The sequence below is a fragment of the Mustela erminea genome, chromosome 5, assembly GCF_009829155.1.
Source record: "Mustela erminea isolate mMusErm1 chromosome 5, mMusErm1.Pri, whole genome shotgun sequence".
NCBI lineage: Eukaryota > Metazoa > Chordata > Mammalia > Carnivora > Mustelidae > Mustela > Mustela erminea.
In genome coordinates this window covers 121,135,399-121,207,487 of record NC_045618.1, presented here as the reverse complement: position 1 = coordinate 121,207,487, position 72,089 = coordinate 121,135,399, and the positions used below count along the sequence as shown (strand labels likewise).

General features: G+C 38.1%; 1 long non-coding RNA gene across 2 annotated transcripts; it reads right to left on the bottom strand.

Annotated features, from left to right (window-relative positions):
- Positions 1–43,753: 43,753 nt before the first annotated feature.
- On the bottom strand, positions 43,754–64,650 carry LOC116590028. Of its 2 annotated transcripts, none has more exons than XR_004285496.1 (4): positions 64,498–64,650; positions 63,587–63,662; positions 55,287–55,357; positions 43,754–43,773 (listed from the first exon to the last, which is right to left on the bottom strand). It is a non-coding gene; the product is annotated as an uncharacterized LOC116590028 (long non-coding RNA). The 2 variants fall into 2 exon arrangements; XR_004285495.1 differs by lacking the exon at positions 43,754–43,773 and adding an exon at positions 49,347–49,442.
- Between the last annotated feature and the right edge of the window lie 7,439 nt (positions 64,651–72,089).

The window sequence follows — 72,089 nt, the reverse complement described above, 5'->3', positions numbered from 1 at the left end:
TTTTTTTTTTTAAAGATTTTATTTATTTATTTGACAGAGACAGAGATTGCAGGTAGGCAGAGAGGCAGGCAGAGAGAGAGGGGGAAGCAGGCTCCCTGCTGAGCAGAGAGCCCGATGTGGGTCACAATCCCGGGACCCTGAGATCATGACCTGAGCCGAAGGCAGAGGCTTTAACCCACAGAGCCACCCAGGCGCCCCACAATTTTAATATTGATGTTCTTCAGATTTTTTTCTTTAGAGTAACCAAAAAGATAATTTTTATCCTTTTTTGTGCTCTTCTTTTCAACATTTTAGTGCTGGCAATCTGTTCTTCAGCGGCTGGCTAGATGTTACACAGAGTGGCAATTGGAAGGCATTGTTAAAACAGAAAGAAAACATAAGGATCACACCACTAGGTGCTGAATTCCAGTATTCCACTGGATCATGATAGTAGTTTTAAGGGTTTCAGAATGACACCTTGAGAAACTGGATGTGAAGCTTTGTGTGTATGTGTCTTTGCCTTTTTCCATTCAATGTAACCACATAAGCTTGCATTATCTCTCACTCAGACAACATTTTCTAGGGGAAGTTCATAATCTGTCTTCAGCTATGATGTCTTCCATAGCTCGCAATTCCTTACCCCCAGCTGTCAGGGCCATCTGCACTCACTGTCTTCCCAAGAAAGGGTCTTTTGTGCCAAGTCTTTCTCCCCCACTTCCACGCCTTACTCCGTGGAAAGAACACACAGATATAACTCTGAATTGGCAGCCAACTTTAAAACACTAGAGTTTATAATAACTCTAGATAATATGTTCCAAATCTGGTTTATTTCAAATCATATAGAGCCAGAAGAACTACTGATGAGTCATATAACACAGAACCATACATTTCACCAGGTCGAATCTCCTGCAGACCCAACATTACAGAGACAAACTTTATAAATAATAAATGACGTGATCACCTCAAGGACTATTACTGAATTCTTCCCATGAAGTTCAAGTAAACCCATCCTTTTCCAAAGGGCTCTGCTTACTAACTTTAAGAATTTTACACTCATATAGAATATATCCTTTTGCCACTGAAAAGATACTTGTAGTTCAGAATTGTCATAGCCTCTCCTCTTCACCTCAAATCCATCCCACTCCTGAGTGTTTTTAATATTTGCTTTATCACACATACAGTGTGTATGTGTGTGAGTAACTGTGCATAACACATTAAGGTTATTGACTTTATTTAGAAGTTGAATATCTCACCTAGAAATTGTATTCTTCTCAATGACCACCCAGAGTACGAAGGAAAGGGAACAATTTCCAAGTCAGGAATCTCATTCAGAGATTCCAAAGTTTGACTGCACACTGGAATCATCTGAGAAACTTTATTTTCTTTTAAAAATATTATGTGTTTATTTGACAGAGAGAGTGAGAGAACACAAGTCAGGGGAGCAGGAGAGGGAGGGGGAGAAGCAGGCTCCCCGCTAAGTGGGGAACTTGGCCCAATGTGGAGCTCGATCTCATGACCTTGAGATTATGCCCTGGGCCAAAGGCAGCCTCTTAACTAACTGAGACACACAGGAGGCCCATCTGAGAAGCTTTAAAAAGTACAAATTCTCAGGTCCCTCCCTGAGAGTTAATGGATAGGGGTGTGGTCTGAGCATATAGACTTTCACAAGCTCCTTGGTGATTCTAATTGTGGCCAAGGTCGAGAGGCACTACTTCAAAGGGAAGGACCTCCACTATATGCTTCACTCCCGATGGTGGACACTAACAAATCAGGCCACCATTGGCATATTGCATAGGCTAACAATGTATGAGTACTGAAGTTGTGACCTACTACGGGCCAGCAACGGTGCTAAATATGTTGCATTGCCTCATTCCATTCTCAAGATAATCATATAAAGATAACATTAAACTGCTATTTTTCAGACAGTGAAACTAGTATGTTCCTGTCAAGATGACGAACTAGCAAGAACTGTTGGTTGCCTCTCCTCAAAATAAACCCTGGAGAAACCACTGAAGTAAGAAGGGAGCATGGATCTAAAGAGCAAACAATGAAACTGTCAGGAGCTCTTGGAGAATCTGAAGGTTCTTGTGAGCTGGAGGATGTCTACAGAAGACCAAACAGGAGGGGCTGTGCTATGGTCTGGAGCAAAGGGTGGACAGAGTGGGCAGAGGGAGGAGAGTTTGGAACATGTTCAGTTCTGCTCTTCCTCTTCACCAAATGTTCACCCACACATTCAGGAGAGATAATCATGGGTTATACCTTCCATTCAGGGACTGACTGCCACCAGTTTCCATAGAACAACAGCAGAGCAGGACAAAGACCTTGTTGGGATGGCATATTGATGAGATATATCTTTGTGACTAGTCACCCTTGACCTTGTGTTTCTCTATCTTCAAACTTCCAGATATATAGGAAAGGATGTTGTACCTTTTAATGCTGAATCTTTATTTATTTATTTATTTATTTAATTTGAGAGAAGAAGAGGGAGAGAGCATGAGTTGGGGAGGGACAGAGGGAGAGAAACTTCAAGCAGACTCTTCACTGGGCAGGGAGACTGACAGGGTGCTTAATCTCACTACCAATGAGATCACACCCAGAGCTGAAACCAAGGTTTGGAGGCTTAACCAACTGAGTCATCTAAGGCACTACAATGCTGAATTTTTTTAGAGGACAAATGTGTATTCTTGACTGAAGCAGAAGCCCAGTGGTGTGACAGCAAATGGGTGTTGTCACGAGGCCAGTGAGGACCAAGGATCAGTCCTTTTCTTTCCTTAAACTAAAAGATCTTAACCTGGAGTTCAGAGAATTTTCTTTGTTGATAAATATGGAAAACTACCATAGTATCAGCAGTACCTGTGACTTTGGCACCAACTTAATTACAGATATTTTCTTATTATATTATAGTTATTGCAGATATCCTAAAATAGCCTTTTACTTTCATTGCTCCTTCAAAATTATGACAATTATTTATAAACATAATGTTATATTTTGTAATTTAATCTATTAACAAGACCATATAATTATAACACAATGTTTTAATATTTTATAACTTAATTTCAATATGATTGGTTTCCTTTGTAATTGCATAAATTTTATTTTATGCATTTTGTGATGACATCCTGAAAAGGGTGTCATAGGCTTTCTCAGGTTGCCAAAGTAGTGTCAGAGGGTGTCACAGACTTTCCCAGGTTGCCAAATTAGTCTATGGCCAAAGAAGGATTAGAAAGTCCCACTTTAATCTCACCAGAAGAAACATGAAGGGTCTCTGGCTCTTCCATAATACACGTTACAGGACTATGGCAGAATGGTGAATTGACATTCAACATTTGCTCATGCCTCCTCCTAATTTGCATTCCTATACTGCAGAAACTGGAATTCTATATACTGCCCAGACTTCAGAAAATTTGCTGGGTCATATCATATGTATGTGCATGCATATGTATGTATTTCTTTTTTGTTGTTATGATTTCATGGAGCAATATTTATGGAGCAACGTTTATGACGTTTTTTATAAACAAAGGAATGCAAAGCTATACTGTGCTTCAGTAACTTGGAAAACATTTAGAAGCACTGAACAGACTTAAAATATTACATGTGTTTTTTTTGTACTTTAAATATATACTTTTTTAAAATTTAAATTCAATTAATTAACATATAGTATATGATTAGTTTCAGGGGTAGAATCCAGTAATTCATCAGTCTTATGTAAAATACCCAGTGCTCATTACATCACATGCCCTCCTTAATGTCTATCACCCAGTTACCTCATCCCTCTAACCCCTCCCCTCCAGGAACCCTCAGTTTGTTTTCTATGATTAAGAGTGTCTTGGGGTGCCTGGGTGGCTCAGTTCGTAGGCAACAGCCTTTGGCTCAGGTCATGATCCTGGAGTCCCAAGATCAAGTCCCACATCAAATTCCCCATTTAGCGGGGAGTCTGCTTCTACCTGACTCCACCCCCACCATATTTTCTCTTTCCCACTCTCATTCTCTCAAATAAATATTTTTTAAAAATAAAATGTCTTACTGTTTTTCTTCCTCTCTGATTTTGTCTTGTTTTATTTGTCCTTCCCTTCCCTTATGATCCCATTTTGTATCTTAAATTCCACATATGAGTGAAATTACATAATTGTCTTTCTCTGATTGACTTATTTCACTTAGCATAATATCCTCTAGTTCCATCCACATCATTGCAAATGGTAAGATTTCATTTTTTGATGGCTGAGTAGTATTCCATTGTGTGTGTGTATACACACACACACACACACACACACACACACATATATATATATATATATATATATATATATATATACACACATCACATCTTTTTTGGCCATTTATCTATTGATGGACATCTGGACTCCTTCCATAGTTTGGCTATTGTGGACACTGCTGTTATAAACATTTGGGGTGCTGATGCCCCTTCAGATCACTGCATTTGTATCTTTGGTGTGAATACCTAGTAGTACAATTGCTGGGTATCTCTATTTTCAACTTTTTTAAAAAATTTTTTATTTATTTTCAACATAACAGTATTCATTATTTTTGCACCACACCCAATGCTCCATGCAATCTGTGCCCTCTATAATACCCACCACCTGGTTCCCCCAACCTCCCACCCCCCCCCCCGCATTTCAAACCCCTCAGATTGTTTTTCAGAGTCCATAGTCTTTCATGGTTCACCTCCCCTTCCAATTTCCCCCAACTCCCTTCTCCTCTCTAACTCCCCATGTCCTCCATGCTATTTGTTATGCTCCACAAATAAAGTGAAACCATATGATAATTGACTCTCTCTGCTTGACTTACTCCACTCAGCATAATCTCTTCCAGTCCCATCCATGTTGCTACAAAAGTTGGATATTCATCCTTTCTGGAGGCGTAATACTCCATAGTGTATATGGACCACATCTTCTTTATCCATTCATCCATTGAAGGGCACCTTGGTTCTTTCCACAGTTTGGTGACCATAGCCATTGCCACTATAAACATTAGGGTACAGATGGCCCTTCTTTCCACTACATCTGTATCTTTGGGGTAAATACCCAGTAGTGCAATGGCAGGGTCATAGGGAAGTTCTATTTTTAATTTCTTGAGGAATTTCCACACAGTTCTCCAAAGAATGCACCAACTTGCATTCCCACCAACAGTGTAAGAGGGTTCCCCTTTCTCCACATCCCCTCCAACACATGTTGTTTCCTGTCTTGCTAATTTTGGCCAATTTCTAACTGGTATAAGGTGATATCTCAATGTGGTTTTAATTTGAATCTCCCTGACAGCTAGTGATGATGAACATTTTTTCATGTGTCTGATAGCCATTTGTATGTCTTCATTGGAGAAGTGTCCGTTCATGTCTTCTGCCCATTTTTTTATATGATTATCTGTTTTGCGCATGCTGAGTTTGAGAAGTTCTTTATAGATCCTGGATATTTTCAACTTTTTGACAAACCTCCACACTGTTTTCCAGAGTTGTTGCACCAGCTCACATTCCCACCAACAGTGTAGGAGGGTTCCCCTTTCTCTGCATCCTCGCCAACACCTGTTATTTTCTGACTTGTTATTTTTGGCCATTCTGACTGGTGTAAGGTGGAATCTCATTGTGGTTTTGATTTGTATTTCCCTGATGCCAAGTAACATTGAGAATTTTTTTATGTGTCTGTTGGCCATTTGTATATTTTCTTCAGAGAAAATTCTGCATATATTTCTACACCCCCTATAAACTATATCTGTATCTCTCTGCTGATGCATGTGTGGAGATGCGCACACACACACACACACACAGACACACACACATCCACACATCTCCAGTTCTACCCTATCATATAGAATTGTTCAATTTCCTAATATCTGCCAGTTCAATAGGAGAACTAGAGGCAATTCCTGTATCCATGACTGGGGGAATGGAGAGACACAGTAGAGCGGAGGCACAAGATGCAATAAAATGTAGAGTTCTACACACAGAACACAGGTAGAAGTTTTAAAACAAAGTATTGAGTGGAAAAGATAAAATAATGAGATCTATTGTACAATATAATTTATGTAAATTAGAACTACATACAAACAAAACAATATTACATGTTCTACAAGAATATATACAAATTAAAGGATACACATCAAAACATATTAAAATACTCACCTATGGGGAAGCAAGAGTAGTGGAACTGAGTTACTAAGAATGGAAGTGAATAAATACAATAAGAAGAGAATTACATAAACCAATGACAATAGTGTCCAATGAACTGAGGATGATGAGTAAGTAACTTGAGGCTCCTGAGTGCCTATCTAAAAAAAGAAGCAAACTAACTCAAACAGTAAGTAATTTCCCCTGGTGAAGATATTTCAAAGACAGGTTCTCAAATAAGGACTAGTGAAAGGCCAAGGAAACATACATGGCCCTACCCATGTTTACTTTTTTTTTAAGATTGTATTTATTTATTTGACAGACAGAGATCACAAGTAGGCAGAGAGGCAGGTAGAGAGAGAGAAGCAGGCTCCCTGTTGAGCAGAGAGCCTGATGCAGGGCTCCATCCCAGGACCCTCAGATCATGACCTAAGCTGAAGACAGAGGCTTAATCCACTGAGCCACCCAGGTGCCCCCTCCATGTTTACTTTTATTCTCCCAATTTGGTCATTGAATTACTGCCTGAGATATATGGAAATACTCCTGTTTTTAAGGAAAGAACACTGAGGTGTCTAGACATCACATAACAAGTCACATAACCAGGAATTCAAGCCAGGTTTTTCTGACTTCAAAACTCATAGTTTTTTGATGTACAATATGACCTCAATGAATTCTGCCACAGCCCCATTCACTGTTTAGTTTCACTAACGTTCTATATAAGGTGTGACTTTCCAAGTAGCTACACTGATAATTAAGTCTCTACAGACCTATAGAGTTAACACCAGACAAGAGTTCCCTGTTCTGCTTCCAAATCATTTACCAATGTTAGAAATGAACTGCTGGGTATGGTTGGAGTAACATTCTTTAATTGCTGTGGTCTGTCCATAGATTTTGTCTGGCCATTAATATTAAAGAGTAGTTGGCTGCTTTTAAGGGAGGACTCAGGGAAGGTTTGGGGGGCACTGATACAGAATCTCTCATTTTTATTAATGTGAAAGAAAAACTCAGTCTTCTCATTACACACAAAGAAAAAGATCAGAACCGATTCAGAGACCTCAGGTGCATTGTAAAGGAAGAAAAAAGAATGAAGGAAAAAAATGAGAGAAAAGAAAAAAGTTTAGTAATTAAAAAAAATTGAAAACCCTCATCTGATATATTTAACTGTAGAGCCCTGATGGCAGAAATTTCAAAAATAATGAGCCACCTTCTGAACTAATTGGTCTGCATAATGTGACACTCTTGAGAGCTCAAGCAATTCATTTGTTTGCAGAACACACACGTACATTGCTATTCATGGAAGGATGGAGAGACTTCTAGGAAGGGACTGAAAGCCACCTGGGAAAGTTAATGTCATCGCTTCTCTGATTAATGTGAAAGATGAAGGCGATATCCAAATCTTGAAGGAATAAGAGCAGTTTCAGTCAAGCCTGAAACAGCTGTCTTCATCTGACGTCTAAGGAGGACAGATCCAGAAGGACTTGATTCTGCTGTTGCCTTAAAAAAGATCATCAAGATGATCAGTGTTACCACACTTAGGGAAGAAACCAGAATGATGTGATTTTTCTAAGTCTGCCTTGTCTTATTCTTGATGCCTGATGACCCCACTGCCTCAGACTTCCTCCTCTAGCAAAAACTCCAGAGTTTTGCTGTAAATTTAGAACAGGTTGGGTTTTACCAGTTCTAAAAGGAAGATCATGTTTTCATTTCCCAGGTGGTTTTTTTTTTTTTTTTTTTTTCCTTTCTTGGGAGAAGAAAATCTTTGAATTAACAGATGGAAAGGGTCAAAGAGCCAAATACTGGGCACTGCAAGATCATCCCTGTCTTCTCCACTGCCTCGCTAAATAACCAATCTCACACTTCAGTTGAACTCCTAGGAGAATAAAAACTATGATTATTAAATTAATTAAGTCCATAAATACTTAGTGAACAGTTATGCCCAAAGCACAGCACTAAATTCTTGGATTACCAAGAATACTACATAGCAACATAGTTCTTGTCCTAATTACGACTAGTGTCAAAGAAAAATAAATAATTACACAATGAATATTTTATATGAAAATGTTAACCGTCTATTTTGTGGGAGACACAGTGCTAAGTACTCCAGATTACATCTTTTAATCCTCATGACAGCTTTTTGAAATTGAGATTACTTATCCACTTTACAAATAAAAATACTAAGACTCAGGAAAAAGAAGTCATTTTTTCAGTACCACAAAAAAAGTTTAGCAAAACAATGTAAATTCCTGCAGACCTGCCTGATTCCAAAGCATCTCCCCCTTCTTTTTTTTAAATCAAGTACAGGCAACGGTTTCCACGGATAGGATTCTTCCTCCATTCTATTACAAATATTTTGGTTTGCTGAATTTAAGTGAGAAATGATTTATCATGTAGAATTCACCTTTATTTTTACCATATCCAGATATCCCTAACACCGTCTTAAAATTAATATTTGAAACCGCAGAGTCTTTAGGTAATGACACTTAATTATCCCATATGCTGTCTTTCCACGATCCGCCAGTAAGGTCAATGAGTATAGCATCTGTGTCTTTGCCAGACCTTATAAGACTCTCTTCCTTCAGCCTAGAGATTGAAAAAAGACTGACCAATTGCATTGTTGCATTGTTCCCTTGTGTATTATGTTATTTCCTAAGAAAAAAGACAATCTACAAAATGAATACATTTGCAAGAGTTTATTTTGATCTAATAGATAAAGCCTAATAATATGGTTCATTTATAAATCAACTGTTATTCCTTATAGAAAATCCAAACATAATTCTAAGGATGGTCTTCCAGGAGCTCATCTAAGCCATTCCAAAGAGTAAAGAAAAACTACTGCTTTGTTTTGTTTTGTTTCTAACCAGCCCAGGTAGCATAAACTCAAAAAACGGTAATGTGTCAGGGATTCAAATAAACATACCTTCTTATATCTGCCCTACATTGTAAATTTCTCTACAGGCTTTGAACTTAATCCAGCAGTGGGCAGGCCCACCTACTGTTTTCTCTCTTTGTTGACCTAGGAGAGATGATTCATGCATTGATCAAGAAAGAAACAACCATCCATCAAGGTGAGAGCCTTTGGCTGCACCAAACATCCACCAACTCAGCCAGCATGCCCCCTACATTAAAGTACTCTAGCACATTAATTTCAAACGTGCACCCTATAGAGATATTTGGAGCAGTCTTGGGCCACTTTTCTACAAACAAATAAATCACCTTTAGTAGTACTGTGCAGTATCTAATATTATCCACATGTATAATCCATATAAATCATCATCTTGGAGCAAATATTTTAAACACCCTAAACATCAGGGAGTAGAATACTCACACACAAACACACACACACACACACACACACACACACACGTACACACAATGTTAGTGCTAGAGGTAGTATCAACATAGTGAACTATACAATTGGAAGCATCATTCAAACACTTAGTGAGAAGGAAAAACATAGGCTATTAATGGCAGAAAGGACCTTACAAAACTTACAAAGTTTTGTCTCACTTTCCACCCAATTCAGGACCCCTTTCTTTGGTATTAAAATGCCAAAAATATCTTGGTCTCTGGTTTAACTTTCCAATGATGGCAGTGAAACTACGACAAAGCAGTTCACTTCATTTCTAAATAGGGCCAATTGTTAGAAATGTCTTCTTCACAATAACCCCAGATTCATCTTTTATACCTTTTATCTATTGGCCTTAACTAACCCATTAAATTGATGTAGAAGGAAATCCAATCCCCCTTTCATGTGAGATGTGTCCACAATCCTTATTTTGGCAATTCCTATGATTTTTTTCAAGTCTTCCTCAAGGTTATTATTTTCAGCAACTGTGAAAATGGCTTTGTTCCAAAATCTGCCATTTCAAGCAGACTTCCTGTTTCCCTCAAGCCTCTCATTTTTTGCATTGTCACCCAGTTTAGGTAAGGTTAGATTTGGCTTTAGGACACTTATTAGCTATTCATTTCAAGAAGTTTTCAAACTGAGGAGCCTGCATAGTTCAGTCGGCTAAGCATCCAACTCTTGGTTTCTGCTTAGGTCATGAGATCAAGCCCTGCATCACACTCCATGCTCAGTATGGAATCAGTTTGAGTTCTCTCTTTTTCTCCCTCTGCCCCTCCCACTCATGCTTCCTCTCTAAAATAAATAAATATATAAATTTTTTTAAAAAGTTTTCAAAGCTTCAAAAGAATTGCAGAAATTGTACAAAGAATCTTACAGCTTCATCCAGATTCCCCAAATGTTAACATCTTACTTAACTAGAGTATAATTTTCAAGATCAAGAAATTATCATTGATGTATTACTATCTTACTCTATTTTTTTCAGATTTCATCTATTATTCCTACTTCTTATTTCTGATTCAAGATCCAATCAAAGATCAACTTTTAAGTGAAGAATCTCGAAGTTCACAAAGAGCCCATAATGAGTGCATTCCTCCCCATATTTTTTTCTCTCTATCCTACCTCAAAATGGAAAAAGTTCTTGAGCAGAACTTTCATTTAAATAAAACATCACTCTGATAATAGGAATGAGAAATTAGTTCACAGCAACTGGCAAAGCCAAGGTGGTAACCATGATAAGCAGGTTTTACATGAGAAGAAATCAAAGGCTATTTCATGTGAATAAAGTCAATGTCCCTCACTGCTCCTGGAACTAATTCACACACAGGCTGTGATGTTATCATGACTATAGAGAAGAGCAAGGGAATTTCAAAGAAACTCAAGACATTAATTAAAGTAATTAAAACTTCCTTCTTCTAATATAATTAAAGGAGAAGGAGCAGACTTCTCTTTTAGTGTGTGCCCATCCTTGAGCCAGTCTTCCACCAAAATGTACCAAAGGACTAGTGCTCCAATCAGTTGGGTAAGGCAGGTGTGTGTAGGTGTTCCACTCAAGGCCTATGCTTGGAAAGAAATGTAGAATGCACATCTGCATGGAGTTTCTCACAAATTCGTGTTCCTACTTTCCTTCTTAGTTTTTCTAATTAAAGTTTATACATAAACACACATTTTCATACACCATATACATGAATTCACACACATCATCATCCTAAAGGTGTCATATGTATTTTGTGAACTAAGTTTCACTACACAGGAAGGGCAAAATTAGGAAAAGATGAAAGCAGAAAATAACTTCATTAAGCAGAAAATGACTTCATTGAAAAATGAGAAACAGCTACCCCCTAGCTAGAGGAAAATAGTTGATTTCTGTTCCTACTGCCCTTGATCTTGCCTGTAAAAAGATCTATCAGCCCAAAGATGCCTAAGTCCTAATGGGAGAGATAGACACATGCAGACATAATTATAAGATTTTGAGCTAGAAGCAAAGATAGAGGTGAGTCCTGACTGGTAGATAGGATGGCTGTAAAAGAAGCCACAGATGAGAGCAGATAGTAAGTATCCATTATGAGGAAAGCAGTTCTGTGGAAGCCCAATTAATTAAAGGAGAACATGTCTAAGCACAATTTAGCTAATGAACATTGATGACTGATACCCAAATTTTCCTTTATTTTACTATAAATGATTCTCTTGTCCTATCAAAGGTCAGCATTCCTCTTGCACAGATTCTGTTTTCTCTCCCTTGTTCAAGGATACTTTCAGCAATTGCTCCTCTCTTTCCTGAATTAATAATCTTTCTTGCAGTACTGGATTATCCTCATTAGCATGCAATCAAGCTATTATTTTTCCATTTCAATAATAATAATAATAAACCTCTGATGATTCTATAGTTTCTTTCATTTACTTCTCCATTTTTTATTCCCCCTCCCTGAAACACTTCTTAAAAAATAATCTATACTCTCTTTCTTCCATTTCTCTACTCTCATTCACTCTCAATCACACTCTGATGAGGCTATCAACTATCAAGATTACCAAAGAGTTTCATGTTGTTAAATCCAGTGGTCACTTTTAAGCTATATGCCAGGTACTAGAACAAAGCCTGGAATACAGCAGGTGTTCAAGCTTCATTTATTAGGTGCATGAATAATTGAACATATAAATAAAAAGAACTTTTTGGGGGGCGCCTGGTGGCTCAGTGGGTTAAAGCCTCTGCCTTTGGCTCCGATCATGATCCCAGGGTCCTGGAATCAAGCCCCACATCGAGCCCCAGATCAGGCTCTCTGCTCAGCAGGGAGCCTGCTTCCCTTCCACTCTCTGCCTGCCTCTCTGCCTACTTGTGGTCTCTGTCTGTCAAATAAATAAATAAAATATTTTTTAAAAATAATAAAAAAAGCACAAGGTTATACTCAGAGTAAAAAGTGAGGGTAATACTTGCAGAAAGTACTGTCAAAAATGATTACTACATGAATCAAAATTTTACCAACCAATCAACTTTTAGACATGTCAGCATAAAATATGAGTCATGCATTAATAGTCAATGAAGGGGAAAAAAAACGTTTTTCATATTCAAAGAAAAATTCATTTAAACAGCATAGAGAAAAAAACTATCTTAGGTATTAAATTATTATAAGCTCTTCTTTGGTGTTTTTAGGTCCAGGTAAAAGAATGCCCAAGAATCCCAGAGTCACAGAAGAATGAAATCAAGAAAGAAGGGAGAACTGAAGAGTGAGGAAGGGGCTTCAAAGAAAGTTGGTTGATCACCCAAAAACAACACGACAATAATAATACAGTTAACATCTATCAAGCATTGAACTGTGTGTCCAATATCACTTTATATATGTACTTGTGATTTTTATTTGAACTTCTCACCAACCATTTCAAGTCATTATAATTATTTTCCCTAATTTTGTCAAAAGCAAGCTGAAAACAAGACAGTGAAGTATCTCGTCCAAGACCACGCAAGATATCTGCAGTTAGTACTCAATGGGGCCAGTATTCAATCCCAAAGAGTCTAAGGACAGTCAGATGAGGGAACTACACAGTATAGGGCAGAGTCTACCAGATGCACAGAGCATTCCATGTAACCCTCCCAAAGGTCTCAGGTCTTAGGGAAGTTCCTCAGGCTTGTTCTCTATACCAAGGCCAATCCATACTCCTCTCAGTTAACTGATTGAGTTAGTATCAGGACATGAGGGACACCTAAACAAGATGTGTTTCAGATTATTTATGACTCTCATCTAAATCAGGACATGGTTTTCAGAGACGAAAGCCTGTATATTAGCCCACATCACCATTATAAAAGGCTCTTCCAGCAATTCATCCAAAAAACAATTAATTAAAGAAAACTAGCTAATGCTTTCAACCTCCACAAATTAAATTAATTCATAATTAATAAGATAACAGCAATCCACTAAGCTATAATCATTTAAACCAATAAAGCGGGGTAATCATAAAGTAATCAATTTTATCTCTTAAAGAAAGAAACCTTAACACATAGTTTATTTATGTGAAAGAAACATGATCAGCAACCTATAGGGAGTGAATGTAAGCAATGAATTAATCAAAGGGATCCTTGGGAGATAAATTTTCTCGTTTCAAAATTAAAAGAAACTGATATCCTTATTCTTTAATGTGACTATAGATAATTGATGAATGACCTACTGCTGATAATCACCATCTATGTGATAGAACATAGTTATAGAATTTCTTAGTATACCACTTAATGGAGGCACAATTTCTATGGCTATCAAAGTGTAGCTTTGGGAAAAGCTAATTATTTGCAAAAGTTATATAATTATGCCTAAAACTTGTATTTAAGAACACAACAGTGATAAGAAGGGTCCAAGAAAAGTCTAATTTATACATAAAGAAGAATAGTGGGTACCAAGATCTGAGGGGGTGGGGGAAATGAGGAGATATTGGTCAAAAAGTGAAAACTTCCCATGAGAAGCATGACTGAATTCTGGGGATCTAATGTACAGCATTGAGATCATAGATAACAATGTACTATTACACTTGATAGTTGCTCTAAAAATATATCTTAAATGTTCTCAACACACACACACACACACACACAGGATGGTAAATATATGATCAAGGTGTTAGCTAACACTATGGTTGTTAGTTATGTTCCAATACACAATTGTATCAAATCAACATGTTTTACACCTTAAAGTAGCATAATGTTTTATGTCAGTTTTGTCTCAATAAAGTTGGAAAAATAAGAGTCCATGAAAGAAGAAATTTTAGAAATAAAGACTAAAATACAATTAAGCATAGGAACAACTGGGTGAGTTCTGAAGTAGGTACAATCCAGTTTAATAGAGAGTCACAAAGCACCTCAAGATTCTGAAACTTTGGGGGTGCCTGGGTGGCTCAGTGGGTTAAAGCCTCTGCCTTCAGCTCAGGTCATGATCCCAGGGTCCTGGGATTGAGCCCCATATCGGGGTCTCTGCTCAGCAGGGAGCCTGCTTCCCTTCCTCTCTCTCTGCCTCCCTCTCTGCCTACTTGTGATCTCTGTCTGTCAAATAAATAAATAAAATCTTTAAAAAAAGAAGATTCTGAAACTTTTGTTCTAGAGGAACTTAAAAGCAGATGTTACTATAAGAATAATTTCATCAGAAAGAATTGGTCAAAGTAATCTTAAGAAAGACCTCTTGGTCTTCAGGATGATCGTTTAAAATACCAGACTAAGTGTCTATATCCACATCTTACCATGCATGATCCAATGATAGGTTCATGTTGAGTATCAGAAAATCAGGAATACCAATGTCCTCTTGTAAAACTCTGTGTTCTTTCTCTCTCATATGTGGAATCTTGGTCTTTCAATGATACCTTTTTAAATATGGGTCTGCTCAGATATCATTCAGGGCCATTTTTTTTCTATTGTTAGAATTTGCCAAAACCAGATGAATCAATCGCTGAGGAGGAGAATAAACACTTGGTATATTCCTGAATTGGCTATCACGTTTTCAACTTATTAAAATTCTGTGTTGGAAATGGTGTCCAGTGAAGTTTCCTCCACATTCTTCTCCAATACTGTAGGCCCATGTTTAAAAAATAATAATAATAATAATAAATGTTGTTTCAGGTTGAATCAGGAATAGATTCTCTTCTTTTTATAATAGCTTTCTTCAGACTAATTTACATACCATGTACTTCACCCAATGTAAGAAGTTCTCAGATTTTTGTGTAATCATCAACAAAATCCAATTTTAAGATATTTCCATAATCCTCCAAAATTTCTTTATGTCTATTATCAGACAATCCCCCTTCCCTCTCCCAGCTCCAGGAAATCACTGATACTCTGATTGTCCCTACAGACTTACTTTTTTCTAACTATCTCAAAATCAAATCATGGGGCATGTGATCTTTCACGTTGGCTTATTTTACTTAACATCACATTTTTGAAATTCATTCATACTGTAGCATGTATCAGTCATTTATTTCTTTCCATTGCCAAACAGTTTATTTCTATTGTATAAATACACTACATTTTACTTATCCATTGATGGGCATTTAGACTATTTCTGGTTTAAAGCTATTGTGAATAATACTGCTGAACATTTTCATATCAATCTTTGCGAGGACATCTGTTTTAATTTTTTTCTGGGTACATACCTAGGAGTGGAACCATTGGGTTTTATGGTAAGTATATGCTTAAAATCTTAAGAAACTGTCAAATCTTAATCCAAAGTAGTCATACCATTTTATTTTCTTAGCAGCAATATATGGTGATTCCAAATTCTCTGAAAACTCACCAAACCATGAAATTTTCAGTTTTTGAAAAACATCATCATAGAGGGCATATAGATGTAGATGTACAACATAATCTACATTTGGGAAATTTTACATTAATCCAATGACTCATGATGTTGAGAAGCTTTTTGTTTGCTTATTAGCAATTTTTATATCCTTATATCATCTTTGGTGATGTATCTATTTAAATATTTAGCTCAATTTTTAATTGGCTATTTATTTTCTTATTATCCAGTTGTAAGAGTTCTTCATTCCAAATATGAATTATTTTTCAGATACACAATATTCACATACTTTCTTCCCCTGTGTGGCCTGTCTTTTCATTTTCTTAGTGGTGTCTTTTGAAAAGAAAAGATTTTTGGGGTGCCTGGGTGGCTTAGTCAGTTAAGCCTCTGCCTTTGGCTCAGGTCATGATCCCAGGATCCTGGGATAGAGACCCCTGCCACATCAGGCTGTCTGCTCAGCAGGGAGTTTGCTTCACCCCAACCCCCTGCTTCTCTGCCCACTTGTGATCTCTGTCTGTCAAATAAATAAATAAAATCTTAAAAAAAAAAAAAAAAAAAAGAAAAGGTTTTCATTCTGGTGAGGAAGTCAAATGTATCAAATTCTATTTTATGGGAGTCCCAACTAAGAATTTTTACCTAACTCAAGGTCAGAAATATTTTATCCTAGACATTTTATAGTTGTAGCTCTTACACTTAGTTAACTTTGGGTTAATTTTAATAGGGTATGAATTACAGACAAAGGTTCTTATTTTTGCATATGGATATCCAAAAATGACACAGTATTATTTTCTGAAAAAAACTATTCGCCATTGAAACTTCTTCTCATCTTTGTTGAAAATCAGTTGACTATGTGTAGGTCTATCTTTGGACTTCTTACTGTGTTCCATTGTTCCACATGCCTACACTTTGCCCAGTACCACAGTACTGGAATGGTTTTATGAGTCTGGAAACCAGATAATATGTCTTCAGTTCTCCACTGTGCATGCATAAAAATTTCCCATCAGCCAAGGCTGTGCGGCAAGGTTGTCTAGCCCTTTTAAGGCTCTGTTGGCTCCTGGATCTTCGTAGAGTTTATAGTTGGTCCAAACCGCTAACTTGGTCTACAACCTCAGGCTAAGAGCTGTGTGTTTTCCCTATTTGTTTTCTACCAAGTTTGCTGTTTTTCCCAACAATGCCCAATGGGCATGAGTTTCCACTCTGTGCTCCCAACAAAACCTGGCCCAGTGGCAGCAAAACCTCTTGTTTTTACAGCCAATCCCACCCTGATGAAACTACTTTGCAGACTGACTTGAGAGGGAGAGGAATAAGAGCAGTCACAGGAAACAAGACTGTAACCTCTACACTTCAAGAACCACTCTCCAATTTATTGTTTGTCTAAATTGATTTCCAGAGCACTGAAATGGTTATTTCTCACAAGTTTGTCCACTTTTATATTTATTTTATTTTATTTTGTAGCAAAAATTCCCTAAACTCAACATCACCATGGCTGGAAGTTCTTTCCCCATGAAAAATATATTTAAGATATATTTCTAAAAATTGAGCCATTTGTCTAAAGGGATAAGATTGTCAAATAGAGTTCCTAGTATACATTCTTAGTTTTTATTCAAAAGACAGAGAGCCTTCTTTAGTCATATAGCCTAAAGTATTAGAGGGGGTATAGCTCAGTCTTAGAGCATTTGACTGCAAATAACCTAAAGTGTAGCTTCATGGTGTAGCAGAGGTAAGCCTTCTCTGTGAAATCAACAAAGGTCTTCATTGATAAATATGAGAATCAAATATCACCAAGTGCCTAAATTTGTTAAGCAATATTACAAATAGAAAGGACAAATTTATTTTTAATTAATAAGCTGAATAACTAACTTACCTTAACAAAAAAAAAGAAAAGATATATATTCTATCCATACCCTTAGAGAGATTTGAGAAAATATTATATCCATGAAATAAGTTGGTATGAAAAAGGAGCAATTAGGAATAAAGTTCTCTTATTGGTGAAATTAAAATCAGATAGGACAGATAATATATCAGAACATGGAGAAAAGGGATAAAGAGAAAGATAACATGAAAAAAAAGCAAGAGATATAGAGGACCAACGTCCATCCAATAAAACTTCAAGAAGACTGAATGAAAGAAATGGAAAAGAGAAAAATAATTAAATAAATAATAGAAGATCTCTTTCCAGAGTTGAAGAAATAAGTCTACATCTTGAAAGGGCCCCACAGGGGCCAAGTAGAATAAGTGAAAGAGACCCATAAGTTATAGAACACTGATAAAGCATGGCACATCGTAGAAGAAAATATCCTTGAGATTTCCAGAGTGAGGCGAGGGTAAGGTATCTATGTAAGAGAAAGAAGTAGATTCATATCTGCTTTCTCATCAGCACTAATGAGTAAGTAGAACACCATATGTTATCCTTAAATGTCTAAGGGAAATTGAGTTAGAATTTTAAACCCAATCGAGCCACGTTAAAAAATAAAAACAAAATAAACAGTTTCTGAACATCCAAGTCCAAGTCTCCTCTGCCATACACACACCCTGCCTTCAAGTCTGCTGGTGTAGACAGATGACTTTGTGTAAACATCTTCACTGCTCACACAGCTAAGAGAGGCAATGAGGAAGGTGGTGTTCCAAAGAAAATGTGTTTGTGCTCATTTTTCTGTGGCAAGGATCAGGTAAATTAGTCTCTATTTTCCACAGCCAGTAATTCTCTGCTAATAAGGGAGGAAACATATAAAGACTTCATAAAACATTAGCATTTTCGGAATCGCTGGTGGGTTTTTTGTTTTTTTCTTTCAAATTTTGTTTCAGATAATCAACCAGGAATGTAATTCTGTTCCCAAGAGGGAAAAAAAAAGTTCTTTATAAATCGCTTATAAAGCTGCACTTCATTTGACTAATCTCAAAGCGGAGATGATGCTGATGGGGACCTAAAATAGCTATTAAATAAGAATACAATGCAAAAGAATTTTTAAAAGCATCCAATTTGCAAACCATAGACTTTGATTCATTAGGGGGGAAAAAGTATTAAAAAAAATCAGTGTTACCTTTGTTTTATTTATTCAATTTAAGTTTCTTGGGTACTTCTGAACCTGTGCAGAATACCACCTTCTCATCTGAGAGGATTATTTTTGTATCATCTGTTACAGAGATATACTGGTAAACTCAAACTGTTTTGTCACTTTTCAGTTACTAGAAACTTTGAAAAGATAATTTTTCTTCGAGATACACGTGTAGGGGAAAAGGCTATCTATCAGCCTGAAGAAATTGAAAAGGTTGGCAGTTGGCCCTTGTCAACCTTGAATTCCCAAGAAACATATCACATTCCCATTCTGATAAAAAGTTAACACCTGATCTAAAAAAGTTTCACAAGTATGCATTCAATGTTCAGTAAAAGTTTAATTAACTTTGGTCTCCGAACATCTTTCAGGCTGTCAAGCACCATTAGCTATACATACATAAGATATTGTTTGTATCTGCAAAGAAAGGAAATGAAACTCCATTAAAATTTACCTAGAGACAGTATACATGTAGCTTTTCACATATGCTTTTTTTAAATTTATTTATTTTCAGCATAACAGTATCATTATTTTTTCACCACACCCAGTGCGCCATGCAACATATGTTTTTGTTTAATCCCTGTAATATCCTATAAGATAAGTGCTAATTGTCTTTGTATTAGGGTTCTCCAGAGAAACAGAACTAACAGGATGTCTATTTTGATGTATTTATAGAAAGAGACTTATTTTAAGGTATTGGCTCACATAATTGTGGAGGACTGGTGAGTCTGAATCTGATGGGGGAGGCTAATGGGCTAGAGATTCAGTAAAGAGTTGCAGTTCAAGTTCAAAGGCAATCAGACCCTAGATCCAGGAAGAGAGCGTGCTGTTGTTGAAGTCCAAAGGTTGTCTGCTGCAGGAGTACCTTCTTGTTCAGAGGAGGTCAGTATTTTTTTTTTTTTAAGATTTTATTTATTTATTTGACAGGCAGAGATCACAAATAGGCAGAGAGGCAGGCAGAGAAAGAGGAGGAAGCAGACTCCCTGCTGAGAAGAGAACCCGATATGGGGCTCGATCCCAGGACCCTGGGATCATGACCTGAGCCAAAGGCAGAGGCTTTAACCCACTGAGCCACCCAGGTGCCCTCAGTCTTTTATTGTTAACAGGTCTGATTAGATAAGGCCCAGCCACAATATGGCAAGCCAACCCTTTCTTCAAAGCCCATCAACTTAAATGTTAATCTCATCCAAAAATACCCTCACCAAAACACTCAGAATCATGTTTGACTGTTTATCTTCTCACCATGATTCAGCCAAATTGACAAAATTAATCATGGCTATCATAGTAGAGGAAATTAAAAATCAGAGATTTTAAGTAATGTATCAAAAATCACATGTGTAGTTAGGGAGCGGTCTGGAATTCATAGAATAGCCCTAATTTTATTTTATTGTAAATTTGTTTGCCCTCCTTTTCTATTAGATTATCAGCTATACAAGGTCAAGATTCACATCTGTCTTTCTCATTTTATTACTATTACCCAATACAACTGTTGGTTCACAGTAACTACTAAAGAAATATGTTAAACAAATGAGTAGTTGAGAGACATTTCCTATTCTTTTCTTTACTTTTTTAAGATTTTATCTATTTATTTGTCACAGAAAGGGAGAGAGAGAGAGCGAGAGCGCACAAGCAGGGAGAGCAACAGATAGAAGAAGAAGCAGGCTCCCTGCTGAGCAAGGAGCCTGATGCAGGATTTGATCCAGGACCCTGGGATCATGACCTGAGCCAAAGGCAGACGCTTAACTGACTGAGCCACCCAGGTGTCCTGAGGGAGACATTTTCTATGCTGAACTCAGATTCAGTGTGTGTGCCATCCATCTTAACTATCACTTATGCTGGAAGGTCAAACACGGTACTATGGGTTATATCACTTATTAACTGAATTAAATTCTCAACTGGAAATTCCATACAAATTTAATTGCTTTGTTAGTTTTTTTCTTTCTTTCATGGTTTTGTTGGGTCCACCAATCTGTCTTCTATGGAAAGCTTTACTGATTATTAATCACAAGTCAAAAAATTCCCAAATGTCCCTGCTCTTCTCGCTCACTATCGCCACTGACCACTCTGAAGGTAACCACTTCCCTGATGTTAACACCATAATGTGGCTTTGTCTATATTTGAAATTTATATAAGTGAAACAAAAAAGTATATGGCTTCTTCCCATCAACATTAGATTTGGGAAAATCATCTGCTTTGTATCAGTAGGTTGGAGAAGAATTGTAGCCATTGTTGTGTAGACTTCCACTGCTTAGATCTACCACCATTGGTTTACCAAATCTCTTGTAGATAACACTTGAGTCATTTCCAGTTTTTAGCTATTGCAAAGAGTGTTATTATGAGAAATTGTGATCTAACATTTTTGAACATATGTATGTCCTTCCATGGGCATATTCTTATATGCAGAATTTCTGGATCACAGGGTGATTAGCTTCAGTATATACTACTAAAAAAATTGTCCAGAGTGATCAGGCCTTTTTCATACACACACCAACTACATGAGAATTTCATGTGCTCTGTGTATTTGTTGATACTTGGTATCATCAGATTTTTCAATGTAACTATTTCACTTGGTGTGTAGTGATACTTAGGCATGGTTTTGATTCTTATTTCCTTTATAATAATTGTCGTTGAGAACATTTTTATATGTTTGTTAGCCATTTGGATATTCCTTTTTGTAGATTAATTTTTGGTTTCCATTAATTTGTTGAAACACTTTATAGATTCTTTTTTTTTTAATATTTTATTTATTTATTTGACAGAGATGACAAGGAGGCAGAGAGGCATGCGGGGTGGGGCGGGGGAGCAGGCTCCCTGCTGAGCAGAGAGCTCAATGTGGGGCTCAATCCCAGGACCCTGAGACCATGACCTGAGTCGAAGGCAGAGGCTTTAACCCACTGAGCCACCCAGGTTCCCCAAAACCCTTTACAAATTCTAACAAATATTTATGTACTTCAAGCTCTTGACTATATTCACCTGTATTTTTTAGAAGCTCTATTGTTTTACATTTCATATTTTAATATATAATCTACTTGGAATTGATTTGGGAGTATGTAATTTCCTTATTATTTATTTTCATGTCTATATATATGACTAAATTTACCAGAAAGCCCTGCACAACAAATAAATAACTAAATGTGAGATAAATGTAAGAAATCTATGTTAGTGTAACCATAAGTCTATGGAAGTGGATGGAACAATATGGAGATAAACCCAAACTTCAAAAAAATGGTCTTCTACATTTTGGTCATCAATAAAGGAGAAATATCACTCAGCAACTCATCAAAAAAATAGGAACATTAACTTATAATAACAAAAGACTACATAATATAATCTTGATGTGATATCATGATTTATCCAACTCCCAAACCTGTGGGAAGACAATTATTATCTACTAATATATCCTCAATCAACTTAAAATAGAAAGTAGGCACAGTGCCTATGAATCCTTCTTTTCCTCTCTCTCTTTTTTTTAATATCATTTGTATTTTTCATAATAAAAGTAATATAGGACATCATTAATTCTTAGCAAGTCATAAAAATACAGTTTCTAGCTATAAAATGTTCCTTCTAGGGAAATCTTAGTTGCAAATAACAGTAAAAATCAATTCAGTACTAAACTGCAGTAAAACAAAGGAAGTAGAGCTTTGAAAATATAATCCAACAGCTTTATCACATACAGAGAAGCCTTTTTCAAAAATAAAGCTTATTCTTAGTAAAAGTTGTAATACAAAGAGAAAAACTCTTTTCCTTTAAAAGAAAGAAAAAAAAAGCTTTCAATTAGCAGACTAAAATGGGAGACTGGGAAAAGAAAACAAGCTCAGCATTTAGCCTTCTGGGAAAAGGAATTGCAAACAAACAAGAAAGTTTAGAAAGAAGATGTATTTAGCTTTTGCCTTTTAAATAATGCCTTGGTATTACACTGCATTTAGTTCTCACTGTAAAAACTTATCTAACCCAAGTTAATTACATTTCCAATGATAGTTGTGAGAGCAATTGCCAAGATTTACTACATAAATGACATATAAATTTAGTTGCAGAATAATTAAGTCAGAATTTCAGTCCATACATTAAGCAATGGAAGCATAATTACATTCTTATGGATTTAAAACTTCACTTGCAATTCTTTAAAAATGGGTTCAACACAGATTCAGATTGCATTCACTTTCATTTATGACTTCTTTTCTTTCAATTATAATAGGAAAAAAAAACCTTATAATTTAAGTAGTGCTTCGTAGGCCATACCACATTTTTTTTAAAAAATACTGACACGTCTGTGTACATTTCTTGCTAATGGCAGTACCAAGGGGTGGCTTTGGAGATTGAGATAAGAGCAAGAGGTTTTGACCTCCCAGAGAACTCCATCAGTGACTTCCCCTTTGCCTTCCCCCAAAAGCCTTTTATTTAAAAAAATATAACCTTGCCACATTAGTTGGGTTTGAAGACAAGCATCTTGAATTTCTAACCAGATTTCTGCTTTGAATTCCTCTTACATAAATGAATATTCAGGACCCACTTCTGGAGCTCAGATCTCAGTTACAAAAAGAAAAAAAAAAAAAAAAAAAAAAAAAAATATATATATATATATATACTATTATCATTATAATTGCTATTATTTTCCAGATAGCCAGATCCACTTTACATTCACCATTTTTATTCTGGAGCTAGTAACTGAACAGGTGACATTTTTCTTATCAGTGGTATTTCATCTTTTACATCTCCCTAGTTCCCAAGATAGGATAAGAAACAGATTTCTCACCCAAAGGAGGAGATTTCAGTGTACAATGACTGTTATCAAATGGTAACCAATTGTTCTTTCATCCTCAAAACAAAAACAAAAACAAAAACAAAAAACCCTGCAGTTATTTAATTAGTGTATACAAGATTGATTAAGCAATGCAGTGTCAATTAACACCTTTAATGTGGAGGAAGATGATATCTAGCACTTAATTGATATCCTGTTATTCTTAAAAGTTGTATGATGAATAAGAATAAAGCTAGCTAATAATTTACTTTTCTATTCTTCTCACTTGACTCCCTAACAGCTACGTTTTCTATTCCCACTGTGAAGTCTCATTTACTGTTTCTCCTAGCAACCAATTTATATTTAATCATGTCCAAGATCGGACTTACAGAGAGGAAAAATTTTGATGGTAATATATGAATCACCAGGTAGGCAGACAAAAAGACTGAGTTGCATTTATGTGCTTGCAGTGTATAGAACTGAGGGACTGGTTAGGATTACTATTACTACAGCTTTGACAACGACTGAACTAATCATCTTGCACACGTGACTCTTGTTACTGTAGGAGAGGTTCTTGATCCAGCAGTAGACAATTTGCTTCGGAGCTTGTTAGAAATGTAAACTCTTGGGCCCCATCCCAGAGGAACTAAAATATGGACGACAGTCCCAGGCCATTCAAATGTTCATTACATTTTGAGAAACGCTCAACCCTTCCTGTCCTTTTAAATGCCTTACTGATGAGTGTTTCACTACCACCTCAAGAAGGGACAAAGCAAAGTGCTTGGAAGTCATTTCCCCATCAGTACACAACCCACTTAGTTCCAAAGCTTCCAATCCCCAAAGTTCAATGTTATTCCCCCACCATTTAGTCATCACAGTGTGATTATTCTTTGTTTTGACATTCTCTTTGTATAATTAAAATAACAGACACTGACGAAATGACTAATCTTGGGACTAAAAATCAATGTTTACTGCTTTTCCTTCAATTTTAAAATCTCCACAAAAGCACCAGAGGATTCATTTCAATTAGATTCAATAAACACTTTGAGGCACCTACTCTTGGTCAGACCTTGCTCTGGGGGCTGCTGATCCCACCCTGTGGAATTAATTCATCATCTACTGTAGAAAACAGCCTCAATAACAAACCATCGGGATTCAGATTTGCCTGAGAAGGAGCAGAAAAGGCTTCACAGAAGTGGTATCTGAGCTGGAATTCCAGGAATGAATGGGAGTTTGGGCAAGAGTGGGAGGGCATTTTGGGCAGGAAGCACAGAAGCATGAAACAGCTGGAGAAGTTTTGGGAACATGGAATGTTATTAGGGTGGGTGAGGGGAGAGAAAGCCAAGGCCAGCCCACAAGGATTGTGATGGTTAAAGATACTAGATGGCTTTTAGACATTCCTCTAAAATTTAAAGTTTGTTTGTTTGGGTTTTTCCCCCAATGCTGAGAAAACTGTAGTACAAAATTAAATTCTAAGCTTTTTAGAAATGGTTCAGGAAGTTTTCTAGTCTTCATTCCCAAAACATCCATGAGGTCTTAACATTATTTGCAATCTTAAAATATTAGCTTCTGACTTGTTAACCACCTAGAACTCTTTTTATGATTAAAATGTCCCACAGAGAGTTCACATTTTTCAAGATTTTCTATACCAAACATATCGAACTCATTAGACATGGCCTTTATGACCCAAATGATGGATGCATTGTTTGCATAAGAATTTTGGAAATACTGTCTTTGAAGACCTCCACCATTGATTTCATCTAGAACAATCCGTGTTTGGGTAGAGAATGTTCCTCTCAGCTCCCTCATCTATCTCTACAGATGATTGTGTCAATAATTTTAAGATTACTTAAACTTAAGCATGCCTGAGGGACAGGGTCCAAGAAGACAAACTGTCACCTACTAAAATGGAGAGACTTCATACCGGCAGAGAGATCCAGCAAATGTATTAGTACCCATAACAGGGTTTCTGGTTTTGGTTTTGTTTTGTTTTTTTGTCTTTTTCATCTTGTCATTCTCCTCCCACAATCTTCTTAAGCTGCTTTAAGGAAAGATCCCTTAAGAGAAAGAGTCCATTTCAAACCCATTTCTGTATCTCTAGCCCTTAGCCCAGTGCTTGACGTAGTAACTGCTTAGTATACTTCCAGTGAGTTATTTGAATAATAAAGTATGCCTAACATCATAATTCACATCCCTGTTTATTTACTTTTGTGTTCAGGCAGTATTTGCTAGGTTCACGCCTTTCTTTTTTTATGTGTGTGTCAGTTTCTTGTTTCCTTATGAAAATAGGGAAGGAGGAGATGTTTTTATCCAAATCTGTAATTAAATACAATTCTTGGAAGAGATTTTTAAACATGTCGCCAATAAACCTACCAAGCCCTTCAAGGCCCCTACATTCCAGGGGGGAAATGGAGGCTGAGGCAAAAGAAGAATAGTCTTGGGTCTGGAAAAGAGAGGGAACAAAGGAATGCCAGTGTTGCCTCCCTATAGGGTACAAGGAAGAAATCAGAGTCAGACACTACGGTGCCCCGGGTAGCAGCCAGCACAACACTGAGGAAGAATGGGTCCTCCCGCAGGCTAAAATCGTGGAGTCCATCTAAATAATCCTCAGAAGTACTGCTTGGAATTTAAGAAGGCAGATTTTAAGACAACTAAAGTGATGAAGTTCTAGAACCTAGGTGAGGTTCGGTGGGCTGAGGTCCAGAGCCGATGACCAAGAAAGAATTCCTGAGACATCTTTGGTGCAAAATGGTGGTTTATTAAAGCACGGGGACAGGACCCATGGGCAGAAAGAGCTGCTGCCCCGGGTTGTGAGGGATGGCAGGTTATGTAACCTGTGGTTGGGGGAAGGTGGTGGGAAGGTGAGGGGAAGGGAGGTTTCAGCGGAGTTTTCATATGCTAAAGAGGGCCTACAAGGTGCCAGGATGTCCCAGGCCTACAGGAAGCCTTGCCCTTGTGGCTGGATCAATGTTGTCTTTAGACCAGCCATTACCATTAAGATAGTTGGGAGACTTTTTGGTGGGGTGTCACAATCCTGCTATCAATCACCTTTGTTAGTGAGATTTAGGACATTTGTAAGCCAAGGGAGACTCCTGTCTAGCGGGATTCTGAGCTCTGCAAGTTAACTATTTGCTTATTGTTCATGGCAGTCAGGGCTGCCTGAGGGATGCTACACATAGGACAGAGGGAGAGCGGATGGAGATGGGGGTGCAAGGCGCCAGCTTTTGCTTTGTCTTCAGCCAGTCTCGTGCTCCCTCATCAAAAGGAACCACTCTTTTACACAGCAGAACTAAATGTTTTCAAATGTTAGGCCCAAAAGTCTGACCAGGCCAAGAACATAAATAGGCTAAGGTTTAACATCAACTAGACCTAATATACTCACATATTGGCATCATGCCTCACAACCAAAGTGCTTTCATGTCCTTTATCTTCCTTGGATTCTAAGACTCACAAACTATCTAGAAGATGGATATTCTTATCTCATTTTTCAGATGAGGAAATGTAAGCTCAAAAAGGGGAAGGAAGTTATCCAACTTTGCATCGCTTTTAAGCAGCAGAGTGAGATGAAAATTTGGATTATTACCACTCACCAGTCAGGAATGTTGAAAGAAATGGGAAAGAAGGAGGCTGTGGACAGGTGGCAGAGATGTGAAAGGGAAGGAGTCATTCTCCTCCCATTTTATGATTAGGTTAGGGGAAGATGACAATTCTTATGCTTTAAGTAGGCTCAGTCCAGACCACTAGAATCCTGGGAGGTATTTGGAGGCGTTTCACCAAAAAGAACTCCATATCAAAAATAATAATTTAGGGGCACTTGAGTGACTCAGTTAAGTATCTGACTTGGGCTCAGTCATGATCCTAAGATTGAGTCCTACATCAAGCTCCCTGTTCAGTGGGGAGTCTGCTTGTCCATTTCTCTCTCCCTCTGCCCCTCCCCCTGCTTGTGCTCTGTCTTTCTGAAATAAATAAATAAAATATTTTTTAAATAATAGTAATAATAATTTAAGGAAATTAAAATAACTTAATTTTGTTATAAATTAATTTCTAAAATTACAAATTATAAATTAAGATAATATATATTAAATAACTCTCTGAACTTTTAACTTGCAAAATACATTGTATACTGCTAGGAGGCTGGCTATGTCATAGTCAGCATTTCCCAAACATTTTATTTTCATAGATGGCTATAAACAACTTGCTGAAACTATGAAACCAGAGGAATGGTGAGCTAGCAGAATGATAAATCTGAGCATGTGCGGCATGATGCTAAAGACAGAAGCACAGCACTGATGCAGTGGCCTTGCCCTTCTCTGCAGGAGACAACAGAGGCTTACAGAAACAGTATCACTCCAGATTATCTCCTTGCAATAAGCTTCACGCAGGATGTTCTTTCTCTTACTTCCAGCTCATGGCTACCTGAATACTCAAGTTTGTATCAAACACTATACCTTTGACCTTCACACAAATCCCACATTTTCCAAGGGGATTTTTTCCCCCCAAGGGAAAATTTTCTACCTACTTTTATTTCCTATACATACAGTTCACGAAAAAGTCAACTGTTGACATTTATTCTATAACAATTACTTTCCGTGCCTCCTCACACGCGTAGGAATTCAACAGTGAATGAATGAGTGGATGTCATTATGGTTAAATAAGATCTGGAATGAAGTCCTTGGCCATTTGTGATCAATCTAAAAATGCCAAGGGAAAAGTGTCTGGGTAGCTCAGTTGGTTAATTGCCTTCTGCTTAGTCACTATCCCAGGGTCCTGGGATCCTGGAAGAGAACCCCACATGGGGCTCCCTGCTCATTAGGGAGCTTGCTTCTCCCTCTCTCTCTGCTGTTCCCCCTGCTTGTGCTCTCTCATACTCTCTCAAATAAATAAATAAATGTTTAAAAAAATAATAATAAAGGGGCAGAAAAGTGGCCAATGAGAAGAAAGCTTTCCCAATATTTTCTGACAGTTTCAATCTTAGGATTTAATCACTTCTATACTGGGTCTCCCTTTATAATTCAATTTCAGTTTAATTTGTAATTGTATTTCTTTATCCATGAACACTGAGTAACAACCAAAGATCAAGGACGGTGCATAAAGGCAGCCCTGGGGATGTCTGAAGGAGGTTCCATACTGGTGATGCTGTATAATTTACCATCATATCACATGGTTTAGGAACAGACTCTGGGGCGCCTGGGTGGCTCAGTGGGTTAAAGCCTCTACCTTCAACTCAGGTCATGATCCCAGGGTCCTGGAATGGAGCCCCACATTAGGCTCTCTGCTCAGCAGGGAGCCTGCTTCTTCCACTCTCTCTGCCTGCCTCTCTGCCTACTTGTGATCTCTGTCAAATAAATAAATAAAATCTTTAAAAAAAAAAAAAGAACAGACTCTGGAATATTCAGTACATGCACTAATAGTCATAATAGTAATGGTAACAACATCAGTTACTGGAATAGTCACCACTTTTGAGGACTCACCAAATCCCAGGCACTATTCTAAACAATATTCCTGTATTAAGTATTTATCTTCCCAACAATGCTAATGAAGTAGCTATCCATCCCTTTATAGAGTGCAGGGAACTTGAGGGTCAGAGTGGTTAAGTAGTTTGCCTGAGGTCACACAGCCAATCAAAGTAACAGGCTAATGCACTCAAAAAGCCAAATGTTAGAGAACAATAAGCACCCATTACAGAGTCAGAAGACATTGTCTTTGCCTTGAGTTAACACCAAGCTCTCACCAACAATGTGAAGATGTTTACACTAGAAAGAGACCCTTCAAGGTCTAAAATTCAAACAAGTCTACATGGAGGGTTAGAAGAGGAAAGGTGCAGAGGCCACCTCACCCCTCATGTTGAGAATGGGAATAAAATGCAAATTTCCTCTGGGGCTTCTTTTTTTTTATGACTATTCTGTCTTAAGGAGGTGGGGTGTGTTTTCTAAGGGTCCTGTTTCTCCAAATAAAAACAAATGAAACCCGTCTATTGTAACAGGTGGCCCTTTGTAGGAAAAGCACCAAAACAGAAGAAGCAACAGCTGCGGAGGAGGGTGTTTCCAGCCACATATTAAAATGAAGCATCATTTGTTTTTATAAAGAGATGTTTATTTTGTGATAATGGATACAATTAATAGCAGCATATGCTGCAGGGTGCATCCCCATCAGTAATTAATGTAGCATTAATTTAGATGCTTTTAAGAAAATGTAATAAATCTGTAAAAACAACAGAGCTTCCATACCCCTCTCACACATAAACCGGCTCTGTTTAATCGACTGGAGCCCCGGCCTTATTCCGAGGTCTCATACCTCATGCCTATTCTCCAGGCTGAACCTGATCCCAATAACAATGATGAAGGAAAGTGCTTTGTGCTTCTAATTGAATAGTGTAGGCATTTTGAACAGAGATCCAGGGGAGTGAGCAGTAATTATTTAACTTAAGAACATCTGTGAACTGACACCATTAATGCTCATCTACCTTCATTTACACTCACAGCAATATGGCTGTTTTCAGCAAAATTTAAATTACAGAAAACTGGAATTAAGTATAAAACTGAAGATCATCGCATGAGAAATGATACCGTAGCTGGCGACAAAAGGCACATCCTGGCTGGACTAATAAGGTTTTGAAAGCATAATTCCCTAACTCAGAGGCTTGGGGATAAAGGATGACTCAGCAGGATTCAGCAACAGCCCAACTTTTCCTGTCAGAACAAAGGACGGCAACTTGGCCTTAGATCTGTCTGGTTTTAACACCAAAAGTGCTGCCTCTCCACTCGGTCCTCCCCCATTTGAGTTTGTTTATTAAATATTCCTGATGCAAACTTTTCCTTCCCCTCAACCCCAGGGTCACTTATGCCCAGACTGTACTTGGCCAGACAAGCCTCAGCATTAAGGAACCAACGTGACTTGGGCGTTTATACACCCAAGTCTATTGGATCTGGTTGGAACTCCATATGCCTCGGAACATGCAAAGGGGACAACATGGAGGTGTGGTGGGCAATTTCTTTGAGCATATCAGTTCCCTTTCTGCAAAAGGCATGGCTTTATCATCTGCAAGATCTCAAAGGTCAACCTCTTTTAAAAATATATATTTTTTAATTTATTTATTTGAGAGAGAGAGAGAGAAAGCACAAGCAAAGAGAGGGAGAAGGAAAAGAATTCCCTGCTGAGCAGGGAGCTCAGTGTGAGGTAATACCAGCACCCTGGGATCATGACCTGAGTCTGAGCTAAAAGGCAGATGCTTTACTGACTGAGCTACCTAGGTGCTCCTCAAAGGTCTGCTTCTAAGATCAGGAAAATTCCATTACTTGAAGTCCCAGCAGTAGATGTTTCATCTGGTCCTGCCCACTCTAAATTTTAGACCTAGACTCTATATGGATTAATGAACAAAACGATGAACGAAGAGATAGAAAATCTATTCTCTACTCCTTTGATACTCAGAGTGCATCCTGGAGCAGCAGCAGAGAGGTCTTCTAGGGGTATGTTAAAAACAGAATCCCACCTTTGCCACCACTATCACGAACCAGAAATCAGAATCTGCAAGATCCCCACGTAATTCTAGTGCACATTATCATCTGAACAGCACGACACCCATCTCAGCCCTGCTCCTGGCTAACCAGGAATTTGAAAGTTATACAGACCTTTAAAATACCACTCATGTTTTTAGAGATGATGAGCCCTCATCATCCATGTTGCCAACCAGACACTATTCTAATGAGATAACATATATAAAAGTCCCAGAAAAACTACAAAGAGCTAGACTGATATACGGTATTATTGAATTTTTCTTAAAAAAATGAACTATAATATTGGATGAGATTATTTCTGAGATTCAGATATGAGCTCACCAGTTGTAATGAGGTCCCATAACCCCAGAACTGACACCTTCATCTGCTCTAAAGCTTGAAAAAAACACCTATACATAAGCTCACTCTCCTCTAGTTCTTATGCCAGCTTGGACCACCTCTCTCCTGAGTTTTAGACTCATATATTAGACTGTATGTAGGACACCCATCAGGTTTTTTTACAATGTCCTCCAACTGCTAGTCTGAAATGGAACCTATCCTCAGCAAGACTGAAACCTGCTCCGATCTTCTACCGCAATAAATGGCCCACCTTCGACCCACTTGCTCAAGTCAAAAACCTGGGGTCATCCCTCACTCCTCTCCTTTTGTCCCAGCGTGTCCAATCACATCTCCTTTTGAATTATTTCCTAACATTGCCTAAACCCCTTCTCTTTATCCCTCTTGCTCCAAACCTAGTCTGCAAGTTACTGCCTTCTCACTGTGAGAATGGTGACGATGGCCTGCTCCACGGGTCTGCCAGTCTGCAGTCTTGCCCACAAACTATAATGATCTTTCTCAAACACGGATCCATCACTGTTACTGCTCTGCTAAAACCCCTTCTATGGCTCCTCATTACTTGGACAAGAGCCAGACTCCTTCATGCGGGATATCAGGACTTTTCATTCCCTGGCCTAGACCTAACACCTCACCTCATTTTTTCGTTTGTTTGTTTGTTTTCTCCTCCATCCTGCCTTGTATTGGAGCAGATTGGAATCACATACAGTTTGACCAGACAATCCTGCTCTCTCTCCCCTATACATGCTCTCCTGGGCTACTCCCAGGCTGGCATGCCCTCTTCCTAAAATTTCACCAGGTACAGTGCTGCACAGTCTTCAAAACCACTCCACTCAACCTTCCCATAGCAGGGGCTCTTCTCCATCCCTTCCTTCCTATAGATTTTTGATACATTTTCTTTCTGCTCACAGTTCCCCATGTTCAACTTCACCTGAGTAAGAGATAGAATAGGTTACATGGGACCAAACTGCCTACCTCTGAATATCAGCTCTGCCCTTCACCAACAGTGAATCCAAATAAGTTCCATAACTGGGTGGCACCTCACTTTCCCTATCTATAACTTAGGGAAATGAGAGGCTCTCTGGAGGGTGATGGTAAGGATTGAATGAAATCATACATGCAGAAGACTTGGGTGGGTACATAGCAGTAGAAATCACTCAGTAAGTATTTTCCATTTCTTTAAACTTTTCTTTTTTATCTGTTATCTTCCTCAAGAAAGCCCAAGCTCTTTGAGATCTGGAACTTGAGTAGAGGATAGGACCAGAGTCAGATGACCTGGTTCTCATTTCTGCTCTGGAACTATTTGCTCCATGAGGATGCACAAATTTCTCCACCTTTCTGGCCTGTTTCCTTACCTGCACAGTGGCTCAGAAATAGCACTGACCCATAGAGTTAGGAGAATAAATTAAGAAAGCGCTTAGATGCTCACTTGGAATTTAGTCAGAGCTTGATGGAAAAACATTAGCTATTGGTATTGCTTTGATTTGTATTGTTTTTTTTTTCTTTTTGTTTCATATTTTCAGTGTCTAATAAAGTACCTGACAGATGCTCTATAAAAGGCTACTGAACGGATATGAATGACCTCATTAGCCAATCCACAGGATTAAGTCTAAAACTGACTCAGCTTCAGTGAATTCAGCTACCTCTCTTCCCTATTCCCATTTGCAGCAGACAGGAAGCAATTGCTGACACCAACACTGTATTTCTCTGCTTCGATCCATGGTCAGGTTGACAGCATTTGTCCCTCAGGAATCAGATTAGTTGGAACTACAGCCTGGCCACTGCAGGCATGAACTCAGGCTGCCAAGATCTGTGCACTAATTGTTGCAAATCTTTCCCCTTTCTTGTCACCATCAGATTCCCCGTGGCGGGGCCTCACAGATTCCCCCAAAAATCCCTGTGTTGTGAGATCAGGGTAGGAACTCCAACAAAGTGACCCACAATGCTGGGGGTGGGGCCTGGTTGTCCCTCCATGTGTTTTCTTTTCCCACTGGAGAAACCAGAGGCTCAGACAAAACCTCTTCCACATGGTGCTGCACTGGCCTGCAGGAGGGGCAATGTAGTCAACACACAGCCATTTCTCTTCTTCTTCTAAGGCAGTCTGCCTTGGTCTCTATGCTGCAGGGTGCTTCAGCCTCACCCCTATGTTGCTCTGGGGGAAATTTGCTCTGCCCAATTGTCCTTAGGTGCCTCATTTTTGAAAAGTTGTGAGTTGTTCCTCTTGTGAGGGGGAGTGATGTCAAGAACAATCTAGGTCACCACCTTGGTGATGTCACTTCCTACGCCATTCTTTTCTTAAAAAGTGTCAGTAAACTGGATTAAGTCAAAACTGCATCCAAAAAGCTGTGAGGTCTGACTTGAGAATATAAATTCAAGGAGGCTTCGGAATATGTCTTGGAAAACTAAGAGAATGAACTTCTCTTAACAGGAAAATGATGCTTTTATCTATGTGGTATAACCTTCAATTCCATCTCTGATTCAATGCTGGGTACCTCCAAAAGGAACATCTGGGAATTTGTCCTAACTCTGCTCTGCGTGCGTGTGTGTGTGTGTGTGTGTGTGTGTGTGTGTTCATGTGTATGTATGTGTTGTGAGAAAGAAGGAAAAGAATCAATGGACAGATCATCCCCAGGTGGGATATATATTTTCCTCTTTACACTTTTCTCTACATGATCCTATTTCCTGCAATACAAATGCATTAAATAAGCAAGGAACATCCTTTGTTCCATGAGTGTATCAAGCTTTTTCCCTACCTTTTGGCTTCCATGAATGATATTGTCTGGAAAGTTCTCACTACACCCGCTACCTCAGAGCAGCCTCTCCACCAACCCTTCCTCCTATGACTTAGGTTATAGGTCCTGATTATATTCCTGCATCACATTCTTCATTTGCCTTCACAAATGACACACCATGTAGATATAATTGTTATGCTTGTTGTTTCTGTGATTAAATGTGAATTTAATTTGTCTTCCTTCTTAGTAAGTTCTGAGGGGCCAGGAGCCAGCTGTCTTCCACAGCATGTCACACAGCCTCAGTGCAGCATCATAGCATGTGTATGAACAAATGCCCCCTGTAGCTTCCACATGTAACTTAAGGATATTACCTAGCCTGCTCCAGACGTTATTGCTAGGGCCATCAGGACACAGAAAGCACCTGGGTCCAAGTGGAGCCAGACAAGTCTTCAGGGAGGAGGTCATAATGGAGTTCCTTCCCTTCAGGGAGGAAGCAGGACTTCATATGGGTCCAGGGATTCAAGAGATTTCAAGGCACTAAATCTGGGGCTTGAGAGAAGTTGGCCCATGGGAGGTAGAGTAGATTGAGTAGGTGAAGCAATGCCCCACTCACCCTTGTCATTACAGGGCATGTTGCCTTACTTCTACCTGCCCAGCACCTGATGGGATTTGCCTGTAAGCTCTCTCTCTGGATGCTAACACTGCCTGTACACACAAGACAGAAGCTTCCAATCAATGGTTGATCAGGGTTGGTGTGGAAATAGCGCCACTTCCTTGACCCTCGATAGAACAACACTGGGATTTGTGTTCTTCTCCTGGCTCTCAGATTTGCTCAGCAGAGATAAGCAACAGAGTGTTGCCTTGCACCAGTGCCAAGGAGGGACCCATGACTTCCTGGGACCAGATGTTGTATAAGCTACTGCAGATATAAGAAAGTTTAAGAGTTGAGCACTGCTGCTGCCAAAGAACTCAAAGTCAGTCATGGTGACAGATATAGGGACAGATCATTATAAACATGACACGAAGCAGAGAGGACAAGGACAAAGGAGTATGCAGAAGGCACAAAAGTATGTCCAAAAGTCTTGAACTCCCAGTGGGTTTCAGGAAGAAGAGGATGCTGAGCACATCCGCAAACTCACAATGAGCACTTTATGCCTGGCATCCTCATTCTCAACTGTACAAACTGCTAGTACTTGTGCCCTCCACAAAGAACACAGGATAGGAAAGAATGGGGTACAGCTGACATTCCAAGATGTTTGGTGAGGATTTGAAAATTTGTTAGTTTCAGAACCCCACAAAGGTCCCTGGGGCATGAGAGATTCTTTTAAAGAGGAAAGAACCAGGCAAGCTTTGTAGTATACAATGTAAAATAGCCACCTTAACTCCCTTGTCTACTCCCTAAAGACAGTTGGCATAAGGCTTTCTTAGAATCAAGGCATTTGACTCTTCTTGAAATTGTACTTCTATGACTCAAAAAAAAAAAAAAAAACCTTCAGAGTATATGAAAGTTTTTTTGTGGTTCAAAAATTCAATGACAAAATCAGATTTGATATTGAGCAAATTAAATTTCTATTGAGGCATCTTGAAAGAATGAAATGTTATTGTAAACTACCGCTACACACAGCTTAAATTCTATATAAATATAATCCCATGGGATTTTTTTCCTGATTCAAACCTCATGAAGTGCTTCTAAAATTATCTTGACAAGCTGTAATTATTCCTAGTTTTCATTAAGTTTCTGGACTCCACTTTCTGCTTTCCCTTTATGTTTGTCACAAAGGAGGCAAAAATATGCTGAAATGGAGCACAGGAACTGTATTCATTTTCTAGGGCTGCTGTGACAAAGTACCATCAAGTGAACAAAAATTTATTGTCTCACAGTTGTGATGCCTGTAGGGTTAGTTCTTTCTGAGGCTATGAGGAAGAATCTATCAGTTCCATGCTTCTCCCTTAGATTTTTGTAGTTTGCTGGCAATCTTTGGCATTCCTTGGCATGTAAAAGCATCATTACTGATCTTTGCTTCTTCTTTTTTTTTTAAGGTTTTATGTATTTATTTGACAGAGATCACTAGTAGTCAGAGAGGCAGGCAGAGAAAGAGCAGGAAGCAGGCTCCCCACTGAGCAGAGAGCCCAAAGCACGGCTTGATCCCAGGACGCTGGGATCATGATCAGTGCCAAAGGCAGAGGCTTTAACCCACTGAGCCACCCAGGCACTCCTGATCTCTGTCTTCTTGTTCACCTGATGTTCTCCCTGTGTTCATGTCCATCTCCAAACTTCCCTAATGACCTCATTTTAACTTGACTAACTCTGGTAAAGACCTTCTTTCCAAGTAAGGTTACACTCTAAAGTATTAGGGCTCGTACTTCAATGCAGGAATTTGGAGATACACAATCCAACACTTGACAAAAGCCAGCACTTACAGAGAATCTCCATCGTAAGAGACCTGGTTCCAGTTACAGCTCATTTTATTTTTGCAACACTTTTTGAAGTACATTTCATTGTTATCATTTTGTAGTTTGCTTCCTCATTCCTTCAACAAATATTTTTTGAGCATCTACTATGTGCCAGGAACTCTGGGAGAGATAGACAGTTCTCTATGATTTGTATAGATTTTCACCTTTGTACCACATTCCTCAATGTATATTCTCAAATGTTAAAAGAAAAAGAAAAAGAAAAGATGCAAATTTAAGAGGAACATAAAGCCTTTCTCAAGATTAACATCATCAAAGAAAGAGGTTGCAAGGGGCACCTGGGTGGATTAATCGGTTAAGCGTGTCTTCAGCTCAGGTCATGATCCCAGGGTCCTAGGATTGAGTCCCACATAGGGCTCCCTGCTCAGTGGGAAGTCTCTCCCACTCCCCCTGCTTGTATTCCCTCTCTTACTGTCTCTCTCTCTCTGTATCAAATAAATAAATAAAATCTTAGAAAAAAAAAAGAGTTTGCAGTATCAAATCAAATATACATATGGCAACTTAAAGGCCTTTTGTGCCACCAACACAATAATAGAGTAGATGAAACAATTTTTAAACCCTATTTGATTCTTTATTTGTTAGAAATAAAGACCATTCTCAAAATGTGTTAATTGAAGAAGAATGCTTGCAAAAAGCCCCTCTTACTTATTTTTTGCCACTTTCATATTTTTATTTAAAAATAACATGAAATGTATCTCTACTGTATCTGAGTTTCTTAGCATTACATTAAATTTAATAAGTTCTAACATTAGTCAAAGAAGCTTAGGTCTTTTGATGTTGGAACATATAGTGCCAACACTTAACATGCATTCATTCCCAACACAAAACAAAACGAATGTCATTTCAAAATTCATTCATTGACAAATCATTTGTCTACAAACAGAATGACCACTAACAGAAAGTGCATATATTATTTGTTACATGGCAAAATGTTTTCAAGTTTGTTGTATAATTGAATAATTTGCAATTATATTATATTATAGTAAGGGTTTTTTAAAAGAACTGTATAGTACAATATTAACATACAGAGCTGAAATAAATGTGTGTACTTAAAATTACTTCATCACAAATCACCTGAAATTATGAAGGAATAAACTAATGGGTAAGGTAGAGAGTCAAGGGTTTTTATATCACTTTGAAAGGTGTTAGAGAATCAAAAATAGTTCAGGAACTATAAAGCAGTGAAAAATTCATTTTCTAAATGCTAATTGAACTAGTCAACCTCCCTTAAAAGTCTTCACGAGCTTGGCATCCCCTACAGATGAAGTGCAATCTCCCTGGAAAAATGAAAGAGCACGGTATTTATGATCTTAACCAGTTTGCCCTCTCTCACTCCTCTCCTACCACACACACACACATACACACACACACACACACGCACCCATACGCACACACGTGTCATGCACAGACATATATACACACTACCCCCCTATTAACATCATCCCTTTTCTATTCTTTGGACTAAGCATGCTGACGTTTTTCATACCTGTTTCAAGGCAAGGTATTCTCTCTATCTGAAAACACTCCTATTCCTCATCTACATGTGGAATCCCCAAACACCACTCAAGCTTGACCTCCTCTGTTGAACTTCTAGGCATCCCCCTCCTATCTCTAGTAAATTAATCTTTTCCTCCTCCTCCAAGCAACCTCAGTGCCCAGTCCTGTAAAGAATTCTATGGATGCAATTGCCCTCAATCATGAATGTGGTGATGAGCTCCGGGACTCCTTGAGGGCAAGAACCAATGTCATTCTTTAGAAGATGCTTGTATTATGGACTGTAAGGATACATAAGTAACCAAGTGAAGGTGCCTCAGGTCCCTCATCAAATGTTTTCAAGTTTGTTGTATAATTTAATAATTTGCAATTTATATTATTAATATAATATTAATATTATATTAATATTAATTTGCAATTTATATATTAAAATTATATATAATTTATATTTAAATATATAATTTATATAATTATATATAATTTGCAATTATATTATATATATTATAGATATGTAATATATATATATATATATATATATATATATATATATACATACCTTGGAATATCATCTCTCCAAACCACATGGGGCTGTGCTGAGCATGGGGTTAGAGGATATACATAGGAATAGCCGCATTTCTATAAGAAAACATGGGCCCTACAGGCAATAATTACTCACTACAGATTTCTGTTTTTGTAACAAAATTTTTGTTTCTCTCCAATTTTATTCCAAAAAAAGTCTGTGTGTAACTACAAACCACATTGGTCACCCATAAATGTTTTAGTGAGCAACTTTTATGAGCCCCTCAGTATTTTAGATGCTGGAGATAGTGCTCCCTGCCTCACAGAAATTGCTGTGAGGTGAAGAGAAGTGAGTGAAGTGAAAAGAAACATATCCTACCCACAGTTTATTTCTTTGACTTCATTTCTCAAAGTATTGTTTTCTTCTTCTTCTTCTTTTTTTTTTTAAGTTTTCTAATTGGAGCCCAATTATCAGTAATGACCTGTGTGGTGGGTGATTTGCAATATATGACCAACATCTGGTATTATGTGCTAAATTTCAAATATTCCAGTTTTTACTGACCAAACACAGGATTGCGGAAGACTCTTTATTCTGATCCACATTTGAGTTTCTTTAGAGAATGGCACCAAAGAAATTCCAAATTAAAAAATAAAATGGGACATTTAAATAGCTGATAAAGTAAAATATGCTTTTTGAGTATCTTTTCATTGGTTTTTTTATCCGTTGGTGCCATGGCAATGTTAGTAGTATGAAATAGACTGTATAATTTAAAACTCTCTTAAATAGACTATATCGCAGATTAGACCAGCCCAGACCCAATGTCTCTGGTAGCGTTTTATATGGATATTTAATATAAATGGCTGAGTCTCAAGGCTGATGAGTTTTTCATTTGTTTCTAATGAGCAAGATGTGCTTAACATTTCACTGCGCTACAGCCTAGAGTTTTATAAAATCTGATTCAGTGATTCCGCTAGAGTGAAACAGACTAAAGAAAGGATCAGACTTAAATCTTTTGAACTGGCCTCCAGCTATCTAATAAGGGATCTGGCAGATTGTTTTAGCTAAATGTGAAACCATTCAAATCCTCCACAAGTATTTTAAATCTGTATTTGACGTTAGAGGCCACATGTCTAATAATTAGCCATGTGTTAAAATTCTGGATTTTGTTTCCCCAACAGAAGAGATGAGTCTTACATAGTATCTGTCCTGATCTCCCCAAATGAAGAGACTTACCTATTACATGCCTGGCTAGTAGGAACAAACTGTGCTGGGGAAGCAGGGCAAAAATTCCCACATAAATCCATATTTAGTTTGGGTTTAGAGACAAGCTTCAAATTTTCTACCCTCATAAAACTGTCTACTCTGTGTTCTAATCAGTGTCTTACTATGTCTTTTAAATTAGGAAAACAGGGAGTAAGTATGATATTTAATTTTTCAAAGATTGGCTATTTTTCAATAACCTTAAATAGCTATCTAATTGGTAAGATTATTTCTAGGGCCTAAGGAACAGGCTATCAATAAGAATAATGAAGAGTTTGTGGTAATTACAGAGGCCTGTGTTAGTATACACTTCTTTTTCCTTCCCCTGAAATATGTTGCACAATTATTTATCCATGAAGTGAAAGAAATGGTTATTAAGCCTTTATTAAAGAGGTTGGGGACAGGCTATTCTCCCACTAAAAAGTTTAATGCTTTTTAAACCAAACAACCTTTAAAGTGAGGTGACACATGGATAGACTAATGAGACTCAGTAAGATGACTTATAGGCTGGTAATAAATGGCGTGTCCCACCAGCCTCAAATGAATAACTCTTTGGATGTAAACACCTTTCATTCTGAAGAAATCATTTTAAATTGAGATTTTTATGCACACGCTCCTTCATTGATTGAGCTCTTATTATATGCCTACCATGGTTACCCAGGGGGGAAAGAATGAATTATGGACCTTGTCTGTATACTCTCCATGCCTTATTTGGGAGACAACACATCGCTTGTGGACTGACTGAGGGCATGCAAACTGTGACATCGAGGGGAGGCTAATCCTCAGTGAAAAGGTGATTAAAAGTGAAGAGAAGTGTTGGTGAGAGCCTTATAAAACAAGTGAGTTTTGAGCTCCAAAAAAGAAGATGGGTAAAATCCTGGAGAAAATTGAACAGATCTTCCAGATGGGGAAAGAACTGAGAGAGACCCAAGGTCTGGGTGATTTCAGTATATCTGATGGAGCCAGAGGGGAGGAGGAGATAATTCACACATAGGAACAGAGGGTAGTAGAGCTAAATAGGTATAGTAACATCAAATTAAAGAGGGCTTTGAATGATAAGCTAATTTCTAATTTTTTTTATTAATTTTTGTTTGTTTGCTTATACAATTTTTCAGAAAAAAAAAGTACACTGATTCTATGATCAATCTGTATGATCGCAAACAAGTACTTCAATATTTCCAGGCCTCTAAGTTTGTCATGTACACATTGATCTATTGGCATAAGGCCCTTTGATAGCTCTATCACCTGTAAAAGTCCATGAGCTTAAAATTCAAAGAGCCTTACCAGTACAACATGACAGCAAAATTATATTGGATTCAACACAATACAGGGAGTTATAGAACTGCTTGATCTGGAAGAAGTCACTTACCACACAACAAAAGGATGGAACTATGGGGGTTATGCATGAGTCATCTCCTTTCCATGGCTCTATGGTTCTATCTCTCACTGTCCACCAAACACATTGAGTTTTCTGCTCTGTGCCAGGAACCATGAACATTTGATGTGAAGTCAACACTATATTCATTTTTTGAAGTAAGCAACCAAGGTTTGGAGAAAGTAACACCAAAGTCATGCAACCAGTGAGGGGTCAACCTGTCATTCAAACCAATTCAATTCTATTCAGAGGGTTCTTACTATTGCATATCCTTTAAATTTCCTTTAGCGAAGGTCTAGTAAATAAACCTCTCATGTTTATCCTCTTCAAACTAGAAATTTCTATATTGTGCCCTTGTTCTTGACAGATTTCTGGGTCCACAATCTGAGCTCAATAGTTATTTTTTCCTTAGAACTCTGAGGCATTCACATTCTTCTAGTTTTCACTGTTGCTTTTGAGGAATCTATTATCAATGGAATTTTCTGTAGCATTTTCTTTTTTTATGATAGTCTCTCTGTTGAGTCTTCTGAAATTTCACCACATTGTGTAAGCATGAATTCGCTTTAGTTTATTCTGTGGCTAATGCCATGTTTCTGAACCATTAGCTCTTCAATTATTGCCTCATCCATATTCCCAATTTTTGCATTCTGGAAATCTGATTTGAAATATTATAAACTTTCTCAAATTATCCTTCATGACTTTTAACTCTTTTTTCTTACCTTTTTTCTTATTCTCTAATCTTTCTGTGTTGCATTCTGCATAATTTCTCTACTCATTAATGCTCTCTAATCTAAATCATTCATTGAAGTTATAAAACCTCAACAACTATGTTTTTGATGTCTAAAGTTCTAATTCTTTTGCAAACTTCCTTGAATTTTTGGTAGATTTCGGTCATTTATTTCTTTATGTGTATTAAGTTTAAATATGCATATTTAAATCTTAAAATTTTTATGTTTTTATAGATTTCATGAACAGGTTATTTCATATACCCAAAGACTTTGGAAGCTGAAACATGCTTTTTTGAGAAAACAATGGTGGGTTTTTTTTTTTCCTTATGTGTTTGGTAAATCATGGTAGCAGTTTTATAACATATTGAAATTAATTTATGGAAATATGCAGGGCCCACTTGGGGATGTTCTTTGGTAGAAATAGTGATATTTTCTTCTGCAAAAGTTCAAATATTGTTCTTTGACCTGGGTCAATTCGTTTTTTAGATGGTCCTAGTTTAAATTGGTTATATCAGATTCAGTTCTTCACCTGGTCTGGGATCCAAGACTATGTCATTTGATCTTGATTACAGAAGTGATATTTCCCTTTCCCACAGCCTGGTGGTGTTCATTTACAAGCACTTCTTAGGGAAGTCATAGGGAGTCACAGAACTGCTTTCTATGAAAGTACTTTCTGCCATTTTTCCTTGCTTAGACTTCCCTTAATGGAGACATTATTGACTCCCCCACCCTTCACATTTGGTCAGCTGCCAAAAGTTATCAATATTTCCTTCATAGTATCTTCTCATTTGCCTTTTCCTTTGTAGAACCTGTGCCCTTCTTGCAACCTATATTTTCCTCCATAACATTCTGAACTTCCTCAGTGGAAAGATCTTTGATTTTCTTTATGTCACTTAGGCCTGTCTTTATCATCCCTGACACAACACTATCAGATCATGTTTCCCCAAGCAGCTATTTGTGAATTTACAGCTTAGAAGCTTTGAATTTATCACCATCAATGATAGCAGGCTTTAGGAGAGTTTTATTGGAACATAGTTTCACCTATTCATTTGCCTATTGTCTATGGTTGCTTTTGCTCTACAAGAGCAAAACTGAGTGGTTTCAATGGAAGTTGTGTGGTCTTTAAATCTCAAAAATTACCTATACTTTAAAGAGGAAACTTTCTGATTGCTGGATTATAGAATAAAATCCAGTTCTTATCTTACTGCTCAAGGATTCCAATACATTATCAATCTTCTTTCCCAACATTCTCCCAAAAGAACTAACAGCTCAGTCAAATTTCTAGCAAGTTTCTAGCCTTGCATGTGGAATGTGCTTTTTCACCCATCTTCCGTCCTATCCATTCACCTAAGATTTGTGTCTTCCAGAACCCAACTAACCTACATTTCCCCCACAAAGCTTTTTCTCAACCATCTCAGCCCATGGTTTCATTCACATTGAAACATAATTTATTGTTTCAGACTATGTCTATACCAACATTTTCTTTCTGATATACATGCTGCATTTTTCTGAAACTGTAGACCATAGCCTCAAATCCTTTAAATGTTCATCCCCTAGGACAGTGACTCAAACATGGCAAAGTAGAAATGCTAGTAATGAGGAGAGGAGAGAGAGCTCAGTTCAAAATTATCTCTCGAACAATGTTCTTAGCTTAACTGAGCTGTGGCTTTCTAATCTATAAAATACACAAAAAAATCATAATCTTTTGTTCTCAACTATTCTTCCCTTTTCATCACAATAGCTTTACTTTACTAATGCAATGACTGTGATCCACATGAAATAGTAAGTTCAGTGAAGGAGGAGCCACAACTTACTTATTCATTGAAGTATCCTCAGTTGTTGGCACAGGACCTGGAAACATTTATTCAATGAGGAAATAAAAATGCCCATCTTAAAATGTTTTCAACAAAGGCTTTTTCTGTTCTATTTTTCCCTTTTATAGTAAGAACTCAATAACCATGGTGATTTCATGATGATTAGGATACACAACCGCAACTGATATACAATTGATTTATCAGAAAACAAATTAATAAAAATATAAGGTAAAGAGTGTTAATTGTATTCCATTTGTAAAAATTCTATTGTTACTTCAGAGTCTACAGAAGACAGAGTAGTCTTATTTTAAAGGTAATCTGTTTAAAGTGTTTACACTCTAGAAGTCATGGATACATGTTTGATCTCAAAAAATAACTAGAGATTTACAAATTCTTGCTATGTCAGGAAAAACATGTTCTTAACTCAAGGGGGGCCTAGGACTTCCCAATCAAGTTTTCCTGGGGTATTTCTCTGTAACCATTTTTTGATGCTGGGTTTATATACCAAAATAGACATGAGAAGGTTTTCCATGTTCACTTACTCTTTTTACCATTTCAATCAGACATTTGAGTGGAAAATATAAGTTATAAGAGTAGGTAGAGGGGTGCCTGGGTGGCTTAGTGGGTTAAAGCCTCTGCCTTTGGCTCAGGTCATGGTCCCAGGGTCCTGGGATTGAGCTCCACCTCAGGCTTTCTGCTCAGCAGGGAACCCGCTTCCCTCTCTCTCTCTCTCTGCCTGCCTCTCTGCCTACTTGTGATCTCAGTCTGTCAAATAAATCAATAAAATCTTAATTAAAAAATAAAGAGTAGGTAGAAAGACAGCTGTGCACACCATTGTACAACTAACAGTGAAAGATTCTACAAAAAATTAAGAAAATAATCCCATTGATAAGGGCACCAGAAAAAATGAAACCTAGAATTAAACTTAACCCATGAGGTGAAAGATTTGTACACTGAAAACTGTAAGACATTGTTGAAAGAAATTGAAGAAGATACAAATAAATGGAAAGTTATTTCATGCTCATGGGTAAGAAGAATTAACATTATCTAAAAGTCCATACTATTCAAAGTGATCTACAGCTTCAATGCAATCCCTATTAAAATTCTAATGACATTTTTCACAGAAATAGAAAAGACACTTCTAAAATTCATATGGAACCACAAAAGACCCCAAAGAGCCAAGGGAAGCTTGAGAAAAAAGAACAAGGCTAGAGGCATTATGCTTTCTGATTTCAAATTATATTGCTAAACTATAGTAATGAAAACAGTATGGTATAGACTCACAGACCAATAGAACAGAATAGAGAGTCCAGAAATAAACCAACACATATATGGTCAAATAATCATTGACAAAGGGTGCCAGAAATACACAATGAGCATTGAAAAGGCAGTCTCCTCAATAAGTGGTATTGAGAAAACTGAATATGTGTACGTGAAATAATGAAATTCGGCCCTTAACATTCACAAAAATAAACTCACAATGCTTAAAGACTTAACTGTAAGGACTTATAGCCTAGTTCCTAGAAGAAAACATAGAGAAAATCTCCTTGTCTCCTGACAACAATTTTTTTGGATATGATACCAAAAGTATAGGCAACAAAAGCAAAAATATTCAAGTGATACTACAACAAACCAATGCTTTTCTGCATTGCAAAGGAAATAAACAACAAAAGGAAAAGGTAACCTACAGAATGATTCAAAATATTTGCAACCCATATATCTAATAAGAGTTTAATAACCAAAATATATAAGGAACTCATATTACTTAATAGCAATAAACTGACAAACAAATATAATCCAATTTTTTAAATAGTCAAAGGACATGAATATACATTTTTCTGAAGAAAACATGCAAATGGTCAACAGGTATATAAAAATATAGATCATGAGTCATCAGGAAGAGGCAAATCAAAACCACAATGAGATACCACCACACACCTATTAGAATGACTATTTTTTTAATTAATTTTTTATTTTTTTATAAACATATATTTTTATCCCCAGGGGTACAGGTCTGTGAATCGCCAGGTTTACACACTTCACAGCACTCACCAAAGCACATACCCTCCCCAATGTCCATAATCCCACCCCCTTCTCCCAACCCCCCTCCCCCCAGCAACCCTCAGTTTCTTTTGTGAGATTAAGAGTCACTTATGGTTTGTCTCCCTCCCAATCCCATCTTGTTTCATTGATTCTTCTCCTACCCACTTAAGCCCCCATGTTGCATCACCACTTCCTCATATCAGGGAGATCATATGATAGTTGTGTAGAATCACTATTTTTTTTTTAAGATAGCAAGCACTGGCAAGGATGTAGAGAATAGAGAGCCCTGGTACAGTGTTGGTGGGAATGTAAATTGGTACAGCCATTATTGAAAACAGTATTGAGGTTCTCCAAAAATTTAAAAATAGAACTAATGTGTGATTCAACAATCCCCCTTCTGGGTACTTGCTGAAAGGAATGAAGTTAAGATCTCAAAGAGATACTTATACTCCCATATTTTTGCAGCATTTTTTTTTTTACATCAGCTAAGATACAGAAACAATGTAAATGTCTATCAATAGGTAAATGGATTTATTTAAATGTGGTATATGCATGCAATAGAATACTATTCAGCCTTACAAAAAAAGGAGATTCTACCATTTGCAATACATGGATGGATCTGGAGGACACTTACCCTAAATGAAGTAAGTCAAACACAGACAAATAATGTATGATCTCATTCGCTGGAATCTGAAATTATCAAATTCATAAAAACAGAGAGTATAATGGAGTTACCAGAACTCAGGAGATGGGAAAAGGGGAGATGTTGATTAAGGAGTGAAAATTTTCACTTATGCAAGATGAATAAGATTTAGAGATCTAATCTATAGCATGGTGACTATAGGTTACAATACTGTACTGTATATTTGACATTTGCCAAGAAGATAGATCCTGAGTGTTCTTACCACATACACACACACACATACACACACACACACACACACACACACACACACACGATAATTATGTGAGGTAACAGATATGCTAATTAGCTTGATTGTAATGATTATTTCACAACATATACATATATCAAATCATCAAATTATACACCTTAGTTACATAAAAATAAATAAACAAAAATAGGGCTTTCAAAATGCAGAGGTCTCATTCTAAGCTTAGAACCTAAAAGGTAGTTAACCACACAATAATGGGTTAAATCACTAGACCTCTTCAAGTTCATCACCTAAAAAAACACAAGTGAATGTTTTTATATAATCTCTGCTGCTCCTTCTAGCACCAGACAAATCCATGAGTCTTTACAAACGCCTGAGGCAATTTGGATTCAAGAGTCAGACTAGACTTATTTTTTTTTCTTTCAAAACACCATACTACTTTCTCCTCCACCAAGACGTCAAGAAACACTTTTCAGAAGAGAAAAATCCAAAAGTACAATGGCCCCACTTCCAGACAGATTTATTGAAGATGAAGAATCCCAAACACACACCGGCATCAAGAAAATCAATGCCAGACACTTTTAAGGGTTTTAAGGAGCAATCACTCTCCTATATTTAGGTAATAGGAATTTGTAAAAATCTATGTGCTAATAATATTGAACAATAAAGCAGATCCCCTTCAAGCAATATTTTTTCCTAATTCTACATGTTTTTACAGCCAACCAATCTCCTATTGCCATTTTATCCATAACAGATTCTTTCCCTGACTCTTCTGTCAGCAACTTATTCCAAATATCCAAATTTTCAATGCATTGTGGCTACAGCCGCCTTTTGTATCTCCTTTTCTCGGTTCAAGCTTTGGCAGCACTTCTTATGCATTTTTTGAAGTGAACTAAATAATATTATTCATAAATGCCTATAGCTCCCTCCCATCCTCTCTTCTCCTACTCTTCACATGATGATATTGGAGCAGTGATGGAGAGGAAGTCATGTGAAGCACAAAATAATTTATTATACTTTATAATTCCTCAAAGAGCATTTTATCTCTGCTTTCCTCCCACAGAGACAGTATATACACCACTGCCCCGTGGGTCACTTCAGACACCTGAAGCCAAGGCAGACAGAACATACATTACCCTTAAATTATCTCTGTGACTCACGTGAATCAGATAGCACAAAGGCAAAGGGCACATGCAAAGAAAAGGCTGAGTCCCGAGATTAATGAATTGGAGAAACCAAAGGCAAATAAAATAGACAATTTTAATGAACCTCTGACCCACCTCTAAGATGCATGAGGAAGAAGAATGCAAAGTTTTAAGGATAATAGGAGCAAGATATAAGGGGGAAAAGGAGGCATTTTAAGGATCTAGCATTCAGCAAGGTATAGACATTCAGAAACAAAACTGACTTTGTCTTTAAAGCCATAGATTATGAAGGTTCTAACTGAAGTGTCCACTTGTCACCAGCCTGTGAGTACAGATGACCTCAGAAAAGCAACAATAATTCAAATTTTAATGGATTATCTGCTGACACAGATTGTGCATCCTATGCAAAGCTCCCTCTCTCTGTCCACCCAACTATGTGTATTCTAAGGGATATTTTAAATGTGTTCACAAATAAATCTACCACTAGACTTAATGTGCCACTTCTTCCCCATATCCAGTTGTGGCCCTTTGTCTCATCTGCTACTTGCCTGTCCCATCTTCTCCCGATGGTGGCCACCACCACTCTACTGGATACCACCACCCACTGGTGCTCTTCCATGCCACCCAGTAGGACTTGTTTTTTTCCTGCCAGCAACGGCCACTGACCCCCACTAGACTTTCAACCCCCTGAAGCTGACTGAGGCTTCAGTCATTCATTCAGTCATTCATTTTTTCCATCCATGTTTAACACCTGTTGTGTTCCAACCACTGTCTATGTACTTGGAACAGTGATTAAACAAGTTAGATTTCTCTTAAATTCTAGTGAGGTAAGAATTTAAAAGCAAACAAAAAATAACAAGTTGATTTCAGCAATTATTAAGGATGACAACAGAAATAAAATATAATAATGGGATGGCCATATATGGCGGAGCAACAATACGGAAAGGGCTTGGGTCCTGACACCGTGGAGCACTGTGTCTCTACCACGACCTCTTTACATCAAGCTTCAACATGGCTGTTCCCAGTTTATTCCATGCATTCCATCCTGTATTCAACAGAAAAGAGAAGAAAGAAAGGAAAATTACATGGCTGCTACCTTTAAAGAAACATCTCCAAAGTTGCACATACCGCTTCTCCTTATATTCTACTATTCACAATTTAGTTATATGGCCACGCTTAAAGCAGTCTGTATTCCAGAACATCAAATGCTTAACTAGGAATGTGGAATTCAATGACTCTAGAAGAAAGGGGTTCATGGGTTGGAACATGTAGCCATCTGACCACACTTAATAGGCAAAACTTGTTATCCTCATCTAACAACGAGGAAACCACATCAGAGAGAGAGCCCCAAGCTATATATCTAATAGGTTGAAAGGCCAGAATTTGAACTTAAAGAATCTGAGTTTGTCTTCAGCACACTGGGATAAATCTGCTTAAATAACTGAGGAAAATAGGAAAAAAAGGAGGGGGAGTGCATCAGTAAAGAGGAGAAGGGGACCAAATTGTGATATCCTTAACTCATGTGTCTTCAGTTTAGGAGAAATATGTCAATGTTTAAGAAAGAAAAATCTAGTTCCTTAGGATAAAAGTCACCCTCTCCTCTTCTACGAAAGTTCACCTGTGTCCTGGAAAGACAAAACATGTGGACAAAATTAAGGCCAACAATAATGATGGAATGCAATCTTGAAAGTCATTTGGGTACAGAAAGAGGCATGTAGGGAGTGGCAATTTAGTACCACTGATTATCCAATTCTCCACAGCATGAAAAATGAGAAAACTAACTCTTTTGTTGGCCCTCAAGCTATGAAGATCTGTCTGCTTTCTTAGTGTACTAAGCAGTAAACAGAAAACCAGACAGAATCAAGAGGGCAGGAATTTGCATTCAAAAAGTTCTCCTAGCAATGATTCTAAATTCCCACAGGTACTAATAATCTTTCCAAATTATGTTTATATTTGTAGAAATAAGAGGGTTCAAGAGGCTGTTGATTCAGGAGTATTTACCAGTTTTCACCCTTTGAGCATTGCAAGGTTTGGCATCTTCAAGAACATGAGTGCATCATGATATACAACCAAGGATGTTGGACTCTATCTCCCAGGGGCTCCAGGGTGAACTGAGGGCAAGGCTGGTGTGGGGAACACATACTGTGTGAAGAGGGTGAGCAGGAAGACTATGGATAAGAGGCAAATGGAGAGCAGCCACAACGTGACATCCCATTTCTCGCTCTATCATGCAAGTCTTCTTGATAGCTATAAAAGTAAGGAAATACTCTCAATGACTTCTCTTGGATGCTAGCAAGGGTCTGACAGCAGGGATTGACAAGACTTAAACAACCTTCAAAAATACAGGGAAACCATGAAGAAGTGAATTCAGGAATTTGCACAGATTTATACGAAGTCCTACTTGCAACATTTGTATAGTTTCAAACAACCAGTTTCTATACTGCTGAGAGATAGAAAATAACCCAAGTGAATTGTGGGGGCCACCAGAACACAAAACGCAAACTCTATACTGATGATGGGAACTGCTTTGGCACTTGAGAACTACTGTGATTTAGTTAAGCAGGTTAAGTGACTGCTAGATACTATGTTTAATAATGAACAGATGCTACAGGAGGAAAAAGAGGTAGCAGGTGAAAAAGCAAGAATACTAATATTGTTTGTCACCAATAACCCAAGCTATGTGCATCCTATATTTTCCCTCATTTAATCCTTACAACAACCTCTCTGCAGTAGGTTTTGTCCCAATGCAAAAATATTGAAACAGACACTCAAAGATTAGTGTCTTGCCAGAGTGTCACCCTGCTTGGAATGGAGAAGCTGCTTAAAGAAGAGTAAATTTTGGCCTCTGGCTCATGGTTCCTACAGCTCCATGGAAACTTTCTCTCACTTTCCAAAGCCCTTGGCAGTCACCCGAGGTCAGACATTCATCCCAAAGACCAAGTCTCCATAATGGCACAAATAAATCAGAACAATAGAATCCAGCTCCTCATAAATTGTCTTGCTTCTAGCCAACTCAAGAAGACTCAATCTTCTGGCACTAAAAAATTGAAGAAGTTGTTCAAACTCAATTGAGGCTTACCAGATTGTCTTCACCTGGGTCTTTCTAAAAGGAATAAAATGTCAAGGCAATGTAGCAGTGGAGGCACTGTGGCATCAAATCACGCACAGAGTTCTTTTAGAATACACAAGTTCAGACCTTCCCCTCTGGGAGTTTGTATTCATTAGGATGGGGTCAAGCCATGAGATAAGCATTTCTACAAAACTTCCCAAGAAATGTTTCATATACTTCATTCTGATTCTGACATAAATTACACAATTGGGCACTACTGCATTAATTCAAACTTTCAAGGAAAGGCACTCAAATTAATTATCAATCAGTTTTAAATATTTGTAAATAAAGTTAAGCTTCACTACCTTGGAAACTGATAAGATTCAGAGTTAAGATGCAAGATTCTATCTCTAACTACCAATAGACCCAAGGGAGTTTTGAGAGCAAATCTTAGGTATGTGATAACTCCCAGATAAGCAGTAGTGCTCCTTGTAAGACTGTCTCAAGAGAGAGGATGTTGGCAAGTGTGATTTCCTTCCCTGTGAATGGGTACGTACCAGGCCCTTTGGTCACTCACAGTCCTGGTGCCCTGGAGCATCACCGCTTTCACTGTGCTTTTCAGCTGGAGCAGCTCCTGGAGTTCATGACTGCACAGACACCCTTCCCAGACATGCATGTAGCTAATGATGTTTCATTTTCAGCTGGCTGGTTTTCCATTCCCATTGCCCACCCCCATTTATGTACCCCCTTAAAATCAAAAGCTACTATATCATCACACACATTTTACATGGTGATTTGATGCTAACCCTCCCCCACGATATATTCTAAAACTTCACAAATACTGGAAACATCAACAGCATATGTTATCATTAAATTGATGTCTACTGTGCATCAGGCAAGTGTTCTAAGTCTAGTAACTTACTGAATCTTTCTAATAAACCTATGAGGTAAATGTTATTATTCTCTTCATTCTATAGGTGAGGAAACCAAAGCTCAGAGAGGTTGAATAAGATGACAAAGATCACAAAGCTAGAAAGTGACAGAGGTAGGATTTGAACTTTACCAGTCTGATGCAAGATGGCACACATGCTCTTAAGCACTACCAGGTCCCACCTCAGAACGCAAACTGCTGCAGCCACCCTGGAAAACAGTATGGAAGTTCCTCAGAAAGTTGAAAATAGAGCTACCCTACAACCCAACAACAACACTACCAGGTATTTATCCAAGGAATACCGTGATTCAAAGGGTCACATGTACCCATTGTTTATAGCAACAATGTCCACAATACCCCAAATATGGAAAGAGTCCAGATGTCAATTGACAGATGAATGAATAAAGAAGGTGTAGTTTATATATACAGTGGAATATTATTCAACCATCAAAAAGAATGAAATCTTGCCATTTGGAATGATGTGGGTGGAACTAGAGGGTATGCTAAGCTAAATAAGTCAATGATAGAAAGACCAATGTCATATGATTTCACTCATATGTGAAATTCAAGAAACAAAGCAGATGAACATTGGGGAAGGGAAGGAAAAATAGAATAACACACAGAGAAGGAGGCAAACCCTAAGAGACTCTTAACTGTAGGGAACCCACTGAGGGTTGCTGGAGGAGAGGTGGTAGGAGGAAGGGCTAATCGGGTGATGGGCATGAAGGAGGACTTTAGATGTCATTAATGAACACTGGGTGTTATGTGCAACTGGTGAATCACTAAATTCTACCTCTGAAGCTTAAAAAAAAAAAAAAAAAAAAGATCCCACCTCACCATGTTGTTCCTTTGTTCCTTCACCACTTTTTCTTTCCTCTGTGTCCCTTATTTGAACCTATCTCCTAAGCATCAGTTCAAAGTACTCAGATCACCCTGTGTTCCATTTCACAAAGATTAGTACAGGCCCAGCTGGCAGATCCATCAGGGACCATCTATCTACTTCTCCTAAACCTGATCACTGGCTAACCAAGAATTAAATTAGAAAATGTATAAATGTAGATCTAGAATGAATATATTAGTATAATTACTTAAAAGAACCCCCACACCCACTACTGATGTATGCTTAGGAGTGTGCTTGTTTTTCTCAAAGTATAATAAACATTTTATTGTAGAATAAATGTGATAGAGTCAAAATATCTGGATCTGAACAATTAATAGCTGTGTGACACAGCCACCAGCTATGGCAAGTTATTTAACCTCTTAAGGTTTTCATTTTCTGTTCTATAACAGTAATAAGCACTACTGTGGCTAGGTATCACACAAAGTGCTTTTCAGATGTTAACTCATTAACCCCCCCCTCTTAGAATCCATTGAATCCATTGAATAGGTGCTTAGTACGGTGTCTGTTACGCAACTGAACACACACCTGCCTTATATGTGCATGTGTATAATGTACATATGCATGTCTAGCATATAATTTTGTACTTAATACAATTGCCAATTGATGTCTACTTTTCTTTCACTATTCTGGCATTGTCAATTGAAATCTGAGGTCTAACCAGCACTAGTAAGAGAATAGAATGGTCTGAGCATGTCCCTTAAGACAGATATTGAAAACAGCCAAGAGAAGTAGGTTGTTTTTTGTTTTTTGAAAAAAAGATTTTATTTATTTATTTGACAGACAGAGATCAGAAGTAGTCAGAGAAGCAGGCAGGGAGAGAGGAGGGGAAGTAGGCTCCCCACTGAGCAGAGAGCCTGATGTAGGGTTGGATCCCAGGACCCTGGGATAATGACCTGAGCCAAAGGCAGAGGCTTTAACCCACTGAGCTACCCAGGTGCCCCACAGCCAAGAGAAGTAGGAATCAGGAATTCTCTAGTAGTTTTGAAAGAACTATTACCTTTCATCTCAACCTCAAGAATGGACTGAGTAGAGACTGATGGAGGTACTGAAGGCCAGTGCTCATTTAGAAAAAGACAGGGGCACCGGGGTACCTCAGTTGGTTAAGTATCTTACTCTTGATATCGGCTCAGGTCATGATCTCAGGGACAGGAGTTGAGCCCCAAGCTGGGCTCTGCCCTGGGTGTGGAGCCTACTTAAGATTCTCTTTCCCCCTTCTTCTCCCTCTGTGCATCCCCCTGCCCACATGTGTGTGTTCTTTCTTTAAAAAAAAAAAAGAAAAAGAAAGAAAAAAAAATGAAAATAAGCAAGAGTAAAAATTCATAGCGCAAAATTTAAGGCAACATTTACCATTTTTATAAATGTTCTTTGTAATCAAGTGGGACTACAGCCAAAGAGGACTAGGTACCAGGCTTGCCAGGGAGGTAGAGAGACCCTAATCTTGCTCCACCCGGTAGGAAGAAATCTGCAGCTGTGCTTGCTGAAGATCTCAGATTACCTGTACCAACTTCATGCCAACATGTCACTTCATGTCTGGAGAATTGATCTTTTTTCTCCCCATCGTCATTCTATTTCATCTTGCATTTTAGATAAGACTTACTATCTTAGAGCCCAGCTTTAGGGATTCTAAAAGATTGTCAAGCATCATTAGTGTATAAGTAAATAACGATGTTATTTTGCATTTTTCCACTCAACAATTTCAGATTAGAGAATACAAGAGAAAACTTTACTTTGATTACTGAAAGTATAAATTATTTACAATAGAGTAAATAATCTTTTTAAAAAGGTTTTCTGGGGGCGCCTGGGTGGCTCAGTGGGTTAAACCTCTGCCTTCGGCCCAGGTCATGATCTCAGGATCCTGGGATCGAGCCCCACATGGGCCTCTTTGCTCTGTGGAGAGCCTGCTTCCTCCTCTGTCTCTGCCTGCCTCTCTGCCTACTTGTGATCTCTTCTGTCAAATAAATAAATAAAATCTTAAAAAAAAAAATAAAAAGGTTTTCTGTTTAAGTTATCTCTACACCCAATGTGGGGCTTGAACTCACAATCCCAAGGTCAAGAGTTGCATGCTCCACCCACTGAACCAGCCAGGTACCCTGATAGATAGAGTAAATTATTTTTTTTTATTAAAGATTATGTTCATTTATTTGACAGAGATCACAAGTAGGCAGAGAGTCAGACAGAGAGAGGGGGAAGCAGGCTCCCTGCTGAGCAGAGAGCCTGATACGGGGCTCGATCCCAGGACCCTGAGATCATGACCTAAGATGAAGGCAGAGGCTTTAACTCACTGAGCCACCTAAGCCCCGCATGGAGTAAATGATCTTAAATGCATTTGACCCAGCCATGGAAATTACAAATCAAAAAGGCACACTCTTGAAAAGAACTTTCTTACAGGCTCTCAATAAACTCTGGAAGTAACTATTTACTAGTTCTTTTCTTCCTCGTAGAAGAACCAGCCTGAGGTCTTAAAAAGTTGACTGGTCTTCTCTGATGTGACAGACATATTTCAAAAGTATCTACTTTACCCTCTTCCCATTTTATCACCCTGTGAGATGGAAGAAAACCCAAGTTGTCATGTCAGAGGAGAAACTGACCATTAATGGCTCATTTGAAAGATGCCTCCCCCCATCAATGTAGATCTGCACCACCCAACGAGAAGTTCCATCTGAGAATGGGAAAGAAGGGAAGGGATGGGGAGGGAAGGGGAGGGCAGGGGAGGGGAGGGCAGGGAAGGGATGGAAAGGAGAGGAGAGGAGAAGAAAGGAAAGGAAAGGAAAATGGAGGGGAAGGGAGGGGAGGGGAGGGAGGGGAAGGGAAGGGAAAGGAAGGAAGGAAGGAAGGAAGGAAGGAAGGAAGGAAGGAAGGAAGGAAAAGAGAGAAAGAAAGAGAACAAGGGCAAAGAAGAATTTACTTTCAGAGGGTGTGCCGCTGAAACCCTGACAGTTCTCCATTTTTAATTTTATGGGGAATATGTAATTACGTTATCTAGTTAAAAGCTGTTGGAGAAACTATGATAGTGAGCAAATGACCCTTTATTCAAATGAGAAGAAAGATGGCCATTGTCAAGGCAGTTGACAGTATTAACAAGTTAAAGCATTCTTCTGACAATACATTGAAGGGCCAGTTATTCCATGATACCACACTACTGATTTGAACCTCTCAGTTTAATAGTGAACCATTTTTTCTCTTTGCATCTTTGCTTTCTTGACAGATAAAATCTAGTGCTGGAGCTCCTGTAAACAAGGTAATGTATGAGCAGAGCACTATCTCCTTGCCATTAATGCCAAACTTGTCTGACTGTGGGTTTTTTTTTTTTTTCTTTATTTCAAAGGATGAGCTCTCTGAGAGCACACACTGAAAAGAAGCAATAACCAGCTGACTTTCCCCTTACAGGGAATGAGATAAAACATAAATATCATGTAACTAGACTTGCTATCTTTGTTTGCCAAGTATATCATTCCTGTTTTAATATATGTAAAAGAAGAGTAAAAATTTTGGAAAACATTGTATTTTTGTTCTATACATACATATAAACACATGTGTTTTTATATAGACCAATCTATGTGTGCGTGTGTGTGTGTGTGTATGTATATGTAATCACACATAATGATGTTCTATATATACATATGTGCCCATATTTGTAAGTCTGTGTATATATGTGTATGCACACACACACACATAAACATATTATACTAAACACATGACCTAATTTTTTATTATTTAGGGTGTTATATAAAAGAGAAATATATTTCTTTAGGGAGTCAGAATTATTTCCCTCTTTCTTATCTTCATCTGATTTTTAATCTTATATATATGATATATTTATGTGTGTGTGTGTGTGTGTGTGTGTGTGTATACGCAGAGAGAGAGAGAGAGATTTCCATATACAAAAATGATTTATTATAAGGAATTGGCTGATGCGGTGATGGAGGCTGACCAGACTCAGAACTGCAGGGTGAGTCAGAAAGCACAAGATCAAGAAGCACAAAACACAAGAAAGCACAAAACACAAGAAAGCACAAAACACAAGAAGGACAGATGTGTGCCTTCAGTCCTGGTCTGAAGACATGAGACCCAGAGACCCAAAGGAAACCCAGAGGCTTCACACTCAGAAAGACCTATGTGTCAGTTCAAGTCTAAAGTCAGGAAAAAGTTTACGTCTCAGTATGAAGGCAGTCATGCAAGAGGAATTCCATCCCACTCTAGGGAGGGTTGGCCTTTTTGCCCTAGTCAAGCCATCAGCTGATTGGACAAGGCCCACCTTGGGGAGCAGAGATTTGCTTTATTAGATCCAACTATTTAAATGTTAATCTCATGCAAAAATACCCTCCCTTCAGGAAACTTCTGAAAGAATGTTTGACAGAATGTCAGGGCACCGAATCATCTAGTCAGGTTGACACAGAAAATTAACTGTCACATTTCTGTCTCAATTTCTTCATCTGTTATAAAGAAATTACTAAGAACACCCAAATCATAAAATGGTTATATGAGTTAAATTTCAAAATGAAGGTAAAGCAGTTAGCAAAATGCCTGTAACATCTCAGTGATTGTTAGAATCGTAGCGATTCATAAATCATAGTGATTTTTAAGGTGGGCCCTGGCAAGCACCTCTCTCCAGGAAAGAATCTTGATCTTATCTTTTGCTGGCAATGTGGTTGTGAGCAAGTAACTAAATTTTCCCCAGCCTCAGTTTCCTCAAGTATAAAATGATAACACCTTCCTGACAGGCTACGGTGAAGATTAATTAAACAAATGCTTCTCCATCAGGTTAGCACAAAGCTGGTACATACCAAGCAACCAGATATGGAGTAGTCTTGTTCTCAAAAACACAAGCATACTTTACTTTTACAAAGAGACCTTAATTTCATCCTTTTGTAAGCCTCAAAATAAATCAGGAAGACAGAAACCACGACCATCACTGTTTTTCAGAAGGGAAAACTGAGAAAGAGCACCTTTGAGTGACTATCTGGGGATCAGTGATGAGAGTTCCTTCCACATCTCACTGAACTGCCCTCTTAGTCTCCAAAACATTGATTTCTCCCCCATAAGAAATATTCAGAAGAAGGGCACCAGGGTAGGGCAGTCAGCTGAGCATCAGACTCTTGGTTTTGGCTCAGATCATGATCTCGGGATCCTGAGAGTGAGCCCCAAGATGGGCTCAGCATGGAGTCTGCTTGAAATTTTTTCTCCCTCTTCCCCTCCTGCTGGTGCACACACACTCCCCCTCTCTCTCAAAAATAATATATTTTTTTAAAAGAACTATTTAGAACAAGTATGCATCCTATGCAACTCATTTTGGGAAATTCAGGTATTTACTTAGGGTTATTAACTGAATAATGTCAGCTCTAAATTAGGGGAAATATGGTAGAGATGGTGTGGATCATAGCATTTTTCTCAACTGGAGCTTTTCCTGACATCACACACACACATACCACCTGGCAAAGGTAGCTATTTTCTTTGTATATTATTTAGCACTGACTACATTAGGCATTCCACTAAGCCCTTTGCATGGATTATCTTGTCTCACCCTCAGAGTGTACCGTGATTTAGGAACTGTTACTTTTCCCACTTTTAAAATGAGGAGATGAGGGTGAAGAGATTTGTCTGAGGCCACAGGTGGTAAATACAGAAGCAGTACCCAAGGGTACTGGTTCCTGGATGCTCTTCCCAGGCAGCCAATTCCTTTATTCAGTTTACTCAAGGCTTCTTTATTGAGCGCTTACTATGCTGCAGTATTGGGGGTGGGGGTACGGGGGGAAAGGGAAAAGCAATGGCCTACTGTGGGGCTTACATTGTACCACATACTTCCCAGCACCAGCGATATCAGCCCCTAGCAGCTGAAAATTGGTCATTAGGGGCAAAAAAAACCCACCTTCCTCTGTTTGTGTATACATATAGTACATACAAAGGGATAATATATTTGTGGTGGCAGGTGATTAGAGAAAAAATGTCTACAAAGGGTCCTTATGGGTGATGATAAAGAGGTTGAGAAGCAGTGCTATCATGTGAAATACAAGTAGGAAAGACCTAATTACATAAATAAATATATAACTACAAATTATCACATATACTAGGAAGCAAAAGCAAAGGGTGTTATAAGGTGAATGTTTTAAAAAAAAAAATCCTTGTGATTAAAGAGGCAGGGAAAATAGTTCTGCATAAAAGCATTTTAAGCTGAAACCTGAATGATGAGAATGAGTTTGATACAAGGGTTTCCCCGGATGAGAACCACACAAAGGCCTTGAGGTGTGTGTAAGAGTTCTCAGACAAGCAGAAACAGAACAGAGTGTGTGTGTGTGTGTGTGTGTGTGTGTGTGTATGTACATATGTGTCTACCCATACATATCCAAATCTTATCTTTGTCTATGTCTATAATCTACATATAAAAAGAGAAAGAAATATATAGAGAGAGATTTTAATTATTGGCTCACACAATTGTGGAGGCTTAGTGAGCCCACAATCAGCAGAGTAGGCCAGCAGGCTGGAAATCCAGGAAGGAGTCAGTGTTGCAACTCAGCTCTGAAGGCAGTATGCTGACAGGATTCTTTCTTGTTCACAGGAAGTCAGATTTTGTTCTCTTAAGGCCTTTGACTGATTATATGAGGCCCACCACATCCTGGAAGGTACTGTCCTACTGAAAGTCTACCAATTCAATTGTTAATCTCATCTAGAAAATATTCTCACAGAAACATCCAAAATAATATTTGACCAAATATGTACACGCTGTGGCCCATTCAAGTTGACACATAAAACTGACCATCACATTTGGTCTCAGTCTTTGGGAGACCCGAAGGAATTTGGGGGGCGAACAAGCCAGGAAGAACATGGTGCTGCATGAGGATATAAAAGCATCAGAGACAGATTGTGCAGGGCTTGTAAGCACGATGAAGGTTGAACCTTATCCTAAGAGTGATGGAAAGTCACCAAAAGATGACACGGCGTGGGTAGCCTCATTCACAGTGTTGTTGCCAACAGCCGTCACTAACAACCACAGGACAACGACCAGGGCAAGTGCTGGAGAGCCATCTGGAAGCCGTCAGGGCAGAATTCGTGATGCCCTGGACTAGAGTAGCAGACTTGAGGTGGAGAGAAAGGCTTGGATTTCATACATACTCGAGGGACAGAGTTGAAGGATATGTCGATAGTTTGGATGTATGGATGGGGGAAAGAAAAGTCAAGGTTTGTTTCCATCTTCTGGAGTTCTCCAAGAACCCCCCTCAAAAATCACTCTTCCAGTAAAGCTTTCCCCAATTCAACCAACATTTAGTTTATGTGTCTACTGCATTCATTCATACAGATTTTTTTTTAAAGATTTTATTTATTTATTTAATTGACAGAGAGAGAGAGAGAGAGAGACAGCGAGAGAAGGGACACAAGCAAGGGGAGTGGGAGAGGGAGAAGCAGACTTCCCGACGCGCCAAAGGCAGACGATTAATGACTGAGCCACCTGGGCACCCTTGTTATCTGTTTATACGTCTTTCTCATGTCTGCTCCCTCAGCTGGTTTATTAGGACCTCAGCCTAGTCACCTTTATAAAAGATCACCACTGACACAGATTCTCATTAGCTGCCAAATAAATGTGTGATGGTGCAAAGCAGACAAAATTAGGAATCCTAATACCACCTGTAAACTTTGCCAGAGACCTAAGAATCATACAGGTTTTGGACTTACTATCGCTGAGATTCATTTTTTTCTTTCATTAGAAAAACTAATACACGTTCTGCTCACTTTGCTGTAGCATAAAGGTAACAAGTGTGAAATGTACAAAAAGACGTACCACTTGTAGACAAAACCTGTATTTCATCACTTAAAAATTAAACCAACATTAAGGATATATAACAGTCTTTCATTTTCACTTTTTACACAGATAAGCCACGAATTTCATACTTCACAAAGAGCATCCTTTACAGTGCATAGAAGTCATTGAGGAGAGTGAAGATCAAAGTCTCACGGAACTTTAAAGAAATGAAATGCACATAAACATAAAAGGGAAGAAAAGCCAGCAAATAATGGTCGCATATTTCTGTTCATTAGGAACTATTCTATTTCTGTCCAAATCAGTAAAAATACTCTAAAAGCACTTAAATAGTAGACATTTTTGTTCCAATATATATCATGTTCCCAAGGCATTTTTGTCTTGTTTGACATAGATTATATACCATAATGTGGGTAAAAACACGCATATTTCTATTTTTAACTTCAAAAGTTAGATCAAATAACCTTCAAAAAGAAATCAGTCAATATCAGAGTCAGGATTCATAATTAACATTATTAATTCTCCATCTTAAAATTTGACCATGACCCTTATCCATTATAAAACACAGATTAAAAATACAGTCACTTTTAGGTTAACCCACTTCAAAGTTGGAGTACAAATAAGTTATCCAAAGAATTGAGTCTTAAGGATGAAATGTAGGCTCATTCTGTTTCTTCACATCTCTGCTGCAACGATTAATAAGGATCATCTGAAGTGAGCATTTCTACAAGTTCTCATTATGACTATGGCATGTGTTCTGGGTTATGCTTCTATCTATCGAGATATATATATATATATATATATATATATATATATATTTATATTTATATACCGTGTGCTTGTATAACCTACTATTGATTTAGATTTGCTTAAAAGTAAGCAATAACAATACTGTATGTTGTTAAAAACTAAAGAAAATCAATAAGTAATCCCCAAAGAAGATTATCCATTCTACTTCCTAAAAGCAATACATTGTCTATAAAATGTATTTATGCTAGAAATCTAAAACTTGAGATGAGTCTGCCTCTTTAGTGTTTTTTGAAAACGAAATGGGTTAAATTCTTACTCATATTTCCCAGCACATATACACATGCACACATACAGATGTGCATATAACATTCAGATGTACATGAAAGCATCCTATAAATAAAGGGAAAAATTACCTAAATAATCACATAAGAAAGATTATTTTTTTAAAGCCCTCAAAATATGCACTATCACTATACAAGTTTGTGTTTTGTTAAAATTGCTCTAAATTCACCAGGGAAACAACGTACACTCATAAGCAGTCTTTGGAATAGTTCTTAGCATTCAAAACTTTCCTAGAAATGAAATGATTTACATATCTATTTGTTGATCAAATCATTCTGTTATTGGTCAAATCAATCATGCAATCAATGGGGTCATTCTATCAATGATGACTTGAATTTTTTCCTCTACCAACCCTACAACCGAAGACAGCAGTTACAGGTACATATGTCAGAACAAGACTAAGAAAATTTTCCTATCCCTGATGTTCCCCTAAGATATAGTTTTCTGATATTGTTATTTTTATAGATTTAACAAAGTATATATATTTATGCATAAAATAACTCTGTCATTGATAGGAAACCCAGATTGTTTTGGGTCTTACATAATAAGGCACTTAGAATCTTACAAGGACCTGGAGGAAGAAAGTCTGAAACTTGGTTGGCATGAACAATACTCCAAATATTTTTTCTGTTAAATCCTAGAAGCTCAAAATGGGCAATTGTTTAATGGCCCAGGGCATGTTCTCCTCAAATTCTAGTTCCCTTGACATGCTTTTTTTCTATTAAAAATATGTACATATGGGAAGGAGCTAGTGGTTCACTAGTTGTTCCCACTATCTTAGTGGGAGTAAAGGTCATCAGGCCACGTCCTAGCTAATCTCAAAACCACAGTCTTGGGGCTTTCTAAACACTCACTGGGAATTGTAATTTGTACCAAGTTAGAATTATATCCAGTCTGATGACCAAAAACTGGCCCACAAATATATATGTTATATATAAATTATATATATACATGCATACAGAGATATATGTTACACATATACACATAATATATCTAATACACAAAAATATACATAATATAATATATGTATAATATATAATTATAATATGATATATATTAAAATGCTTTGAGCACTCCAAAATAAATTTTTTAAAAACTAAAATGTTTTAGGAATAAGATGCTTGGTTACAGTAACTTATCAACTATCATTTCATTTCACTTCTGGAAGGTATGTCTTCTCTTTTCATTCTTTGGAACCACTGTGCTGAGTAGGTTAAGAGACAGTAATTGATTAGAAAACTCAAATGCCATTATCAACTCAGGATTTTACTTCCAATTTTAGCTTTTAAAGCCAGAATCAAACTCCCATTGAGCAGTGAAATTAATTAATCCTTCTATATTCTCCTTAAGTGCAATTACAGTGCTAATGCAGAAGAAAATTTTTCTGATCATTTTCTGCAGCACAGTTTTAAAGTTGCCTATAATAGACATTGTGTTTTTTTAAAGTGGCAATAGCAACAAGGAAACTTTAAAAATTTCATGTATTTCCTTTCTGTGTGGAAAGGCATGTCAATATCACTGTCCTTTTCTCTGCAAACTACTTATTTTACATAGTAGCTTGGAAAGCTAGTTGGTGAATGACAAAATAAATGAAAATGAATTACACAGTTATTGAAATCATACTCAGTGGGACAACAAAACTGGACAGCCATGGTGTGAGGAAGATTTGCCTCTCACACTGGGTAAGCTTGGCAACCAGCCAATTAATCTCAAATCACCTTTTAATGGAGAACTGGGAGAGCTAAAACACAAAGGGTCTACCTGCAGACAGGTGAAAACAAACATTGTGGTGTGTGTTTGTTTATTATTTTGCTTTTGTCTATATACACATTTGTGTAAAATATACGCAGAGAAATATTCTGCACGTGGTTTTGTTCGTTCATTCATTTTGCAACTATCTATCAAATGTTTGTTAATTGTTAACACTCTAGTGTCAATGAGCTGTTGCCATAAACATGCTGCCTAATAAAGTACAAAACAGGATTTAAAACAATAAATTCACTATTATGTCTCCTGTGTCTGGAGATCAGTGGGAAGTCTGCTGACCTATGTGGGGACTCAGCTTCACTCACTCCTCTCACTCCTGTGTCTTCAGGCATTGACTCATATATCTGTAGGGAGGCTGGAGGTTCCACAGGGCAACACAGGGACAGAAGAAAAGAACAAATATGCAAATGCTTTGGGAAGCCTTGGCTCAGAATGCCACACCATCACCCCTGCCTCATTCTCCTGGCAAATCACATGGGACAGAGAAACCACCTCTGCCTCTCCAAGGATGGAAAAGGCAAACTCACATGGCAAAAGAGGTATATCCAGAGAAGGATGAAAAGTGGGACTATAGGTGCAATTACTACAACTTTTAATATTCTCTTTAATGTAAGAGTCCTCAGTAGTAGCCTGAACAGCATACTGATCAACTGCAGAAAATAATGCTTTTAAATTTTGGCTTTAAAATCTAATTATGTGAGGTGCCTTGGTGGTTCAGTCGGTTAAGTCTCTGAGTCTTCATTTTGGCTCAGGTCATGATCTCAGGGTTGTGAGATCAAGCCCAGGTTGGGCTCTTTGCTAGGGGTGGAGCCTACTTAGGATTCTCTCTCTCTCCCTTTCCCTCTGTCCCTCTGCCTCAATAATTAATAATAATAATAATAAATACATTTTAATAAATAAAAAAATAAAATCTAGTTATGAAAAAACATATTTCCGATCCAACAGCTGACAAGTCCTCATGTGTTTATGCAGAGATTTTTGTAATCTAAATTATAAAAACCATAAATAATATAAATTTAAAATTTTATAATTTTAAAATCTCCTTATAGAAGGAGATTTTTCTCCTGGGGCACAATACCAGGAAAGAAAGGAATTAACTTCCTTTTCTTGTCCTACCCATGAACTGCCAAACAGTGCAAAACAGAGTGTTTAGAAACAGGCAAAATTTGTGTGCAGGACTCCTCCTCTACCTCTTACTGATTGTCGACATCCAGTTAGGGTGATAAAAATATTTGCTGAACTTCTGTCACTGTTGTTTTCTCTAAATCCACAAAAAAATCTGATCCTGCACAGAGACGTCTCATGGAGTGACTGCAAACATCTTTATCCACTGCAGGAACTTGACAGCTGAAATAACAGAATGTAAATCCAAATGTTTCTAGCATGAAACCCATGGCACGTTAAGTCCTCATTCCTCTCCTTCTGCTTAAGCTGAGCAACACGAGGGAAAGCCCCTGTGGACTCCCAGTCCCTGACTTACATGCCTTAGATCACACACTGCCACATGCCACCCAGGACACTGGGTTCAGCTCCCGCCGTAATGGCAGAGCACCAGCTGAAGTCCTAGCAGAAACATCAGAGGAGGTCATAATGGATTCAGGGATGTGTTCATCACTTGGAAACAACTGTCACTGTGTGTTGGGGAAATTATTCCGGAATACAAAAGCTGAATGTTAAGGTGTTGAAGAGTTAGAAGTTGTCATAAGAAGAGGCAAGTTGGTTTCTGACCAGGGAGAAAAGAGTTGTAATCCACTGACTACCACCCACTGCAGCCCCCCCACCCCCGGGGCCCTACTGTGGGTAGAGGGGTTTCACTGATGGCCAAATGTACAATTGTGAGTCTGCCAAAAATGCAGTTCCTGTTTGGTATTTCTTTGCATCTTTCCAGCATAGTATTTTGTATGTGTTTAAATATCTAAATTTAAGGATGCACATGACACTTAATTTACAGTAGAAAGTGCTTACCAGCTGGCCCAAGCTATCTAATGCAAATACAAAAATTCAGCACAGCACACTTCTGAGAGTATAGTTGGCGTGAGTGGAAAATGAATTCCAACACGAAGTCCTCATCTGTGGCTCCAACGGAAGCTGATGAGGTACTTAATAGACTTTTAATAGAGCTTCTGAGACCCACGTCATGAAAAAAACCAAGTATGCCGTGCAATTTATTCCCCAGCTTTCCAATGGCAGCATGAAGCTTTCCAAAGAAAAAGATTCACAGAGGTTTTTCCATGGAGCATACTTATAATTTGGAAGAAATTCTATTGCAGTGGAAAGTTTTTGTTAATAATTTCTCAGTAGAGAGGCAGGGTTCAACAGACAGAAAGAGCTAGAGGGAATCTTGTAAAAAACAGGCAAGTTTCAAAAAAAAGGGTTAGTGTAGAAGGTTCTTTAGTGGCAGAAATGTGGAGGGACTAAATCCTCAGGCATTCTGCTAGAAACCAAGGAGCAAGGTAAATATAAGTTAACATGTAGACCCTAAAACTGGGAAATGAGAAAATGCAAGGAAAAAAATAAATCATCTCTACTAAATGATTGTTCTCGTGGCACTAGTCTCTCAAAATGACAACATTAATACTTCATTCATTATTGGTTGGACTATGAATTTATAGAATCTCAGGACTACCTCTTATGTCTCTGGTCAGTAGAATTATGCCCCTTCACTCCCAAAATGCTCACATCCTAACCCTGGAACCTGGGATGTGGCTGCAAAGGGACTTTGTAGGTACTGTTTGGGTTAGGTCCCTTGGATGGGAAGATTATCCTGGATTATTTGGGTAGGCCTAATCTAATCCTGTGAGTTCTTCTAAAGCAGACAATTTTTCTTGGCTGTAAAGAACGGATAAGGGAAAAATGGTCAGAGAGAGGCACACTGCTAATTTCAAAGATTGTTTGAGTGTGCTCAGGCTGCCACACAAAGCACCATAGACTAGGAGACTTAAACAAAGAAATTAGTGTCCTCAAATTTGAGAGCCTGGAAGTCCAAGATCAAGGAGTCAGTGGGTGTGGTTTCTTCTAAGGCCCCTTTCCTTGGCCTGCAGGGCTTCGTGCTCTGTGGGTCATCAGGTGGCCATTTCTCTGTACACATGCATCCCTGACCTCTCTTCCTCTTCTTAGAAGGACAGCAGTCATACTGGATCAGGGCCCTCCATAACAGCCCCATTTTAACGTAACCATCTCTTCAAAGACCTCATTGCCAATCGTGGTTACATTTAAAGGTACTAGGAACTCGGACTTCAACATACAAATTGGGGGTGTGGGGGACATAATTGAGCCCACAACAAAGATGAAAGAAGGGGTTCTTGAGCCAAGGAATGTAGACAGCCATTAGCTGGAAAATGCAAAGAAATGGATTCAGCTCTAGAGCCTCCAGAAAGGAACATGGCCCTGCTAATGCCTTGATTTTAGCCCAGTGGAAATTAGGTCAAACTTCTAACCTATAGAATAACGAGACAACAAATCTGTGTTGTTCTCAGCCACTAAATTTGCTGTTGTTTGTTATGACAACAACAGAAAGCTTATGCAACGTGCAGGCTTTAACCAATAGATAAATGTATCTTGTCTCCCTATTGTGTATCCATCAAAATGTCATGGATGGTAACCCACCTTCCAGGGACTTGTGCTTTCTTCCTGCTGTATACGGAACCACCCCAAGCATGGTGGTTTAAAATAGCAATCATTTATCATGGGTCACATGTCTTCAATAAACTAAAGTTAGGCTGCTCAAGATCAAGCTTGGCTGAGTCCACCCACTTGAGGCTTTTTAGAGAAGTTCTACTTCTCCTTCCAGGTCTGTGGGTCACCTGGGGTGGCTTTGCTGTACAGGTGCCTCATTCACCTCAAACCAGAAAGCCCACAGAGCATGTTCTTATGCAATGGCAGAGACTCAAGAGAACAAGTCTATATACATCTTAAAGCCTAGTCCCCTAGTCTTGGGCTGACATACTGTCACTTCTAACCACATGCCTTTAGCCAAAGCAAACCACATGGCCAAGCCCAAAATCAAAGAGCAGAGAAATTGACTCTGCTCGCAATGAGGCCATGGCAACATTATGGATGCAGGAGAGGTGAAGGCCTGGTGTCATAATGTCATCTACCACAGGCTGGCACTAGTTGTGCAGAGAGACAACTAGTAAACATGAAACAAACATGGATTTGGATACTACAAGGTGGAAATACTGATGTATTGACAAATATAAATTAAAATACAAAAAGGAATCTAGTAGTTAATACACTGTCCATTCTTTTGCTTGTCTCAAATTTATTTGCATACATTTGAAAAATAACTGTTGCATTTTACCATGTTGAGAACCTATCTTCAAAATGTGGGGAAGGTAATGAGGAATTTATGGTCCCACACTGGAATTGAGTTGAATACCATTTCAGAAGAGATTCCAAATGTCTTGAAAGCCAACAAATTATCAAAGATCTGAAGCTCAACTTAAATGCAAGTGAATAAGCTTGGAAAATCCTGAAATTAAATTTCTTTTTGTAATAAGAAACAAAATTTCCACAAATATTTCCCCATCCCTCTTTGTATGTTTCTACCTTGCAGCAGCTCTGGTCCATAAATGGAGTCCATTTCTGTGCCACTGGAATCTGGGTTTGGCCATGGGATCTGCTCTAGCCGATGGAACATTAGCAAATGTGAAGTGAGCAGAAGCTATAAAAGCTCTTGCAGACTGGGCTTTTCCCTTCTTTCTGGGACTCCTTCCAAAACTATGTGAATAATCCTGGACTGACCTCCTAGAGGTTTGGAAACCATGTGGAGGGATGTCTCTGCCATTCCAAATGGCCAGTTGTCCTACCTGAGGCCACAGACATGTGAGTGAGGCTGTCCTAAGGCACTGAACCTCAGCCAAGTTGGCCCAAACCAGAGAAAACAATAAAGCAACACTTAAAGTGTGAGAAATAATTAAATGTTTGTTCCTTTTAGCCATTAATTATTGGGATGGTTTGTTACTCAGAAATAGCTTACTGGTAAACCTCCCTAGCATGTGAGGTCTGTGTTGCTGGCAAGTAAAAGAACAGCTAGAACTCAAACCCAAAACATTCCATGCTGGCTCCTTCCACAAGCTCCAACCTGGAGGCTGAGAGCTCACACAAGCTGGCAGAACTCACATGAGTAATTCTATAACACACATATACACCATGCATTGTCTGTCATAATATTATTGACCTCATGATCTTGATATGTATCTGGAAGTGTGCTAATGATATAGCTGCATTGTATCATTTAATCTTTACCACAAGCCTATGTGGTAGGTCTTACTAATATGTTCATTTTATGAGTGAGGAAGTCCCCAGAAGTTAGGTATCAGGTATGTGGTATCACCCACCTAGTCAACCACTGATAGGGAGCTCACGACTCTTAATGAATATCCTTCACTGGATAAAGAAATGCCTTCTGCACAAATATACCTTTCTTCAAATGTCTATAGATTCTTTGTGATGCATAAAATCCAAAGGGACTTAATGGTATTCCTGATTGCAAAATGATGTCTAAGTGTTATTTAATTTTTACTATAAAATGGCATTCTTCAACTTTTACATCAATTTACCTATCTTTCTTACATCAACACACAGAGCCAGAAACCTAAAATTGACCAATTCATACATATATATATTTATCCAACAGAGAATTCCTAAGCCCTTTCTCTGCAAAATTTATCTTTACAGGAATAGATGTTTTCCAGATTTTGTAATAGTCTCAAAATACTTAAGTCAGTCAAACGCTACAAATATAAGATATCTTTACAATAATATCCGATATTTAATAAGCACTTCCTGTGGGTTGACTGCTGAATACATGAGTGGGTCGTGAACAGTGTTAAACATTTATACGTGTCATTACATTTATTCCTCCAAATAACCCATGAGGTACTATTAACAGCTTAATTTTACCAAAGAGAAAACTGAGCCACCAAAAAGTTAAGTAAAACACTTCGGGTCACATTTAATAAGAGGGAGACAAGACCAGCAGTCTGGCGTCATGCTCCAGATTGCTTTGTTTTGAATACCTACTGCTGTCCATCAAAGCCCAGGTTAGGCCTCGAATTTGCCAGGACAGTCTGATTTGGAAAATGATATATAATTTTACCATTTTAACTTTTATTTGTGAAAAATAATAATGACTTCAAAATTGTAAGTATTCTGTCGTGAGAATTCTGACAGCCATTTAGAGGAATTTCATTGTGCATGGAATCTTTCCTTTGGTTTTCACACCTTTATCTCAATTTTAGAAAAATCTTTTTGATTCTTCTAGCTATCTGTAGCTAAACTGGTATCCCAGGTGAAACTTTCCACAAAATATTCAGTGTTGCTGAATAGTGCTAAAGCCAGGCTGCTGTTCTTCCTTACATACACTCCCCTTCCATTCCCATGTTCTCTCTGGACTTCGTTTGTTAAACAGTTCAAGATCTGTTTCATGTTTTTGCAGGCATTCCCATCTGCGGCACTACTAACTCTTCATTCAAGTTGTTAACCTGGAGAACAAGCAGAGAGAATGGAAGGAAGCCAATTTCATTTAGATAATTTCTTAGATTTTTTTTTTTTTAAAGCACATCACTAGCTTTTCCATTTTAACATCTTTAAGCTTATACTAATATGCTAATTGCATCACGGGTGTGTTTTTAAAAGCCACATTACTAATTCTAATATGCTATTGCTGGCTAGTGGTAAAAGTTTGACAGCTAATGGGGGCAAATGAAGACTTCTCAAGAGTGAAATCTTATCTGCATATATTGTTGAAATTGAGCTGATGGCATTTGTTTCCCTACTCCAGACGTTTTGAAAATAACTTTTCTTTGCAAATATGCTCTCCATGTACCCTTCTTCCTGATTTGGTCAGAATGATAGACTATGGATTATAAAATTGATGGATGTCTCCCTTTTTCCATTTTCTTACCAGATGAACTGGCCAAACATGACAGTTTGAGAAATTGATATATTTTATTGTCCAGATAAAAAGGAGATCTTCTTGTCAAATTCTTTTGCAAAAGAAATTCCTTCCAGGATGATATCATTGTCTATATTTATCTTAATCAGTCCTCCACCTTAGTAGGTAAATCCAAGAGTATATTAAATATAATAACAGGATCCTGCAGCCCATAATGTGTCCTCATACTCAAAGTGCTTAGGAAAATAAAACACTAGGATATATAGTACCTTAGGGATCCCGAAGACAAAGTGCTATAGCAGACTCCATGGGCATCAATCATTTTATTAAAAAGTCTCATTGCACTCAACACACAATGAACTCGATCCTTCTGCTTAGAAACAGGCTTAAGGTCAAATGGATTTCTTTCTAACATTTAAATGACTTCAGATGAGTCCACTCCTCTATTTTACCCTCATAATCTGAAAGAAAGAGAGAAAGAGAAAGAGAGAGAGAGGGAAGGAAGGAAGGAAGGAAAGAAGGGGGAAGGGAGGGAGGAAGGTAGGGGAAGGGAGGGGGAGGGAAGGGAGGGGAAGGGAGGGGAGGGGTGGGGAGGGAAAGGGAAGAGAAAAGAAGAGGAGAGGAGAGGAGAGAAGGAAGAAGGGAAGAAGGAAGAAGGGAAGAAGGAAGGAAAAGAAATATACTCTCTTTTTTTTTTTTTCCCTATCCCAAATCTCCTGGCTTATTTCACTATTATTCTGATAAATTTTACCCTCAATGTCAGTAATAGCAAGTATAATAGCTTCTTCTGCAGTAAATGGTTCTCCCTTCATAGAGACAGCAATCAAACACCAACAGGACCAGGCAGGGGGCAAGGACAGCAGGCATCAAGAATAGTGCAGTCCCACGGATTGGGACCACCAGTCCCCAACCCCAGCCTGTATTGCTAGGTGGGCAATGGATCAAAGTATGCAAAAATAAATACTGACTTTTGTGGGAAGACCTTTTTTTTTTTTTTTTTAACATCTGGCTTAAAATTTCCTGTAAGTCAGACACATATCCAAAACCACCTATGATCTAAATGTACTGCCTGTGACTGCTCTATAAGTCCGATTTTTCTTATTGTCTCCCCTTGTCTCAGTGAATTGTACTACCTCCTTCTCCTGAATTCTTAAAGCACTTTGTATCTCTCTTTTTGTGTTTCTCATATTCTGCTTTAATCGTTACAGTAAATTTACCCTTTATCAGTTCCATCCTTTATCAGAAAGTAAGCATTCAGCCAGTAACTGGCGTAAGTATCATCACAGATATCTATTGTAGAATACCTCTAGTTTGGATTATTCGAACAACTTAAAGATAGCATCATGAACCCAGGTTCTTCCCACCTTTTTCCTACCCTGTTGGTTCATCTAAATGCAGGCTCTCCTTTCAAGGAATAAGTGAATATAACACTCCCAGGCATCAGATCTACAAATGAAAATATCCTGCATTTCTGTGTCTCTTTGTATCAAGGAAGAAATCTTTCCTAGAGGGCTCTGCTGCCAACTTCCCTTTATGTTAACAAGTGTTGAATCACATGACCCCCCACAAACCAATCACTCATTGGCCATGATGGGTTTGGACTGATTGTGATCTTGCCTAAGTCATGGGGTGGAGGAGAACCCAACAAAAAAAATGAGGTCTCTTCCAGCAAAGAAGAGTAGAAGTAATGCTGGCTTCGTTTTTAATCAACAACATCTATGGCTCTCCTAACAGACTATAAATTTCTTGGGAATGAGGATTATATTGCCACGTACTACAGTCCAAGAAAGAGCTGGTAAGGATTTGAAGTAATACAGTAAGATAGGGATGGTGAATTAATGCACTGCTGCTGCCCTTTAGCACAGAACATGACATCTAATAAGG